This window comes from Sceloporus occidentalis, unplaced genomic scaffold (genome assembly GCF_023333645.1).
Source record: "Sceloporus occidentalis isolate IW3139 unplaced genomic scaffold, rSceOcc1.0.p SCAF_22, whole genome shotgun sequence".
NCBI classification, from domain to species: Eukaryota; Metazoa; Chordata; class Lepidosauria; order Squamata; family Phrynosomatidae; genus Sceloporus; species Sceloporus occidentalis.
Genome location: NW_028317002.1, coordinates 14,591,655 through 14,655,000, shown reverse-complemented (window position 1 = coordinate 14,655,000; position 63,346 = coordinate 14,591,655). Strand labels below are relative to the sequence as shown.

Sequence of the window (63,346 nt, the reverse complement as noted above, 5' to 3'; positions counted from 1 at the left end):
ATTAGCTTTTGCAAGTCAATATGGGCTGCGTCCATAGAGAGTGCTAAAATGACAGAACCTTTGTTGTTGTTACGGTGGTATGGCTGAATCGGCCAACAATGCCAGCTACTGCTCGTTGAACTGTTGAAAGGGCGGGCCGTGGACAGTAGGAGTTCTCTTTGGACTATGCCACATTTGCCTCAACACGGAAGGCCGGTTAGCTCAGTTGGTTAGAGCATGGCGCCAAGGTCGCGGGTTCGATCCCAGTCGCTATCCTTATTAGCACAGCCTGAAATCTTAACGTGTTCATAAGCTGTTCCAGCATACAAACCTTGCCTCACAAAAGTTTTGTATGTGGCTAAGGTAAGTCAATGATGAAGGTTTTAGAACTTTTGACAACAGATGCAGTAAGACAGTCATTGTTATAGTGGTTAGAATCCCCGCCTCTCATGCAATAGAGACAGTGGTTCAAATTCCCAATGGGGAGGCCTTACTTTACTATTTATGATTGTTCTGCTGGGTTTACACCTTTACAAATTAAACCCTCATGCCAATTGCAAGAGTAAACCCCTTACTCTGCGCTGTCCACCTCTGAATCCGTTGAGGGGTGCTAGCATTACATAAGTCTCAATAAATCGTCAAGGATGCATTTACTTTAATGTACAATAAAGGGAGGCCTGACTTTACTAGTTTTGATTGTTCTGCTGGATTTACACTTTTACAAATTAAACCCTCGTGCCAATTGCAAGAGTAAACGCTTTACTCTGTGCTGTCCACCTCTGAATCCGTTGAGGGGGTGCTAGCATTACAAAAGTCTCAATAAATCGTCAAGGATGCATTTACTTTAGTGTGTGATAAAGTCATTATGTTGGTTGGCAAGGAGAATGCTGCTCTCATAATACCCGGTTTAGTACTGCGTAAGCATACATTTTAGAACTTTTAGATATACTAACTCTTGGATATATTCTACTCAGTGCCAAAGTATATATATATACAGTTAACAATCCTACAAACGTTCAAAGCACTAATTATACTATAGATCTGGAAATGCACCATTGTAGGCAGGTTTAATAGCCGTGACATAGCGATTATGACTTACCATGTGCAGGACGTCCAGTGGCATGAGCCAGGCTAGTCTATGCAAGGGGATGCTAATGTCTGAGCGCTCAATCCCTATCCATTGCTTTTGCGGTAGGTTAAGGAAATATTCCAAGCCTCTAAGCAGGTGGCAGGCTCCTGAACAGGTGCGCGAGTAGGAATAAGGCTGCTTTGGATTTGGGAAGTATTAGGGTGTGAAATTTGATCTGGGATTTTCTTTTGTCCCAGATAAATCATAACAATACATATATATATATATATATATATATATATATATATATATATATATATACATATATAGTGTTTGAAAACAAATAAAGAAAGTTAATTCTTCCTCTTTCCACTAGATGGAGAGGCTGGCCCAAGACTGCAGGTCTTCTTGCAGTGTAGCCAATATTGGAAGGAAGTTAAGCTGATGACACTTCACACAGACAGGTGAAGTGAATAACACTGATCAACTTATTATCACGGCACCTGTCAGTGGGTGGGATATATTTGGTAGCAAGTGAACAATTTGTCCTCAAAGCTGATGTGTTAGAAGCAGGAAGAATGGGCAAACGTAAGGATCTGAGCAACATTGACAAGAGCCAGGTTGTGATGGCTAGACGACTGGGTGAGAGCATCTCCAAAACTGCAGCTCTTGCCGGGTGTTCCCAGTCTGCAGTGGTCAGTGCCGATCAAAAGTGGTCCAAGGAAGGAAAAGCGGTGAACCGGCGACAGGGTCATGGGTGGACAAGGCACATTGATGCACATGGGGGTTAAGGCTGGCCAGTGTGGTCAAATCCAACGGACGAGCTACTGTAGCTCAATTTGCTGAAAGAAAGTTAATGCTGGTTCTGATAGAAAGGTGTCAGAACACACAGTGCATGGCAGATTGTTCTGTGTAGGGCTGCAGTTCAGTCAGGGTGCCCATGCTGACCCCTGTCCACTGCCGAAAGCTCCTACAATGGGCACATGAGCATAAGACCTGGACCGTGGAGCAATGCAAGAAGGTAGCCTAGTCTGATGAATCACATTTTCTTTTACATCACGTGGATGGCCAGGTGCATGTGCGTTGCTTACCTGGACAACCCATGGCACCAGAATGCCCTATGTGAAGAAGGCAAGCCGGTGGAGACAGTGTGATGTTTTGGACAATGTTCTGCTGGGAAACCTTGGGTCCTGCCATTCATGTAGATGTTACTTTGACATGTACCACCTACCTGGGCATTTTTGCAGACCATGTACACCCTTTCATGGACACTATATTTCCTGATGGCATTGGCCTCTTTCAGGAGAATAATGCGCCCTGCCACAAAGTAAAAAGGGATCTGGCCTGGTTTGAGGAACACAACAACGAGTTCAATGTGTTGACTCGGCCTCCAAATTCTCCAGATTTCAATCCAATCGAGCATCTGTGGGATGTGCTGGACAAACAAGTCTGATCCATGGAGGCCCCACCTCGCAACTTACAGGACTTAAAGGATTTGCTGTAAACGTCTTGGTGCCAGATACCACAGCACACCATAAGAGGTCTAGTAGCGTCCATGCCTCGATGGGGCAGGGCTGTTTTGGTGGCAAAAGGGGGACCTACACAATAATAGGCAGGTGGTCATAATGTTATGGCTATTTGGTTTATGTGTCTCATGTGAGCACCAAGTGTGTGTCAAGAAGCCCGCCATCATGCCAGATCTATAGTAAACATATAGTAAGTCGCCTCAGCATCGAATGAATTTTCTTCCAATCCTAGTAGCTCTCCTTTTATTCCACTCTGTCTCGTAAAAGCTCATACCATTACAGCTCTCACACCGCAAAGTAAAAGAAAATTGGAGAATATGTTCTAATCGGTGTGTTCAGCTAGTACTATGTCACATAAAAAACAAAGTGACTAGACTGTAGCAAGGTGGGCAAGGTTAAGTGACCGAATGGTGCTATCACGAGCCTTGCTGCCTGGGACAAATACAGTTTGCTCAATATAGTTGTGTGTGCATGGATGCGTAATGCCCACAAATGCCAGTCTTCGTTAGTATAGTGGTAAGTATCTCCGCCTGTCACGTGGGAGACCGGGGTTCGATTCCCCGACGGGGAGGCATGGTACTCTTTTTTTTTTTTTTTGCTCAAGTTTACTTCATATTGTAATGGACCAATTTGTAAAAACAAAATGCAGAAATCTCAGTTCTCCATAGAGAGTGCTAAAATGACAGAACCTTTGTTGTTGTTACGGTGGTATGGCTGAATCGGCCAACAATGCCAGCTACTGCTTGTTGAACTGTTGAAAAGTCGCGCCGTGGACAGTATTCCACTCCAGTATTCTCCTTTTATTCAGCATTTGACATTCTGACGAAAAACTGAATAAAATCCATGAACCAGTAGTCTCACCATCCAATAAATTTTCTTCCAATCCTAGTAGTTAATTATTATGGCGTTCTTCTTTCATTCCACTCTGTCTCGTAAAAGCTAATAAATGGTACCATTACAGCTCTCATACAGTAAAGGAAAGCAAATTTGAGAAAATCTTCCAATCAGTGTGTCCATGTACAATTCAGCTAGTACTATGTCATATAAATAACACAGTGGCTGGACAACATTATACAATGCTAGTCCTGGTTAGTATAGTGGCAGGAATCCCCGCCGGGTGGCTATGTTTCTATATTTTGCTATTTATTTTGCTTATATTTGAATTACACAATACTGGTGTATAAGCACAAGAAGAAGGTTTGCTAGAAGTTGATCTAAGAATAGGACAACAACGTATCCGGGATCAGATATTGCTTGTACGCTTTTGTAGTCAATTTTACAAAACGCTAAACAACAGCCTAGTCACAACATGTTATAATAATGCTGGTATCGGCTCCTTCTAAGAGTGAAAACCCCCGTAGTCAGCAGGATTTGAACCTGCGCGGGGAAACCCCAATGGATTTCAAGTCCATCGCCTTAACCACTCGGCCACGACTACACGCTAACATGCTGTTGGAAGGAGCCTTTGTGTTCCAATATTTTTACTTTCGCACTGAACATGCAGAGATTAAAAATTTACCGTTACTATGTTGCTCAATTTCTTTCCATCAAATTCAAAAGCATTTGAATGAACTTGCAGCATCCAAACGTTAATTCTGTTTTGTGCTACTTTACATATTGTGCATTCTAGAAAGTTTGATTTCCGCTCATTTACAGCTATCCGTTGCGAACATTTGTAGTAAAAGATGGATTTCAGAGAAATTAGAACATGAACATGTTAAGGATTTCAAGCTGGATTATTTTGTGTCCATGTCTATTTGAGGCATGGTAGTCATATGTATTTAGAACTTCAACAAAATTGGCTGAAGAATTAGCTTTTGCAAGTCAATATGGGCTGCGTCCATAGAGAGTGCTAAAATGACAGAACCTTTGTTGTTGTTACGGTGGTATGGCTGAATCGGCCAACAATGCCAGCTACTGCTCGTTGAACTGTTGAAAGGGCGGGCCGTGGACAGTAGGAGTTCTCTTTGGACTATGCCACGTTTGCCTCAACACAGAAGGCCGGTTAGCTCAGTTGGTTAGAGCGTGGCGCCAAGGTCGCGGGTTCGATCCCAGTTGCTATCCTTATTAGCACAGCCTGAAATCTTAACGTGTTCATAAGCTGTTCCAGCATACAAACCTTGCCTCACAAAAGTTTTGTATGTGGCTAAGGTAAGTCAATGATGAAGGTTTTAGAACTTTTGAGAACAGATGCAGTAAGACAGTCATTGTTATAGTGGTTAGAATCCCCGCCTCTCATGCAGTAGAGACAGTGGTTCAAATTCCCAATGGGGAGGCCTTACTTTACTATTTATGATTGTTCTGCTGGGTTTACACCTTTACAAATTAAACCCTCATGCCAATTGCAAGAGTAAACCCCTTACTCTGCGCTGTCCACCTCTGAATCCGTTGAGGGGTGCTAGCATTACATAAGTCTCAATAAATCGTCAAGGATGCATTTACTTTAATGTGCAATAAAGGGAGGCCTGACTTTACTAGTTTTGATTGTTCTGCTGGATTTACACTTTTACAAATTAAACCCTCGTGCCAATTGCAAGAGTAAACGCTTTACTCTGTGCTGTCCACCTCTGAATCCGTTGAGGGGGTGCTAGCATTACAAAAGTCTCAATAAATCGTCAAGGATGCATTTACTTTAGTGTGTGATAAAGTCATTATGTTGGTTGGCAAGGAGAATGCTGCTCTCATAATACCCGGTTTAGTACTGCGTAAGCATACATTTTAGAACTTTTAGATATACTAACTCTTGGATATATTCTACTCAGTGCCAAAGTATATATATATACAGTTAACAATCCTACAAACGTTCAAAGCACTAATTATACTATAGATCTGGAAATGCACCATTGTAGGCAGGTTTAATAGCCGTGACATAGCGATTATGACTTACCATGTGCAGGACGTTCAGTGGCATGAGCCAGGCTAGTCTACGCAAGGGGATGCTAATGTCTGAGCGCTCAATCCCTATCCATTGCTTTTGCGGTAGGTTAAGGAAATATTCCAAGCCTCTAAGCAGGTGGCAGGCTCCTGAATAGGTGCGCGAGTAGGAATAAGGCTGCTTTGGATTTGGGAAGTATTAGGGTGTGAAATTTGATCTGGGATTTTCTTTTGTCCCAGATAAATCATAACAATACATATATATATATATATATATATATATATATAGTGTTTGAAAACAAATAAAGAAAGTTAATTCTTCCTTTCCACTAGATGGAGAGGCTGGCCCAAGACTGCAGGTCTTCTTGCAGTGTAGCCAATATTGGAAGGAAGTTAAGCTGATGACACTTCACACAGACAGGTGAAGTGAATAACACTGATCAACTTATTATCACGGCACCTGTCAGTGGGTGGGATATATTTGGTAGCAAGTAAACAATTTGTCCTCAAAGCTGATGTGTTAGAAGCAGGAAGAATGGGAAAACGTAAGGATCTGAGCAACATTGACAAGAGCCAGGTTGTGATGGCTAGACGACTGGGTGAGAGCATCTCCAAAACTGCAGCTCTTGCCGGGTGTTCCCAGTCTGCAGTGGTCAGTGCCTATCAAAAGTGGTCCAAGGAAGGAAAAGCGGTGAACCGGCGACAGGGTCATGGGTGGACAAGGCACATTGATGCACATGGGGGTTAAGGCTGGCCAGTGTGGTCAAATCCAACGGACGAGCTACTGTAGCTCAATTTGCTGAAAGAAAGTTAATGCTGGTTCTGATAGAAAGGTGTCAGAACACACAGTGCATGGCAGGTTGTTCTGTGTAGGGCTGCAGTTCAGTCAGGGTGCCCATGCTGACCCCTGTCCACTGCCGAAAGCTCCTACAATGGGCACATGAGCATAAGACCTGGACCGTGGAGCAATGCAAGAAGGTAGCCTAGTCTGATGAATCACATTTTCTTTTACATCACGTGAATGGCCAGGTGCATGTGCGTTGCTTACCTGGACAACCCATGGCACCAGAATGCCCTATGTGAAGAAGGCAAGCCGGTGGAGACAGTGTGATGTTTTGGACAATGTTCTGCTGGGAAACCTTGGGTCCTGCCATTCATGTAGATGTTACTTTGACATGTACCACCTACCTGGGCATTTTTGCAGACCATGTACACCCTTTCATGGACACTATATTTCCTGATGGCATTGGCCTCTTTCAGGAGAATAATGCGCCCTGCCACAAAGTAAAAAGGGATCTGGCCTGGTTTGAGGAACACAACAACGAGTTCAACGTGTTGACTCGGCCTCCAAATTCTCCAGATTTCAATCCAATCGAGCATCTGTGGGATGTGCTGGACAAACAAGTCTGATCCATGGAGGCCCCACCTCGCAACTTACAGGACTTAAAGGATTTGCTGTAAACGTCTTGGTGCCAGATACCACAGCACACCATCAGAGGTCTAGTAGCGTCCATGCCTCGATGGGGCAGGGCTGTTTTGGTGGCAAAAGGGGGACCTACACAATAATAGGCAGGTGGTCATAATGTTATGGCTATTTGGTTTATGTGTCTCATGTGAGCACCAAGTGTGTGTCAAGAAGCCCGCCATCATGCCAGATCTATAGTAAACATATAGTAAGTCGCCTCAGCATTCAATGAATTTTTTTTCCAATCCTAGTAGCTCTCCTTTCGATGGGGCAGGGCTGTTTTGGTGGCAAAAGTGGCAGGTGGTCATAATGTTATGGCTAATTGGTTAATGTGTCTCATGTGAGCACCGACTGTGTCTCAAGAAGCCTGGCATCATGTCAGATCTATAGTAAACATTTGGCCAACGTTGTGTATTGTAGAGTGAGTGAATGGAAAGAGAAAGAAAAAGAACCCCAAAAAATACCAGTCGCAATACCAGCTTACCCCAGAGCCATCCACACCCCTGTGCTCCATAAGTTTATATTTTACTGCTGCTTCTCGTGTTTCCTGTTTTTCTTCTCAAAGTGAAAGAAAATTTGAAAAAATCTTCTAATCAGTGTGTTCAGCTAGTACTATGTCACATAAACAACAAAGTGGCTGGACTATGGTCTGGTGGGCAAGGTTATGTGACTGAATCGTGCTATCATGAGTCTCCCTGCCTGAGACAAATCCTGTTTGGTCAATGTAAGTGTGAGCATGGATGTGTATGTATAAGTGAGTGAGCATGAATGTGTGTGTGCATGTGCGAGTAAGTGGTATAATATGGAGTGCGGTGTAAGTGGAAGTATGTGTGTTAGAACGATTGTATGCGTGCGTGTTAGTGAGCATGAATGAGTCAGTATGACGGCAGTGGGGCCTCCCACCGACGCCACAGGATCGCCCGCTTACATCAGTGGGCAATGCTGGCCGGGAAGGCACCTGGTAGCCGGAGCGCGGAAGTTTCCTGGTATGCTCCTTACTCTGCACTGTCCACCTCTAAATCCGTTGCCAAGTGCTAGCATTACTTAAGTTTCAATAAATTGTCACGGATGCATTTATTATAGTCAGGGCCGGCCCGACAATGGAGCGGAGTGGGGCAACCGCTCCAGGCGGCACTTTTGAAGCCCTTTTTTTTTCAAAGCCGAGAAGAGAGAGAGGGGTTCCGAGTGGTTTTATCTTACCAAGTTGTCAGTACCCGCTCGGCGCCCCCAGGGCCGGCCCAAGGCAAAATGCCGCCTCTCTCTCTCTCCTCTGTGAGCCCTCTAGCTCGGTCTCCGTGCCGGCTTGTAATGTTGAGCGCCGGAAGATGACGTCATTTCCGGTGCTCAGCATTACAAGCCGGCACCGAGACCGAGCAGGGAGACTCGCCGCAGGACAGCTGAAAGGTAAGTGGGGGGGGGGGGGTTGTTGGGAGAGGAAGGGTAGATAATGGGGGGGGGCGGCAGGGAGAGCAAGGGTAGATAATGGGGGGGTGGCGGCATTTTAAACTTCGCCCCAGGCGTCATTTATGGTGCTTAGAAAAAAAGCGCTGCTGTCATAATACCCACTTTGGTACTACACAGTCATAACTTTTAGAACGATTAGATATATTAACTAAAATATACACAGTTAACAGGCCTCCAAACACTAATTATATGAAATCACCTGTCTGTGGAATAGAAAATGCACCATAGTCAGCAGGATTAAATGCTACCCAGGGAGACCTCAGAGTATTGCTAGAACATTGAAATAGCCACACAATCATAACTACCTATGCTGGGGGTTTGGTAATGTTGCTGTGGCTTGTATGTCTGCACTTTTCATGAGCTGGGTCAAGCCAGACAGTAAGGCTCAATCACCGCCACAACACACTTTACAGTGATGAGTGCATTAAAAATAGCCTATTCATATAATGATTGAATTAGCACAGGGAAATCAGCACTGATGTTTTGTCTACTTGGCCACAGTTTACACGTCATTGGCCAGCAAAACTATATACGTTCCAGTAATTCGGTATATATTGTATTTATTTATAAAAACGTCTTTAGTCAGTAAAACGCTGACATCACAGTGACAATGTGACATCATAGTGCTTCCCCCTTTGCATATATATGGCAGGTTTACCTGTATATTCTTTTATATGCAGAAGAAAATGTTTAAAAAACATGTTTGAAAAACCTCAATAAAAATTTTCAAAAAATTGTTTGAAGGCAGTGTGTGATATTATTTCAGTAACAACATAAAATGAAAGACAGCTGTGTTTTTACAGAATTATAAATCGGGTCAAAAGTGAGACCGTAGTCGGCAGGATTCGAACCTGCGCGGGGAGACCCCAATGGATTTCTAGTCCATCGCCTTAACCACTCGGCCACGACTACGCATAAGTAAACCCCTTTCTGCAAGTCCTGAAGACAAATTGTCGATTCGCTTTTAGCTGAAACTAATATAGAAAGTGAACACACGTTCTATTGTTATTTATTTTCTTTAATAGGTAGTAAATGTATAAATATGTAATCACAGTTATAACAATGGAAAACATAATTGTTGCCTCTACATGTTTTACCAAGACTGACCGCTAGGTGGCCACAGCGCCTATGCGGGAAGAAGTAGTAGTAGTGTCGTCTCTTGATGGACAAATACCTCGGCCATTGAAAAGCTTTATAAGCACAGTCAGGGCCAATGAAATACGCTCATCAGCAGTCTGAACGTGACCAGGAAGTGGATGCGGTTTGGTGAGTGGTCTTCATGAGCCCAATGTCACTGAGGTAGGAGAGTGTGCGATAAAGCCATGTGCTTATACTGATCTGCTCACATGAAGCGGTAACTGTGTATTTGTAGGTACAAATTATAAATGTGGGTAACCCTGCACAGACCAGCTGGGAAACGGGGCATGTGGTTGACTGACTAGCTTGCGACCTGCTCAGTCCTTACAGAGACATGTAAGAGTATAATTTTACTTGCACTGGGATATGTCTGTCTTTCCAAATTACATTCTTCCCGAAGAAATGAAATCCATAGTGACTGTATATTGATTTTCTACTGGTACTACAATACAGCGCTGCGAAAAATGCTGGCGCTATGTAACAGTAAATAAGCCGCGTGCATTGTCACGTGTTGTATGTATTGATATACTGTGCACGCAAGTGCATGGAGCTTCAAGAGGAAAACGCACGACACATTGTATTCTGTATAAAACAGGGACTGTGATCCCTTTGGAAACTTCCCCAAATCCTCTATTTAATCATATAAGATTTGTGTAGGTTAATTTGTAAAGAAATAGTTTCCACCCAAATTCATGCCATGGACTGATTTAATACAGGGAAGAAAATAACTATGGACATATTTTTTTTTATATTCTAAATAACTAGTGGTGACCTTGTAAAGCAGGGCTTTATATTCATATATATAGATCCAGATGTGGTAGGCTTGCATCTGGTAATCACATTTTCTTAATGTTTTAGGCTCTTTGGAAAATTACCCAACGTCGTTAAAGTGCATTACTCTGGTGGTCCATTTCTACATCCAGCCAGGTACCATGTGGCCCGTGATATGGACAGCAGCCAGGACATATGCTCCATATATCACATTTCCTGTGGCACTTGTAGTGGGTACAATTGGATACCATATGGAGTGGTTCATTCGTGACACCCCAGCACAAGTAGCAGAAGAACAGAGTATTTTGGAGCGAAGGGAAGAGAGAACACTTCAAGAAGCTGTTGGGAAGGATCTTACCCAAGTCATTAGTTTGAAGGAGAAGTTGGAGTTTACTCCTAAAGCTGTCCTCAATCGCAACCGTCAGGAGAAGAGCTAATAGGAGCAGTTCCCTGACTTGATTGTATGTGTAGCACAGAATACATTTTTAACATGGAATCTCTCTATATAGCCACATCAGGGGAGCAGTCATGGGAACACCAACACTTGAGTGGACTTGAAGGTCTCAACAGAACCTTACAAAGTAACTATCGTGTGTAGTAAATTTAACTAGTATATATGGAACCGGATGAATGTTCTGTGCTCCAAACTATTTTAGTAGCTCATGCTGGATCTGCTGTATGTTTTTAAGACCATAAAGTATGATGAATAAAGTCTTAAAAAATTGTTCATAATCACATCCAAACTATACATGTTTTCAGCAAGGCACTGTGATTGCTAAGCAATTTATTTTTTCCTGTGTATTTATCCTGCTCTAAATAAACATGGACTAATGAGAAATGGATCCAGATGTAGCTCTTTATTTAGAGGATGCATAGAGAGATGTTTGAAGATTTGAATAACTTGAGACATTTGACTAATTGGTTAATTCTAATATCAAGTAATTGGCTTTTATATTTATATATTTCCTGTCATGAGGTGTGTCACAATAGACCAGACTTTTAATATAGGAAACTCAAACGGTTTGACCAATTTAGGCGAATACGTACTATTTTCCCAAAATCAATTTTTTTACAGTAGTATACACTAAATAAACTGTATTTTTTTTTAATTTTGAAAAAAAAACTTGTGTAAAATAAGCACCTTGTGCATGATGGGAAAAGGTATCTTGTTGATTGGTTCAGGCAGCCTTTGTAAGATTTGGGTAAGGATAAGGGAGAGGAAATCCATTAGATAATCATTGCAATGCTTCTGATATCGCTTTCAATAAAGTGAACCTTTTAAATGAAATGCCTCTAAAACAATGACACGGATCAACAAATGGGCAATAGATGGATGCTGTAAATTAAAGTTGTGACTGCAGTAATTTCCATTCAACTCAAAAGGCAGGTATTTTATTCCATAATGATGCGTTTTGGATATTGGGTATCTATGGAACATATTCTATTTGTTTTCTACCAGGTCTCTTTTTACTGTTAACACAGAGCATTTTCAGACAGTTTTGTTACCAAAAATAGCTGGGGTTTTGTAGACTTGCTGCAGCTCTCCCCTGAGCTAGTACTGGATTGAGTACTGGCTTGTGGTGAATATCCCATACATACATATTAGCAGACTGCTTCTGGGCAGGTACAGTGATCAAATCCATAGAGTTGCATGCTAAAAAAAATAAAATAAGTTAGCTATCATAGATTTAAAGTGCATAGAATAGCTGGACTGTACCCTGAATTACATATCACAGCTGGTATGATTATATACAATTTAGTACACTACGAAGAATTTTTCTTTTTTGTGAATTGAATTGTGGGATAAGATCATGTGTTGAAAACAAATCAGCATCTACTTTTTTACATTTTTTTGACATATATAAGACATTTACCGATGTTTACTCCTTCGATAAAGGAACTTTTGTCCTCTCTGGTAAACTCACCTTGCATAACGTTGATTAGCCACCCTTGTAATGCTATTACTAAAAGAGGATCCAACACTGCTTGATAGATCACCTTTTTGTTGGATCTGATGCTGGAGGAGCTGTTAAACCTATGATCCCCCGGCAATCACCTGTGCCAACCTGTAGCATGCATGCAGCATAGGGGTTTACCCAGACCTTTTGTGTGACCTAATAATCATTCATGTAAGTGAGTAAGAATTAGTTAGAATAAAAAAATATTTTACTTACATAATATATAAACCCATTTTTAGAATTAAAGGCTTCAGAACAATGTGATACACTTATAACCAGAAAACCCCTAGAAGGGGGTGAAAGAAGGCCTTGGCGACAAAGACAGATTGTCTCCCTCTTAAAGGGACAGTTAAAATGATGTACAAATGATGCACTTAGTGTGCTTTCAACTTGTTTTGCGTGCAAAAAATCCCGTGTATTGTACCCTTGAAACAATCGTATTGTTTAATCTACCTTTAGGAGCAGTTTATATGTTACATACTTATTTTTTTTTTTCAAATAGTGTAAAACTTTGGCGAAAACATTTACTTGTTAGGAACTATTTTACGTCTGCAAATCACCACCTTACTTTTTGTGTCCTTTTTATAGCAAGTGCTGCATAATTATTAACACCCTATTCTCTCTTCTTCTGAAGTGCCAGTATGTTACAGGTTTCATCAAGGTGGATTAAAAGCACAGGTGCCTCTTCCAATCAGGACAAAATGAAGGCTACCACAGTTGTACATTCAGGAAGGTAACAATTTATTTTAAGAGCTGGCTGAGGAACAAGGTACTATGCATAGTAGTAGATATTCTATTTTCCATCACATCCTCTTACTGATTTTGCAGCATCATTTATTAAAAAATGATTTGTGGTGTGACATGGGGACATTATGTGAAATTAATGTTTACTTAAAACTAGGGCGAATTCCATGCATAGGGTAGAAATGCATAGAATAAAAAAAAACAGGAAAAATTAAATATTATTAAGAAAAATGAAATAACATTTATTAGGAGTTAAGCACTGGAGTAAAAAATGTATCACAGGTCCTCAAAAGTATCTCAAGCGAAACTGCACAGAGGACAGAGCAACAAAAGAGAAATAGTTTTTTAAAGTGCCTGTTTGCCCTACCACCTAGGGTCACTACTCCCAAATTTATTAAAATATGTTACATAGTGTAATATCTAAAGGATAGACGAGGCCCTCTTGAACATGGAAAAAAAAGAAAAAAATTCATGTGGGTTATGACTGTAATCAGGAGATGCTGCTGAACATAAATTGGGTCATTGTTCAATATAGAAGAAATTTTAACCAAAAATGGATGAGATAAGAGCCTTACTTGTCCTGTACAAAACAATTTATAATTTGTGCATGTTCATCAAATATGAAAAAGCTGAATCGTTATTTAACAAAATTATTGACAAAAAAATTCTGGTCCTTAGATTATGAAAATCCTGCGCCTGAAAGTGTAAAATTATTTAATGGGGAAGTCTTGTAGAAAGAGAAAATTCCTCGAGCATGAAATGCCTTTCTGTATACAGTAATGTAGGTGAGCATTAGCAAAAACTTGGTTTTACCTCATTTTGTTAAAATAAAATAAAATAAAATAAAAAAACCCTTTATCCTGGAGGCTGACAGTTTTGTTAGTAGTGATTTTTTTGGTTGACTTTCCTTGGGTGAGCCATTGCATTGTTCTCTACAGTCAGCGTAAGGAGACAGGGTGTTTGTGCAGTGGAAACATGCAAGCGGCTAATATGTAACTGCCTGAAAACAATATATTTTGCATGGAGAAATTTCTCGTTTCTGTTTTGGTCCATTTGTTTTTGGATAACAAATTTTGCTTCCTTCCCTTTTGGTTCAGATAAAATTCCCAGGGCTTTTTCCATTTGGAATATAAACGCATTGTCACTCACCATTACTCTGCCATGCTCTCTCACACTCTCAACTGTCTCCATACCTTCTCCGCTGACTGGTTTCGTGTCCCTGTCTCCGTGCCCGGCAGCAGTGAGGCTTAGCACACATTGCAAAAAGTTATGAGGGGGGGTGTCCCCATGGCTCAGCCTTTTTGCAGAAGTGCACACAGAGGTCATATTAATGCAGATGGATTTGTATATGATGTCATTTAGGGCTGCAATTAACGATTATTTTCATAATCGATTAGTTGGTCGATTATTTTTTCGTTTAACCCCTTGATGACAATTGCTGGTCCGGGCACGTCACCGAAAAACATGTCGTTTACGACAATTGATGTGCCAGGACCGGCACGTCTTTAAACGGGTGAAAAAATCGATCCGTGATCGATTTTTTTCACTCAAACGGTGTTGCTCTAATGCCTCGACATCGAGGCATTGAGCAACACCAAAAAAAACATTCTGCCCCCCCCCCCACGATCGCTCCTAGGGGTGAATAAAAAAGCATGTTTGAAAGACTGCACGTCTTTCAAACATGGTGGCGCCCGCCGCCGAAAAACGGGTTTAGGAAGCGATCGCGAGTCGTTTCCTTTGCTTAGCTGGTGTTGCTAAGATGCCTCAGTAGCGAGGCATCTTTGCAACACCTGTTTAGCAAAGGAAGCGACTCGCGATCGCTTCCTAAATGCTTAACTTACCTTCCCGGTACCAGCGTCTTCAAAACACACGCGGTGTTTCAAGATGGCGGCGCCCATCAAGCCGGGGGGCGGAGCCTGCTGTCATCATCGGGGGGGGTGTCATGGACATCCAGTGAATAACACCCCTAGTGGTCAGATCACTCATAAGAGTGATCATGATTTGATAAATCAAAGGCAATGTTTTCTAAACATTGCCTTTGACCAGTATTGGATCTGCCTCCCTCCTTCACTTGCTTCTAGTGAGGGAGAGAGACAGATCGGTGTGTTTTCGGATATTTCAGGTATTCTCAATAAAATATATATATATATTGATCCAAAGGCTCTTATAAGAGCCACCCATTCAATATTAACCCCTTCATTGCCATTGATCACTGCATAAACAGTGATCTTGCATAGTGGCAATTGTTTTTGGGGTTCTTTTTTTTTTTACCTTATTTTTTTCCTTTTTTTTTTTTTTTTCTTAAACTTTTTTTTTTTTTTTTTTTAGAGCCATTAACCCTTTCCTTCCCCACTATTTTTGCTGCAATTGTAACCATGCAGCGGTATACGGCTGAGGAGGCGTATGTCTTTTTGGCCACAGATTCTGAGGTCACTGATACAGCATCAGATTTTGACGTTGGTCAGTTCACAGATACATCTAGTGATGTATCTGTGGCTGTTAGGACGCCTGCCACACGTAGTTGTGGCAGTGCACCAGAGGCATGGGTAGCGCCTAATAGGTACAAGCCAGCTATCCCTCCTTTTTCTGGAATTCCTGGCATCAATATTGATGTTACAGGATTCACTCCACTGCAATTTGTGCAGGTTTTTTTGGGAGATGATGTCTTGGGAGACATTGTCGCACAAACTAACCTTTATGCCCAGCAGCACCGTGCTGCTAGCCCTAATTCTTTTTGGGCAAAACAGCCATGGACTCCCATTGACGCGCCAGAATTTCTTAAATTCTGGGCACTCACAATGTTAATGGGCATTATAAAAAAGCCCTCCATCTCCTCCTACTGGAGCACCAGCCCCATCTATAGTACCCCCATTTATGCCCAAACTATAACTAGGCAAAGGTATGAAATGATTCTTCATTTCATGCATTTTAATGACAACAGCCTGTGCCCCCCTAAGGAGCACCCCCAGTTTGATAGTCTCTACAAAATCCGCCCCGATTACCCATCTCGCTGCCAGGTTTCCAGAGGTTTATACACCTGGAAAGAATATCTGCGTGGATGAATCCCTGATGAAATATAAAGGAAGGTTGGGATTCAAGCAGTATATTCCTTCCAAGCACTCTAGGTATGGAGTGAAGGTGTATAAGCTCTGCGAGAGCGAGACAGGATATACTCTTGCCTTCCGGGTATACGAGGGTAAGGATAGCTACCTTGACCCTCCAGGTTGCCCAGAACATCTGGGCACCAGTGCCAAGATTGTTTGAGACCTAATATTCCCCCTTATGAACAAAGGCTACCACTTGTATGTAGATAACTTCTATACAAGCGTCCCTTTGTTCAAGCTGCTGTATTGTTTCGATACGGTAGCTTGCGGTACTATAAAAAAGAACCGCTTGGGTTTCCCACAACACCTGGCACGTACCCGGCTAGGAAAGGGGGAGACCTCAGCTCTACGCCAAGAGGAGCTTTTGGCATTGAAGTTCAGGGACAGAAAAGAGGTGTGCATGCTGAGTACCATCCACGATGAGAGAACCGTGGAGGTTTCTGCCCGTGGCAGAGCTGGGGTCACTAGAAAGCCAAAAAAGCAGACACTGGGCTTTTTTGCAGTTTCAGCTCCAAGTAATTTCAGGTATCTTGTACCGTGATGCACCTGGTCCCCAAGTGGTGATGGGAACCAGCAGGATTGGGGCTACCCATTTTATTTTTAAAATCCCCCCTACAGCAAAGAAACAGAATCCCCAAAAGAGATGCAGGGTATGCTACAGCAGGGGGCAAAGAAAGGACACCACATTTTACTGTCCAGATTGCCCTGGAAAACCTGCACTCTGTGTCGGTAACTGCTTCAAGTTGTATCACACAGTTTCCCATTTTTAATTTTTTTTTTGTTCCTGCTCCATTTTTGTATTTTTTTTATTTTTTATTTTTTGTTACATTTACTGTTTTTTAGCATTTATTTGCTCCACCATTTTTTAAGCGTTTTTATTTGCACTGTCAAGTGAACCCTGTGTCCATTCCGTGGCATGAGGGACCGCTTAAGGTGCTAGATCAAATCCCTTCTTGGAGATAGGCCAGGCTTTCTTGTAACCTGTCCCTACTGATAGTTGGGTACAAGCATTTTTCTTTACCCAGATGTAAAACTTCCTAGTTGAAAAACTGAATTGCTCATGTTCCAAATGTGGCCCTTTTGCCCCCAAACAATCTGACAAACACATGCATGTGGGGTATCAATGTACTCAGGAGATGTTGCTGAACACATATCGGGGTGTTGTGTGACAGCAACATATACCAGGAGCTGTAATTTCACACCTGAAGTACAAAGTGTGTGAAAAAACACCAAAAACAATTACTATCACAAACTTTGACAAGGGTTGGTGGTAGGATTAGTGCATGGAAAGGGTTAAACTATCAGCATCTAAAATACCCTGGGGTGTCTAGTTTTCAAAAATATATGGTTTGGTGGGGTAAATTTAATTTGCTGGCTTCAAAGATGCCCCAAATACCACATGGAGACAGAATTACCAGATTCAGAGAAAAATGGTTTTGAATTAGCAAAACGCTACTTGTACTTATTGCCCCATAACGTGTAGAAGAAAGCAAAAAAACATAAAAACGTTGGGTATTTCTAAACTCGGGACAAATAGTAGAATCTATTTAGCAGGTTTTTTCAGTAGTTTTTTTATGATGAATAAAAGATTTTTCAAATAAAAGTGGGAAAATGTGTTGTTTTTTTCAATTTTTCGTCATATTTTATTATTTTTATTATAGGAAATTACATCATATGAAAAAAATGGTGTCTGAAGAAAGCCCTTCTTGTCCTGAAAAAAACAATATATAACTTGTGTGGGTTTAGTAAATGGGTTTAGAGAAAATTACAGCTAAACACAAACACTGCAGAAATGATAAAACAGCCATTGTCACGAAGGGTACAAAAAATAGAATCAGCCTTGGTCACGAAGGGGTTAATCGGATAAAAAAATAAATGTAAATTTTTTGTTTATTTTAATTCATTTAAGGAACAAACTGTATGTTAAAAACAAACACCAGAATAGAAAAAAAACCCTGTATGCCTTATACCCCCTGAAATGCCACTCTGCCCTCCCCAGATCTTAGTGTTATCCATCCTCTATTTGAGGTCGGATTATAAAAGTTTGTTAAAAGTTAATATTGTACAAATCTGAATGCACAAGTCTAAACGGAGTTCACCTGAACACAAGCATCTTCTCTTTAGATTGCGAAAATAATTCCTTTTTTTCCACTAGAGGGAGATGCCATCTTTTATTATAGAAAATGAACTTCCATGAGACTTATTTTTTATTTTCATGTCTAGTTACTTCAAATACCTTATCATATTGTATTGTACTTATGGGTAAAAACTATTCACAGAACTGCGGGAAACTAGGAGCCAATAAGAAAAGATCCACTGTCAAAAATAACATGACTGACAGCAATGTCTGCAGAATGAATTTTATTGGACTAGAATTTATTTTGTGTATACAGCACTGTTTTATGCTCCAGCTGTAAATGTTTGCAGATTTAAATTTGCTAATGACCCTTCCTTCACCAAGTACTGGATTGGGTCATCACACTGAGCTGTGTGGAGGGACTCAGGCAATCAGAAGAGGCTTCTGAACTCCTCCACCATAGTAAGGGTTTCTCCTCCAGCCCCCTGTAATTAGTGGTCCAGGGCTGAGTTGTTTTTGTTTTTTTAATCGAAAGGAGACTTTGTCCTTCCAAATGGCCCACAGGACATGCAGGCCTCTGGGCAATGGTTATATACCCCCCATGGATTGTTTAGGAGAGGCCTGAATATGAACAAGCTGTTCAAAGTAGTTGTGGCTAGATCCTGACCCCTTCTCCGTTAAAGAACATTCCTTGTTTGTATATCCTTGCTTTGAGGGAATAACAGTCCTTAACCTTTACCTCTTCAGTATATTCATTGTACTTTTAAATTGTATGAGACCTAATCTTGTGTGCATACTTATCTTGTAGTGATGTGGTCTCATCTCTTATTGGTGGTACTTGTCCTGAGATCTGAAGTTGAGAAGCCCTTATATTCCAGGTTGGGCCCACTGGCTAAATATTCTTGCACCTTTGACTGCTAAGGTGTTAAGTTGCCCTGCTGGCTTATGTCGCTGAGTGAGTCATGGTAGTATGTGCCAGTCTACTGTAATTTGTTTGACCTGACCTTGTTTGTGTGGGTCAGGGTACAAACTGTTTCTATTGAATAAGATGTGTGTGACCTTGGCTCTTTGTGGTCTGGGTTTAGCATTGTGAGGAAACACTTACTGCTTGTATCTGATAAGGAATTAAATCCGATTTCTGGAGGAAGCTGCAAGCTGGAGACTCCAAAGTCTATTGTTACTGTTTGATTAGAGAGTAAATAGTCAGGAACTGCTTACAGAGTACAATGAGAGTTGGTAAATGTGGGCTAAGGTCTTAAAGTAGGGAGAGTTTGATGTATCCCTACTCAAAATAAATCTGCGATTTGATTTCTATATGCCCACTATTGTTCACTGTTATATCAGGGAGATTAGTCACAATATTATTTATTTATATGGACTACACCTAAAAGCACTAATACTCTCTTGGACTTATTCTTAAAGGTACACTTAAGCCATCATATGCACTTTAACGCATGTTATAGCTAAACGGTCCCTTTACATTTTCATGCGGTTCCTCTGGAAAGTGCATAAATCCCTAAGTAGATGTACCTCTCACCCCAAGTTACATAGCTGCCTTTTCCAAAGTGGTATACTCACAGCCAATCAGTTCTAGCACTGGCTCGGTGAGGCTTCAGTTGGAGAATTTTCCTGCCACCGATTCTCTTTACATAAAACAAAAACTGCACTTCTCACCCTAATAAAGTTGGCAACGAATATATAAACATAATATAAATGAGAGGTTTTGGTTATATAAATTGGCCAAAGCATAATTAAGCTTACCCACCACGTCAAGGCACACTCTCAATAGGGTGAGAACCTACTCTCACCTCCTACATAGTGGGCACACAAAGCAGCTTTTACTGCTACCAACCAGGAAATGTATTTGAAATACTGTAGACTCTTCCAAAACTAGGAGTAGGTACAGTAAGAACAGGCCCCGATAACCCTGCAGATGAACCAGTGTTGTAATGTTATTAAGAGTTGGTGTTTCTTTCAAGTTTTTTTAGCTCTCTTTACTGGTTTCTCCATAACGCTTTCCTAGCACTCAAGGAATCACCGACGTGGCCTGATTTCATAAAACTTTATAAACACTGTGGCTATGCAGTACAGTCCATTATCCATATATGTTAATTATTACCTCAATGTTACATCTTTACAGATTGTACTGGCAGGTAACCATTGTTTCTAACAGAGAGAAACATAGAATTTGATAGCATGTAAGAATCAATCAGCCCTTTTCTCTGGATGTATCTCAAATCGTATTTAATTCTTGGTCTTCTTTCTTACAGTAAAAGAACCCTTTGGAATTAAATGGTTTTCTGTATTAATTGTTCATAAAATGTAATCTGATCTACATCTAAATCACAAGTTAAGACAAACTCAACATGCTTAACCTAAATACAACACAAATAATGATAATCTTTTTTAAGAAAAAATCTTTGTATTAAATAACTGGTCCAACTTCCTTTGGCAACATAACCTGCAAACCAGCTGCATATAAGACCTGCTCAACGTTCAGGAGAAATTTTAGAACATTCTTCCTTAACTCCTTCTAGACCAGGACGTACCTGGTGCTTCATGGTCACATGTCACCCTCAGACCGGGACGTACCAGGTACGTCATCTCAAAAAAATGCCCCCACATTGCCACAATCTGGGGGTGCTGCTGCTGCTGTCTGCCTGGGTGTCTAAGCAGACAGCACAGCCACCCAGAGCCCGCCCCCGAGCCTTCAATCACTCCCACAGAGTGCTTATGTTGGCTCCAAATCCGTTTTTCATATAATTCCGCAACGTTGAAGGGGTTAACGTAGCACTGACACTCTCATGGAGTGAACAGGCAGCTTCAAGCAAGTGTGGGGACCTGACACAACATTACCCTGCTGCCTGATCGCTCTATGAGAGCGTCAGTGCAGCGTTAACCCCCTCAAGCCCTTTGATCACTCTTACAGGAGTGATCAAAGAGACTCCTCCCTGCAATCTCCAGTCTATGGGAGATTGTGTACCAGTTGCCAGAGTCAGCTTCAGGGACAGGGAGAAAGGATTCTTCAGTCTCCACATGTGTGTGAAGACCAGCCCCTACCCCCTCCCTTGCTCAATTAACCCCTTCAATGCCGCAATTGTGTATGACCCCATCAGAGCATTGCAGGGGTTAATATTAGTCCCCACAAGCTTGGGGAGCATCAAGCTTTCAGCAATCAGCATTGAAAGAGTTAAAAAAATAAAAAAAAATAACAGCACTGACCTGAAAGTCCAGGGTGCTTCCAGGTCAAATGCTGGGCTGGGCTGATGATGATCAGATCATTCCTGGCCAATAGGAGTGATCTGATCATTATGGCAGCCCCTGGATGACCCTGCCCTCAAAGAGAGGGGTCATCTAGGGTAATTATGAAAAAACACAAATTATTAATTTAAAAAAAATACTTAATTTTAAGTCACATTTTAAGTCACTGATTATTGATCGGTCTCCGTGATCAATGTCAGTGGCCTAAACTTGTTACTTATAAGTTATCTGATAAAAAATATTTTAAAAAGTAAAAAAATTGAAATGCGCACGTTCCAGTTTTGACGCCACAATGTCTGAGAAACATGACTTATCCATGCATGTGGGGTATCGCTGTACTCAGGGAGTGTTACCGAACACAAATCAAGTGTTTTTTCACACATCTAATCGTGGTGAAACCGCAAAGTGGATGTGAAAATGTTTTCTTTTTTTGTTAAACTAAATTTGGAAGGCGCCCGTGGGAAATTGGTTGCATGGGACAGGCTAATATGCCCCTAACTAGATTCCCTGAGCTGTCTAGTTTTAGGAAATATATAGTTTTAGGGGGTTAAAATGACGTCTACGTGTCTCAGATGGGACAATCAACAATTCTTGGTTGCAGGTCTTATGAGATTTCTTTTTTTTTGTAAGGCATGGTAGTAAAGTAGCTCTAAAACACTCCAATCCTGTTTCATTGGATTTCAGGTTTACTAACTCATGAGTCCTATTAGCTTTTGTTGAAGTGATTAGGGGTCCCCATACGTTTTCCAACCCACACTGTGAATCTTTGAATGATGTATTCAATATAAACAATACAATAATTTTGTGTTTTGTTAGTTAAATGTATTGTATTGGCTAATTTTTGTAACTTAGAGGAATATCATATAACATGCAAGCTGTAGGATAACAAGGGAACTGTACCCTGGATAGAAGGGCTTGGTAGATTCAATTACAGGTACATAAATAAATCACACAGCCAGCTGGCATGTAACCCCTTCACGTCCGGTGACGAATCAGGTATGGCATGCCCAATTAGGCTCATTGGTTCTGTGACTTACCTGGTACATAATGCCCCCACGTAGCCACAATAGTTATCACAGGGGCACTGCTGCTGCTTCTGTCTCCCCAGGTACCGGGGCAGACCAGCACAGCCACCCCAACCCCCCAAGCTCCTACAGGAAAGATTCTACAGGCTTAATACGCAGTCGCTGGTAAACCGGCAGTTCCTAGTTACCACAGGCAGCTTCAGGGAATGGGGTTGTAAGTTTCTTGGGTCCCCACACAAGTGTTTAGGTCAGGATATAGTCTAAACTATATTAAGCAGTAACCCAAAATACATTTATTTTATCAATTAAAATTACTTCCTATCATCACTTGCACTGAAATAGTTATATGTGTCTCATTCTTACTATATATGTAACAATAAATTGGGTGAGATTTATATATTTATATATATATATATATATATATATCTCCAACTTACAACAATGCTGAATACACAATTACTTTAACAATATTATAAACACTTCCCTTAGCTTTTAATTGTAAGGAGAGAGCCAGAAGGATATGTCTGAAACTCACAAGAGGAGTTTTTAATTAGAAAAGACAATAAAATAAAGATCCATAAACATTGGCATTGTGAAAGCCAGGAACCAAACATTAGGACTTACACGGAAATAAAGTTTCTTGTTATTGTTGTGAATACAATTAGAAACAGAGGGAATGGGGGCAGTTTTTTGTAGCAGAGTCAGGCGTCTTCCTGGGTATGAGGGGAAGCGGCCTTTTGGAAAGACACACTATGAATGTAAGCAGCTGTCAATGTAAATTCACTTTATTGCTCTCGGTTCTGTGAAGTCTTGACTTCTTATTGTAAGGTCACAGGAAAGAGCTTGTAGGGGATGTAATGAGAAGTACTTAGAAGAAGGAAGTTTTCTTTCTAATGAATAATTCTACAAGAAAATGGGATTGATGGGGGGAGGAAATGTCTCATAAAGATGTATTGTGTGGTTGTTGAGAACAAAATAGACTGGCTGTGGTTCTTTGTTCCACTTTTTTTTATCTGTAGACAAAAGTTGCTTTCCTACTATTTGTTCAAGCCTTTTCAATAGGTCATGTACTATACATAATTGAAGATGACCTGTGTGAGTAAAATTACTTGCCCCAACTTAATAATTATCTAGGGCTCTTGGGGGACCCAAATATTTACAAACTCTCAAATAAGATGTGGATATGATACACTATTTTGGCCTAATCCTATTGAATTTCTTGCAATTGCCAGCTTACAGAGTCTTAATGTTTAGATTCTTCAACTAGAGTACCAATTCTACTGAACCTCCCAAAATGATATATATATACATATATATATAATACACACGCACTGGCCACTTTATTAGGTAAACCTTGCTAGTACCGGGTTGGATCCCTTTTGCCTTCAGAACTGCTTTCATTCTTCATGGCATACTTTCTACAAGATGCTGGAAACATTCATCCATATGGACATGATGGCATAAGACAGTTGCTGCACATCCATGATGTGAATCTCCCATTCCAACACATCCCAAAGGTGCTCTATTGGGTTGATATCTGGTGACTGTGGAGGCCATTGGAGTACAGTGAACTCATTGTCATGTTCAAGAAACCACTTTGAGATAATGTGAGCTTTGTTAGCGGGTGCATTATCCTGCTGGGATGTAGGGATGGGCCACCAACTCTCCTCTGTGTTGGGACACAGCAGCTGCCAAGGTGTGGCTTTAGCAGCACGTGGCAGAAGTGTGACCATTTTCTAACAGCCATTCAATTCAGTGCATTGCCACAGATGGTGGTACAGCATGACTCCTATTGTTATATAGCAAGCCAGACACAAAGGGTGGTACAGCATGACTAGTATCACTATATAGGGAGCCAGACATTAGGATGTTAAGTACCAAGGTTTTCAAGGGGTTAAAAATAACATATGACTGACATTTGATATGGTTTAAATGTTTTCTATAAAAAAATTAGAATAAAAATCATGCCAGTGTACATAATAAAGATGTATTAAAAAATCTGAAAAACTGCAAAACAGTTTTCCAGAGGCTTCCATCTATTTTTTAAGCAATGCCTTTATTATCGGTAACTGTGAACTTTTATTTTTGTATTTTATTATATAATGGCAATACACAAATTCTAAACTATTTCTCACACTCTAACTTACTCTTACTCATTCTCTCTCAAACGCTCTCTCACTCTTACTCCTCATATGATCTGACTCTCCTTTCCACATCTTTATCTCCTTTCTCACAGCTCCGCTACTTTTCTTGCCTCTTCTTTTTCCGTCTTTTTTCGTCTTTTTTTTATTGCTTGGTTCTCCCTGTATCTTTTTTTTCGTCTGCTTATCCGTAAACCAGGCCTCCAAGTGCACTTCCACAAAACAGCGGTGTATCTGATCACACCCTATTCCCCAAATGAAGGAAAGAGGGAGAGGCTGTCCATTTGGTGTCTACAGGATCCACCCTGCCCTGATCTGTGCCCTGGGCCGGTGCCTGCCTTACCTATAGGTAGTGCCAGCCCTGTTTACATGCAAATATACCATACATTAACCCACATTCTCTCCATCTCCCATCATCCACACAGATTGCACTGCTTTACCTCTCTTCCACTCCATCCCGCTCACCTCATGCAGACCCTTTATCTTCAGTGCCCCACAAAAAATGCAAACTGTCTTTGCCACCGCTGAGTGCAGTATATCCATTGTACCTGCCCAAGGTGTTGGGATTTGATGTCCCATCAACTGCCTACAATTAGGATTGAGACAAAAGAAAAATCTATTTTTTCTCTTACCTAAAATATGTCCTTATACAACAGGTAATATTGTATTGATATGTGTGCATGTTTTTTACACCATTTTGTTTAGCATTGGCTTTCTTCAATGTAACTATGTAAGATTGTTAATTTTTTTTCCAGGACTTGTGGCCATGCCAGATGAATCGATTGAAGATCATATGATCATCATAAAGCCAAGGAGGTGAAATAAGTATTGTTTTTTTTCCCTATATGGATGTTTACATAGACTGTTTTTATTTTTAAGGTTAATCTCCTTAACACTTATTTTCATGATTAGGAGAGCTGTTTTAAGTACTCGCCCACAGGGGAGGTGACTGTCCTATAATTAAGTGTTATTGAACAAATGGTTAATAACAATGTTTTTAGCATATGTATGTTTCAAGAGGCAAGAAAGCTACATGTTTACCCACGGAAACAATTACACATCTGGGGCAGTCGTGTCCGAGTGGTAAGGGGATGTACTAGAAATCCAGTGGGGTCTCCCTGCAGGGTTAAATGCTGCCGAGTACAACACTTTTGTCTTAGAGTGTATAAATTTGCAGCAAGCACTTTTTTTTTGTACTCATAACGCCCAATATGTCAGTTTACAAAATACGAGAACCAGAATTTCTGCATTTTGTTTTTACAAATTGGTCTGTTACAATATGAAGTAAGCTTAAGCAAAAAAAAAATAATAATCTGCCTCCCCGTCGGGGAATCGAACCCCGGTCTCCCGCGTGACAGGCGGGGATACTTACCACTATACTAACGAGGATTGATATGCATGACCTACACATCCATGCTCACACACTTATATTGACCAAACCGCAGGATTGCGTTTATTACTTGTTCAACTAAATTATGAGGTTCTAAAATATAGCTCTATATTAACAGGAATTTTTACATCTTGAAATAATAGCAAAGGGATTCAGGAAGGTTATAAGTAAAGACTTGGCATGTAATCTTATTCAACACAGAACAAATTAGCTTTTCTGCCATCATTATTTGTCTACATATGAATCTTGTTGAAATACAGTACACGAGGGTCTCAAAGTGCTGGCTTTTTTTGTATATAAAATATAATGTACCTTTAAACGTTAGAAGGTTTCAGAGAACCAGAACAGACTTTTTTCCACGGAAGCCCAAGGTGCCTCATGCTTTAGTTCATCTAGTGAAAAGGTGAACAAGGATATACAGCCCCTTCCTTACTTCTGTGGCTCAAACCAAGGGAGTAGCAGTTCTTCTAGGATCCTCCCCAAAGGAGTGAATCACTATTGGGGGCAACCAAAAGGCACCGCCCAAAGCAAAAGCCCCCAGCCCATCACTGTTGTCATAAACATTCTCCTCTACCGACCAGCCAAAGCTTAAGTGGGGAGTAGTAGGATAACTATAGGGATTGCAGCGGTCGCAACTGCGACTGGACAATGCCTCTAGGGGGGCTGGGCATCCCCTGGGACCACCTGTTCCTGTCTCCTTGTACCGGTTCATAAAGGTTTAGAAAGGGCCCTTCTAGCCTGGAAGTCGAAATGGCCCTTTCTAAACTATTTTGAACCAGCATGGCGAGACAGGAACTTATCTGGGTCACATTACGTCACCTGACCCCGCAGTAAAACTTGATGCACTCAGCGGGTCTTCTTTTTATAAAGTTTATTGGCTTCGTAAAGGTCCAATGTTTCTGCTCTCAATGAGCCTTCCTCAAGAACAACTTTATTTGCATGATATATATATATATATATATATATATATATATATATGGACTGCATGTGATGTGCAATTGTGTGTGTGAATATGGATGTGCTATATTGTGTGTGTGAGGGAGCATGGATGTGTATTTGAGTCAGCATTAAAGTGTAATATTGTATGTGTATGTGAACATGGATGCATAATTGTGTGTGTGTGAGTGAGCATGGATGTGTATAGGTGTTTGTGTGTGAGCAAGCATGGATGTGTAGGTGTATGTGTGTGAGCGAGCATGGATGTGTAATTGTGTGGGGTGAGATGGAGTATGTGTAAGAATGAATATGTACATATGTGTTAGTGAGTATGAGTAAGTGTGTTTACATATGTGTACCAGAGTTTAAGTTGAAAGGGGAGGGCAAGGGGCAAAGGCACGTTGTTTGGTGGCAATGATGGTACAGATAAGCTGTTTGGGGGCACTGCCAAGCTGGGGCCCCAGGGCCCCGTGGTTTCTAGTTATGCCCCTGGTGAGGAGTGATAATAAAATAATTGTGCATTGAAGGGTCCAAGTGCTATACAGTGCACTTGCTGGCTGAGCTGCACTCAGCACCCTACACTACACCATGCTCTAGCACCCTGGTGGACCAACCCACAGGGCTTTGTAAGGCTTCAAAGGACTAACTCGGCCTTAAGATCAGAAGAAGTCCAGAAGAAGAGGTAAGCCCTGATTCCTTTACTTTCCTCTTTATGTCCCTAATTTCCAGAGGGACTCGAGTTTAACAGGGTCACGTAACATTGCATTGCATAACCCTGCAGTAGTAGCGTGAAAGCTTGCATTGTATGCAATCTTCATGTAGGGTAAATGAGTTGCATGAGGTTGTGTGTCTGGGTATGTTAGTGTGTGTGTCTGGGTATGTTAGTGTGTGTGTGTGAGCCACATTGTAGACAAGCTGAGGCTTCATGCAGGGTTAGCGAGATCAATGAGGGTGTGTGCTTGAGTATGTTTGTGTGTGTCTAGATATATGTGTGTGGAGATGTGTTACTTTCTGTGTGCATTTGTCTTTGTGTCTGGATGTCTGGTTGTGTGAGTGTGTGTGCCTCTCCAAAGAACAGGCACTGGATTCGCCATTGACTGGCACTGTGGTGGGGCAAGAGGACAATCTTTCCCTTGTTTTGCTGCAGGGAGCCTGAGGCCCCCTGGACATGTTACCCTAATCAACCAACATAGGCTGGTAGGAAAAGCATTGTGGCATTATATCTTACATCTTATAAGCCTACTAAGTATGTGTAGAATTAGAGAAAATAAGTGTTGGTAGACAATTTTTATTCCCAAGAGATGTTTTATGATCTGTAATTTACATTACCAGATACATAAATCTTTGTTGTACATATCTTAGATAAATTGGGTCTCTCCTCTGTCTTTCCCACGCTGCATCTTTTTGGTCACCCATTCAACTCGCCCCTTCTACCATGCGAATGCTGACACATTATCATCCATCATGGACAGTGGTTACTTTAATCTTTTGTAAATCCAAATTTATCAATTTTTCAGAAAATCTCATTTGTATCTTGAGGTCCATGAATACAAAATAATTTAACTTGTAATGATGTAAATAATGAAACTTTTTGTAGCCTATTTGTATTTAGAAAATAGTAACATCATCTGGTATTAAAGTACACATTTACGTACCAAAAAAACAAAAAAAACAAAAACAAACCAACCTTACAATTTGTCTGATTTCAGTCAGAAATAAGCATACCTATTTGGACAGACAGGCTGTTTGGGGACAAAGATGACACAGGCAAGCTGTTTGGAAACAAAGATGGCATAGATGAACTGTTTAGGGGCACAGATGGCACAGGCATGTTGTTTGGGGAAAAATATGGCATGGCAAGTCCTCTGCATCCAGTCTGGGTGCTGGGCAGGTGCTGGGGCAGGTCTTATGTGTGCAATCTGGGTGCCAGGGCTGCCCCTTAGACTGCGCAAAGTGTGATCTTTGTCAGCTGATTTATACCTGCAAGGCTATGTTTGTGTGTTATTCAGTTGCTCTATACCTGTAATGCTATGTTTCCATGTTATGTTCCCCTATACTTAAACTACATGGGGGAGGAAAGAAGATGTGTGGAAAAGCAAAGTAGGGAGCAAGTTGCTGTGGGCAACCGTGGATGCTGTTTTGCTTTTGCCCCGCATTAAAGACGGCCCTGGCATAGCCGAATCCGCCACTTAAATGGGCAGCCGCGCGGCCGTTTAATGTACATTCAGGCTTACGAAAAATTACTGCAGTTTTTTCTTTAGTAATACTGCAGTTTTTTGGACATGAAAAACTGCAATACTGCACTTTTACTGCAGTTTTACTGCACTTTAACGTCATTATATTGCAAACCTACAGTTGTACTTCAATGTACTGCAGCTTTATTGCATTTAGACTTCCTTACAAAAATAACTGCAGTAAAACTGCAGTACAGTGAAGTACAAATGCAGTAAAACTGCAGTAAATGTGCAATAATACTGCAGTAAAAGTGCAGTATTGCAGTTTTTTCACGTCCAAAGCATTTGCTTCCTGGCCCAGCCCGCCCCTGCCTATGTACCCTGTATTAAAAATAAGACTTCATTTAAAATGTGTTGGTACCATGCCCAACATACAACTAGTGAGTAGCTGGTAACAATACTAATTTTAGGGGAAAACACTTCAAAATTATGGGTAGTGAACCTAGTTAAGCTCCAATTTCTATTACTTTTCTATTGCCTTTTTACCATTCAACATTCTGTCATCAGCTACCTGAACAAAGTTGGATATCCCTGTTTTGTCTAGTGTGAATGCTAGGCACGGTTCCTTTCTCATCTTTCTCAGCTGTTTTACTGTATTAAATCTACCCTGTTTCTAAACAGCATACCAATACGTATCGAGAACTATTTATCTCAAGAGAATTTGATGTTCACCCTTCTTTGCTTACATTTAATATGCAGTTTTGCAGTGGCTTGTTGAAGATCTGCCATTTGGCTACAGACTCTAAAATATCCTTTCATCAGTGCATGAACGGTGCTAAATGATACGAGTTGTTTGCAGCGGGTTAACCATCCTCCCCTGTTCGTTCTCATCAAGCCTCATACAGTATTTTAATGCTTCCATCTGCGTGACCTTTCCCAGGACATAAATGGGAGAGGAACTTTATTTTGTCTGATTTTACTGGCTGTTTTCTTCCCCAGGGAATGTTCCCAACTAGAGGACCAAAAATATCCCAACAGTGCTCTGTGAACATCAGGAACATACAGCTGGTGTATAATGCATGTAGGCATTGAACTTGTACATTGTAATGTATTTCATCGCATATTAGAAATTTATAATGGTAACACAGTAATGGCTTGAAATAAGTGTCATCTTGTACTTAGTATTGATAATGTTGTTATGGCATCTAATTGCATATCTCCCAACATTTGAGATATACAAAGAGGGGAAGGGCTTTACCAATAATTTTATCTAACTCTGTGTCATTTAGCAGACGAATGTTTTAAGTAAATATACTGTGTTATTATTATATCAAAAGCAACCATTTAATTCAGCTTGCTTGTGATATTACATTTTATAAAATTTTCGGAACTGTACCTTGTTGTTGCTGTGTTACATTTGAAAGACATTCTTTTACAAGAAAAACTTGCTTTTGCTGCCTAAAGTTTTTTTTTTTTTTTTTATGTGTGGTCATGACCAGTGGTATATTTAGATGGGGCACTGCCATTGATTGAACTACGAGGCAGCATCTCATCTTCCTGGTGCTGCACATCTCCTGTGGTGAGTGCCCAGAGCTGTGCCTCAAAAGGATATGCAACCTCATGTACAAAATATTACATACTCCGACCTAGACTAACAAGTTGAGCAGTGGCATACCGGTAATGGCGATCACCCATTATGGTGATCTGTCCTTGGTAATGCGTAGAAGATTTTCATCAAAACAGTATATTTTGGAGTAGAATAATAGAGCATGCTTCTAGTAGAGTTTAAGGTGTGGGACAAATATACTAAGCAATATGGTTATTTCACTGCAGAATCAATAACAGATAAACTGTGCAGACTAAATAAATTATGGACCTCTCTGGAAAGAAACTGTTAACAGACATAACGAGAATTTTTAAAATGGCTTAAACGATTGGCAGACAGAGACCTGTAGGAAACAGCACTTCAGTTGTACAAACAGAGTGGTATCCAGGCTTCCCAGAAGCAAAGGCACAGGGTAAATACCAAAACGTCCTTATGTGACCTTTTCTTGTTTGTTTTTGGAACGGGTTCACAAGGGCTTCCATACACTTGTTATGAGTTGAACTGACCCCTTTCCTGTATGGATATTATTGATTTGTTTTTGGGTCTGTCTTTGCCAGATAAATCTTGACATTCATCTTCACACCTAAAGGACAGAGTACTCTTCCTCCCTGGCTCGATTGATAGTTCTTATCTGCTTAGTTTAGCTTCCCCTCTAGGAAAACAAGGAGGTACTTTTTTTGCTTGTCTTGCAATTTAAAGGTTGATTGTGGAGCAAGGTAACTGCTGGGTAAGAGCCCAAATTGCTCTTTCTCCAAAAACAGGACCATCTTTCCAGTGACCTGGGAAATGGCAGATCTTTTGCTATGTGTTGGTTTTGGAAAGGCATGTTGTACAGTTTCCTCCAGCTGTCTAAGCATGAGAGGAAGTGCCAGACTGGGCCAGTTGATGAAGGTACTGTACAAGTACTTATGGCAATTGGAATTGTCGTTCATGCCAAAATATCTTCCAGCTAAATATAAGAGCATTCAACTAACCTAAATATTAAGAGTTGAGCTCAGATGCAGTGCTAGCCCCCTAATCTGAAGATCAATCGCAGCCCCACTAATATGCTACAATTCCTGAGGCCTATAAGCCAAGCCCTTCCCCTGGTCTAGTTCAATTAAGTTATTCAACTATACCATACAATGGTGGAAGGTGTTTCTACACCTCTTGTAAAATTCTACTTGTTGGTTTCCAGTGTAATCGGGGCATTAAAAATTATTGGAAGCGGCACCAGACCATACAAAAAAAATTGTAAAACAATTTAGTAAGCTTGGCATTATAAAATAAATAGGAGAAGAAGCATGCTAGATAAACCCAATATTTCACATTTGCTGTTAAACAAAGTCGTAGCACTGTCATAAATAAAGCTCTCAAGACTGTGGCCTGCAGATCAAATATTCCACTTGTGTTTTTCCTTAAAGGTTAGTTAACACCTAAAAACTGGGCTATATTTGAACTGCTGTAAAAAAAAATCCTCAAATGTTTACCAGCTAACTATAAAAATGTCTCTTGATTTACATTACATAAACCTCTCAACCTTAAAAGGGAAGTCTCATGGAGAAAGAAAAAAATCTCCTTGAGCATAAAACACAGTGTTTTGTACAGTAATATAGTTTACCATAGGTAACAATTTGGTTTTAGCTCATTTTGTAACAACTAATTTCTTTATCTGCAAACCTGGAGGCTGGCATTGTTCTTAGTCATTTGATATTTTGGCCACTTCCCCTGTTCAAACACCACTCTGAATCCTTAGAACACTGCTAATGATTCCTGTATGTCCATAGACTTTCATTAGTCAGGGTGTCCGGCTGGTTGATTAACAATGATCCATTTTATTGTTTGCGATAGGTTGTATGATAAGTAGTGTTTGTGTAATAGGGTTAAGATAACAGAGCTTGAACACACACACAATGTGTTGAAAATGTATTTTAATTTGAAACAAAAATGGCAAGGGTTCCCCTTTTACATGTGTGAAAGCAAGGAGTGAGAGTGTGTGTGGGTTCTCTAGTGCTCATATATTCCATAACACCTGCAAAGTAATAGGCACATGTGTGTTCATGTTAAGTTCAAATGTGCACATGGATGTTTTATGAAAAATTAAACATAACATCTATGAACTGAAGCAGGAGCAATTTATACACGTTCCAATGAAGACAGGCTCAAGGTAAGTGTGTGTTAGTGTATGATAGATTGTGTGTGAATGTATGTGCTAATTGGCAGGGAGGGACACTTGGCTTTACTTTTCCCCAAGGCCAGAAGGTGCCGGCCCTCTCCCATTATGACCACGTGGAGCCAAAAAGTATATGAGTTTTTATTTATTTTTTATTTTGTGTGTGCTTACATTTAAGAGAACAATATTTTATTGATTTAAGGGTTCGAGCACAATGAGGGCATACTGTAGGGAGACAACATCTTGATAATATGTATAGCAAATAACCTGCTGGCAGTTGAAGGTGGAAGACAAAGTGGACAATGGTTACAATATGGACTTAATTTTGAGCCCCTTAGCGTTTTATTTGATTAAAATAGCTTTAAACGTTTCTGCTTATTATGAAAAACAACTCTATACTGCTTTTTCATTTTTTTTTTAACATTCTCTGTAGCATCAAAACATATACAAATTAACAAGTTTGTATAAACAAGAAGAGGTTGACAAATTCAGTACCTGCCAATGTCCCAATGCTGTATATGCAGACTTGTTTTTATTTTTTCTCTATGTATTAATTAACATGAGGCTAAGAAGCCCTTTCGGTTTTGGCATTCCTTAACGTTCCTGATCCCAATGAAGGCCTTGAGGATACCTATTAAGGCCCCTGGTTTTTAAAAAAAACAAAAAACAAGTTGGCACAACTAAGTGTGAACAGGTTCAGAGTACCAAGGTGCCTCAACGTTCTTTTCTACTTTTCCCATCATCTGGTAGCCTAACACAATGACCGTATTGCAGATCTTGCTCTCCTATCTACTTTTTTTTTATTTAACTATAATAGTGATTGTGAATGCTTTGGTAAAATGCCATATCTCCGCCTCTTTAATCTTTAGGATTTTGGGAAACTTCCTCCCATAATGGAAAGGTAAGCATCTGGATACAAAAATACAAGCAAAATGAAGCCCCATAATTAGTTAGCATTTCATCATATAATATATATTTCTGCCACTGAGTAGATACATGCATGAAGCCTCTAAAATGGTAAACTTTTAAATGTAATTATATTTTTTTAATATTAAGATATCCAGTATTGGTTTTGGCTACAGGTCTAGTTTGAGTCCTGTTAGGAGAAACCAGTGGTATAGCAGACAAAGGTTAAACTAATACATTATGGCGTGAAACTCTCACTTTCAGACATTGCATTGGAGCAACTGCGAGGCAGGAAGCAGAAGGAAAGAAATGTTAAGAGAGAAAGCAGGCACCCTCTGGCCAAGGTAAATACTCTGTGCTAAGGTAGAAAAACAAGTAACACTGCCTGCACCAGTGCTGCTTATGTAGGGGGCAGTTTATGTTTTCCATTAAAACTGTTGATTAAGGGGGGATTTCAGGCCACTCAGCTACTAGGTCGTGTTTGATAAAACAGAGCTTTGCTGTACTTTGGGATTATTGCTGCAAACATTACCTGAAAGGTTATATATGGTCCCCAGAGTTACATCACATTGTGGTTAGCAAAAGGTTGAAATTATGTTAAACCTGATTCTTGGTTAGGATTAAATAATATAAAAAAGGTTTTGTTCCTGATCTAACATCATATACATCAACATCTCAGGTGTCCTCTTTGAGATAGCTTTGTTGGGTCGGTGGTTGGAAGAGGGGTGGGGGTGGGGGGGTGACCACTAACCTACCTTACCTGTTTGGCCACCAAGAATACTTGAATATACATTCTTTTTTAGGGGAATGATAGGGACACTAACCTGCCCCTTTAAAGAGAGATTTACTACAGTCTGACAAAATAAGTTCCACTAGGGGTCTGAGTAGCAGGAGTAACCACTCAGTAGCTCACCTTGTGGCTTTTAATATCAGCTTTTAACCCATTTATGATCTAACAGATCATTATGAGAGAAACACTGAACACAAACCTTCAGTAAAATAAACTTGTCCATAGAGAGAATTGTATACTTATTTACCCTTTTTATTAATAAAACAAGTTGTCTAACTGCAATGGGATCCTAAGGGGGTCGGTATTCATATGTACATTGGCCTCATCCTATAGTATTATGATGCCCACCTGGCATTTCTCAGCAGGGTCTCTGGTTTAGGGTTTATTTGCTGTTCTTGATTAAAGTCTGAAAAGCTGGAGTTCTGTTATTTGAGAGCAAATTACTGTGCTCTTATGTGAAGCCCAAAGTAACACAATATAAACTGAATCTGTAACTCAATCTTTCAGTGAATCATTTAGTTATTTTTTTAATGTTGCTAAGCAGGTTTATATGATCCAGTGCAGATACCACAGGACACTTTGTATTTATTTACCGTAAGTAAATATGTTTTAAAACTGCGTTGGGCAATAGGGATTGGCAGTGAAGACCAAAATTTAAAACATTTCAGATAAAGCAAACACAAAAGTCATCATTTATGTTATCACGTTATACATTTATATAAGTGATGACATAGCGGTTTCTCTCAATTTTCAAGTAAATTGCTAGGTTTGGTTTTACTGTGTGTTTCCTTATAGGTGATGGACGTACATTCATACAAACATTACTAAAATACCATACATCCAGGAAATGGATGAATGAACACAGAGTGTGATATCTCTTGTTTGAGATGTGTGTGTTTGTTTCTTATGTAATTAACCAGTGAGCCGAGCTGTTAATTAGATTAATGTATTTTATTTACACTATTTAATTTGACACATATTCTGCTGTTTCAATGCACATTCTTGTAAACTTTATGAACACAGATATAAGCTTATATTCACCAAAAAGGTTGGAGGGGCAAAAGAGGACCAATTGGCACAGATGATATTTGGAAAACAGAGTACACCTGCTCATTTCATGATAACTCTGCCCATCTGTCTTTACGTACACAGACCTGTGGGATAGCATGACTCCAGGCATCACTCTCCCTGCTCTGCTCGGCAACCAAGGCATACCTTTTACATACCTTCTTGTATAGATGAATATAGGAGGTCAGGATGGACACGTTATTTGTGGAGAAGTCTCTAAAGTTTTTTTTAGTCATGCTACCTCTACAAAGCTTGTGTGGTGCTTTTAATTTGCTATGGTTCAAGACACATTATTTGTACTGAAAATGTTTTTGGTTTTTTTACATGAGATGCTAGTTTCTAATTAGAACAGTTTCCATCTTAAAAAATAAATTAAAAACACAAATGCCAATACGAAGATGACAAGGAGTTCAATGTCGGTACTGATGATATGAGACAGTGTAGTCTTTCATGAATTTCACAATTTTCACTCTTCATTTTAACAGTATTTAATAAATATAGTAAGGAAGCTAACACGTTGCAACTGACCTAGTTATTTTTTGTCATCACAAAAAATTCAGGCTACCCCTACATATAACAACCATTTTACTTGTTCATTATTTATTTGAAGAGTAAACCCTTGTGGAGTCACAGATGCATCCTGTCAGTACTACCTTTCAACATAACCATACCAGCTAGGACTGAAAAAAAAAATGTCATTATTCCATACAGCATTTTGTACTAAAGTGCACCAATGTTATAGGTGTTAGATTGAAATCCGGATTTCACAGTTAAACCAGCTACACATTCTTGTAAAACCTTAAATGAGTCCAAATAACACAGTTTTATTTGGTGATTTTAAAAAACTTGTCATCAGTCTTGCTGTTCATTGTTTTTGCACTGCTATTATTCTACAATCTTCACATCTTGCACAGCCTGCTATTTAAACTCACAGGAAGCAGAAAGCTTATCTTTGTTTTGCAGTCTCAACCACCAAAGCCTTTAAGTGACTTGAAAGTATAGAACTGCCCAGCCATAACGCCAGTCTGCCAGCTTGGTATTTCACACCAAGGTTGAAGGAAAATTAAACAAGCAATCCCCGAACATGCTTTAAACATACTGTTTCTTGGATGCAGAGCTACTTGCCCTGCTAGGATGCTTCTGGGATGCAGGATTTGGTTCGGGAGATATAGGGGTGAAGGCACTGGGGTTGTAATGTCCTATGTGTGTCTGATTTGCATCACTCATGTTCAGCTGATTCTCAGTTTTATAATTTGCCCAATTCTGCTCATTTGACATCTTGTATGGTGGGTATGTATTGTTTTCTGTTGATGGAAGGTAGAGATAGGACTTGTCTTGGAAAGGTGTAACAGATTTTTCTGGAGATTTCCCTGGGTATATATCTTCATCCTTGGGATACCTGTTGGTGGATATGTAGGGAGAGTACTTCTTTATGGTGTGTAGCATACTCTTACAGACTAGATGTATGAGTTCCAGTATATTAAGTAAAAGAGAGATGAGAGATACCACAAGCATGAAAAGGATGAATATGGTTTTCTCCATGGGTCGAGACACAAAGCAGTCTACCTTATGAGGGCATGGGTCCCTCTGACACACATAGATTGCAGGCATCACAAAGCCATAGAGATGCCACTGGCCTATAAGAAAGCCAGCTTCAAAGATGCTCTTTAAGATTACGCTAATAGTGTAGGTGCACATCAGGGCTCCTCTGATCTTTACTCTCCCATCTTCTTGAATGCATATTTTTAGTCGCTTTTTCTCTATGACAGCAAGGGCATGGTCCACGTCTTGATCTTTCTCATCCAGGGCCCTTAACTCATTCTCCTTTTGTTTCAGCTTTTCCTCTTTTCTGGAAAGGTAGATAACGTGTCCCAGGTAGAATAAGGTAGGGGTGCTCACAAAGAGGAACTGCAGCACCCAGTAGCGGACATGTGAGATGGGGAATGCCTTGTCATAGCACACATTTGTGCAGCCAGGCTGTTCTGTATTACAGGTAAAATCTGACTGCTCATCACCCCAAACTGATTCCCCTGCCAGACCTAGGATCAGTATTCGGAAGATAAAAAGTACCATGAGCCATATCTTGCCGATGGCTGTTGAATGCTCCTGCACTTGGTCCAAAAGCCTTTCAAGAAACTCCCAGTCTCCCATAATGAAGGGATATTCTTCCTATGAAACAGAGCAAAGTAAATTAATGGAATTTTAAATATATAGCTAATAAAACGGTACATGTAAATAACCTTCTTGTTCAATTCTGTCAGCACATATGCTGCATATCTATCAAAAATGAATACCGTAAACATACTTGTTCTGCATTTTATCTGAACGTAGAAAAGGAGAGTTGTGATTGACTGTGGTAGTTGCTGATTTGAGAAACAGCATTTTTCACAACTCGCCTTCTGTTTCATTCCCCCTCAACCTCCTAATAGCTTGCAGGGGTAGAGCCTCTTGTCTCTTTCTATATCACGATGTCTTAACGTGTGTTAAATGTTTTGTACTTTTTTTTTATATTGTCAGTTCTAATATTATCGTTAAAAGCTCACTCCATCTATCGTATGCAGTTCAATGCATATGATAGCTGCGTGGTCCATTAAAATTTTAATGTGGTTCCCACTTGCAGATGCATAGGGTATTGTGCAAAATGCCCCCATATGTTTTTGCCCTTTCACCAGTCCTACCTGCACATCTCGTGTTTGACAAAACCAATCTCCAAGTATGTGATGTAATTAACAATGCTGGCACAGCGAACATGGAGGACGGTTCAGACATGCAGATGCCTGCATAGAACGTGCTTCAATTGATTTTAATGGGATAGCTTTCCTGCCGCTGACTGGCAAGAATCACCGGACCACAAAGAAGGGCGGCAGCTGCAGGGTTGTAGTTGCTATCTCAGTTGAGGGAGATTTTTTTTCAATTTTGAAAATGCATATTAAAACATTCTTTGTTAGTAGGGCTGTGAGGGACACTAAACTTTGCTTTTAATGTTCACTGTCCCCTTTCAATATCAACAAATGGATTTAAGTCAACACTTCATGAGCACTGGTTTTTATGCAGAGCACACACAAAAATTAAACGTGTAACTGATCAGCAAACAACCAGTCTTGCAAAAAACAAGACCGCTTAATACAGCTCCCCATAATATTTACAGATTTCTCACTGTCAGACTTCTTAAAATTAAGTTTTTAGATGTTGGCATGATTGGAACACATTTGTGAAAACACTATTAGAGTGATCTATACAAGTTCATGGTGGATCGAGATGATCATCTCTCCAACTAAAGAACAATTCTAATTACAGTATCACATTTAAGGGAAACATAAAAGGTGGTATAGGAAATAAGTAATATAACTGTTGTGGCATTAGCAGTTAATAAATGTTTGCCAAAATATTGCTGATAGAGGAAGCAGATAATATAAACAGGACATAATAATTTTATGAAACCAAGCACAACTGTAAACAGATGACTGGTTTCCATTAAAGAACCTAAAATGCTTAAAATATTTATATGATAACAGGTATTTTTTACTTTAGTTATTTATGACTCAATTTATTAAGAAACGTTGCATATTTTAATTGGTAATCAGAAGTTATTTTTTTCTACCCTGATTTTTTTTTGTAAAATAGCCTGTAAATATATAAAGCCTAAATTTTACAAGGAACACATTGCAGATAGATTAAAACATTGTCTTAAAGAAAGTAAAATATTATACATGTCACTAATAACCTCTCCCTTTTAATCTTTACAGGTCAAGGAAACTTTAAAACATTTATTATAGGAGCACGCTAGAAAAAGTATTATGTTCTAGGCAATAATGAAACATATGAGTATCCATAGAAAGTTATGATGCTGAGGCATGGATGCTGAGATGGGAGTAAGGATTGATAGTCTGTTCTCCAATGTAATGCCCTTCCTTCTTTCAACAATTTAATCCATTATTTATATTTACACATATTCTTCTATATTACATTCAGTTGTTCTTTTATTTCAGGTAACCCAATTTCTTAAATTTTGTTTTGCGTCTGTCCGTCAATATTTTTTGTTATCGCCATTGTCCGTGCTCACAGGTGTTCATAGTAAAAGCTGTTCAAAAGCAAAGAACTGTTTCGATTCCAGCACATTTAAAGGTTTACATAAATGAAAACATGTGATTATGAACCTGGGACTCCTATATTCTATTAATTTAATCAGGACAATTCCGAGAAATGCTTATTGTGGTGTTACCATCCTGCGGAAATTGCATCCCTGAATTGCAAAAAAACTTGAAAAATCAGACACATGTTGAACTTCCTAAACTTTTCCTAACTGAGATTGAACTGAGTAAGGTTTATGTTAAATCTAGCAGTACATCAGCTTTTAATCAGAAGCTGCAATAACCAGATCTTGTCTTTTCCTCCTAATGTACCATCAAATTAAATCTTGATTTGTGGTGCCCTCTAACATAATACAAATGCTTGACTATTTTTGTTATGTTTTTAAAAATAGTTACATATTAATGGCCTAATATTACCAGTTACAGTTTTTAGGATAAAAAAACTGTGATTTTTAGGATAAATACATAATTTGGTTTTTAGCATAGCCTGATATGAGGAAGATCTCTTGAATGTCTCTTTTTTTTTCAAATGCTGATAGAAATTTTGAATAGCATAGTATTCAAGTATTCAGAATAGCAATATAGCTAAAGTCCATATAAAGAGAGAACAATTTCTCACCTTTGTACATCTCCCGTTGGGTTTAACAATTAATCCTGTAGACTAACTGTAGCTAGATGAAAAACTATGCATTTTAGCAAAGGTTGCTGGGGAAGCTCCCCAGTCGGCTCTTCATACTTAATGTGAAGAGGTTTTCCACCCCGCAACAGTTTTTAGTGAATAAATCCCAAGGAGTTCAGAACAAGTTCACTGTTTTTCCCAGTTACTGTAAATTTCCAGGTCCCATTATGCCCCCGAGCTGCCTTCAAAATACATGTTAGTATTAGACTTAACCTCTAACTGCTATTCCTTTTTTTTGAGAAACGACATAAAGATTTAGTAAGCTATATAAAGCCCAAATATCCCAGTTCACATGGGCTGGAATCTATTTATGCTCTTATACCCTGGAGTCAGTGTTCACCACTCCCTGTATATTTCTCGTTAAGTTCCAGTTATTCATTTTCTCTTGGCTAGTTTTGCACTTTGCTAAAAAAAATCACTAGAATTGCTGTGTTGTATTCTTATACAGTTGTGACACTTATTTTTAGTAACTGTGTGTGCTATGTATATAAACCCCCCCACAATTCTACAATATAGTAAAAGTAATGCAGTCACCATAGCAACCAATGGACTTTTACTATGGCTCCGCTTGCTACACTTTGCTCCAGCTTTTACATGATCTCTCAAATTCTTAATCATAAAAAAAAGCCAGTCTTAGTTGGGCTATGGTGTTAAAATACATGAATGCCGACAAAGGATAATGGGAATTGCAGTCAATCAGAAGCTGGAGAGTCCTGCATTGGCTTCCTACACTCTAAATGAGATTATGTCAGCGACCTCACTCTCTTTCCCTATACAATGCAGTGCTCAGCCAACTTCCTTCATCTCCAGCAATTCCAACAACACTTACACAACCAATGTATCATTGTAGATTTATATGTCCGATGCACAGAAATGATTAATCTATAAACTGTAGTTTATATATTAACATTTTGAATTATAACCTGCTTTGTCTAAAAATGCCTGTAGAATGGTTTGCACAATATGTTATCCTTCATACATACCTGTGAAGCTTAGAGAAGACTATTTTTTTGCAAATCCTTCTACCTTTACATGCCAAGAAAAAGGATTAGGGTCAGCAGTGGTGCCAGTATCCCAGGCTAAAGCCATGAACTGAGTGATCCCAAGAAGTATGTGATAAGGGAGGCAGCCAGACGATGCCCTGTCCCTTTTCAAAGTATCCCACGGGTGAAGAGGAAACATGGGGCGGTCTAGGGGAGGTGCAGGATATTGATGGTGTGCTTGACAGAAAGGAGAGTGTTTTTTTCCTTTTTTGGGGGGGGGGGGTAGGTGGAGAATAAATGACTTAACATGTTTATTGCCAAACAGCTCAGTAGTTTGTAATAGTTCAAACATTTGTGCGTAATATTGCGTACAAAAAGTATAATAAATGAAGGTATAAAACTGCATACAAGGGGCTCAATGTGATCACCTGTCCAAACTTTAATTGCTGTTAAACAGTGTTTGAAAACGCCAGCCTGCAACCCCTTGCTTAGACTGTATATCATAGGATAATATTACCGTTTTTCTTTTAACTTCTTGGCTGAGTTTTTGTTCATGGGGATGAAAAATCTATTAAATACATACTTGTCAAAGGTATGGGCCTGTTTTAAGAGTAGAGATCAATAAAATAAGGCATATGATGTATGAGAAGATAGCTTATACATTCTGTAAAGGATGTATTTTGGCCGGCAGTAACTTGGCTCCTTGGCCCTGCTAAATTTCGTGATATTGACATCTTACCCCAGCCTTCGGCCTCAGAATGATTAGTGGCCCCAGTTAAGGGTACTATGAAAGTATTGCTGTCTAGGCACAGACTTCCTTGTTATAACTTGGCTGGTTACATGGGTAACCATGGCAGATCTCCCCAACTAGCGCACTGAGTAGCAGCACAGTGATTCACCTTGCAGGTTTCCATATGCAGTGGTGCAGTGGTGATACTCTAATCATGGCCAAAAATGTACCTAGGGAATAAAGCTGATTTATTTTTGTCATGTTTTCCTCATAATGCTCTTTCGCCTTGTATTATGCATTATTTAAGCTTCAACCTTTTACTCACTACTCCTTAACCCCGTCATCCTTTAGTGTACCTGTTAAAACTTTAAGTCCCTCATTGGCTGTACCTTAACTCTGTTCTCACTTACTGTCCCTTATCTAACATTGTCTTACCTAGGAAAACTCTTTTAAATACCCATCATCATTCTAATGATGTATTTTAGCAGGGAGCCTCTGTGGGACAGAACCCAGGATCTCCATTGCTGTCTTGCTCCTTGTTGGCTCTTACATTCCACTTGCACCATCGTTCTCTGTGAAACAGTACTATGATGTGACCTGACAAAACATCTTAGATATGGCAATAGCAGTGGCGACTGGTGGGTAATTCCAAAGGGGGTTCACGATATATACATTTTAAAAATTAAATGTACATTTATGACTTAATGTACAGGTTAAAATACATTTCGCCTAAATTAACCCTAAACACCCCAATAACCATAACTGCCCCTAAATTAACACTAAATACCCCATAAAACTATAACTGCCCCTAAATTTACCCTAAACATCCCATCAACCATAACTGCCCCTAAATTTACCCTAAACACCCCATTAACCATAACTGCGCCTAAATTAACCCTAAACACCCCATCAACTATAACTGCCCCTAAATTTACCCTAAACACCCCATCAACCATAACTGTCCCTAAATTAACCCTAAAGAACCCATCAACCCTAAAGGATTGCAGTCAGTCACTGGGGAGGGCGGGGAGTGTGTTGGCTGGGAGCTGATGGCTGGGAGCTTCTCCCCCGATCTCACAGCTTTTACTGTGCGAACAGGGTTCAATTAGCAAGCGCGGCATCATTGAGCCAAATAGGGTCTTTCTTCCTATCGCACGTGCGATAGGCATAGGCAGACTACATCAGGGGACTGGAGGCTTCATGGCACGTGAACCCCAAAGCGCAAAAGGAAAAAAAAATTGCAAAATTCATCAAAAATCCATTTTAATCTAATTTAAATTAAAATAGATTTTTGATGATTTTTTTTCCCTTTTGCGCTTGGGGGTTCACGTGCTCCTATGGAGGAGCCTCCAATAGGGAAATATTACCAGGGAGATAAAGTAAGGGTGTGCAGCTAAGTAGGCTGTTCTGGTTTCAAGGATCTTCCTTATAATAGCCCCATTGAGCACTGGCACATTGGGCAGTCTGTTAAAATACTGGGTAATTTGCACCCTGTTGTGCAACAACCTAGTTGGCCTAGGCCAGAATATGACCGTTTTGACTTTTTTTTTTTTTTTTTTTACATGTTTAAACATTTGCCTTTATCTGGCTGTCTTAAGGAAGGAACTCAAATTCACGTTTTTTTTTGCCCTTTTTTAAGTGACACCCTAGTGCTAAGCCGGAATGTGCATCTACATGCCTATCAAATAAGAGGTAGCCAAGCTCATGTATTTTTCCCACCAGTGAAATAATACCGCATTCTAGTCAGGCTTCCCTTATGGTGAAGCACAGGCAAGATTCTCACAATTGTTCTCAATATTGCATTCTATGACAAAGGAAGTATGACTAGACATTATACATTTTGTCTCTTTGAGATACTATTGAATATAAAACAATATGAAACCTATCTTTAATAAACTGTAAAATAAACATTACTTGTAAGTAGATAGGAGATAACTAAATTTAGCAGGGAAGAAACTATACTTTAAAATAAGAAAGGGAGAAAGGAAGGCTTCACATACATTTAGGGGTTAAATCAAATTGAGAGTGAAACAGATACAAGGGTCAGAGTATAATATCACTGGGTAGGTATGATGACTAAATTACCCTATATATTAGAGAATAAGCTTTCATGTTGTGTAACCCCCCCCCCCATAAAACTATACATAAAATATAATGGTACATGTGAGCTCATTTAGGCTGCTGAATTGCATCATCATAAAAAATAACCCAATCTCAATTTATTAATTCAGCTATTATTAAAAATAAAAAAAAACTCAAATAGAAAAAAAATACACATTCCACAATTTTTCACATTCCAAATTTGTTCCAGTGTCCAGGGAAATCTGTACCTCCTCTAGATCCCCACACATTGCGACAAGACATGCCAAACACAGCAATGGAAGCAGAAGTAAGATCTCTGTGTTCCACACTAAAACGACAGACAGATGGTGTCGGTGGAAGCAGGTTGCATGGGGTCCTGTAGTAGCTGCAACCAGAGCTGGCCCTAGGGCAGGGGCGTCCAACGTGCGGCCCTCCAGCTGCTGCAGGACTACATCTCCCATATTCCTCAGCCAGCCCCTTAGCTGAAAGAGCATTATGGGAGATGTAGTCCTGCAGCAGCTGGAGGGCCGCACGTTGGACGCCCCTGCCCTAGGGCTTCTAAGGCCCTAGGCAAACTATTATTCTGATGTACCCCTCCTGGACTTCTACATGTACTTGTTTTTCCAACAAAGCAAAGAATCTAAGCCTATATAAACCAGTGCCCCTTTTGTTACTCCACTAACTCTGAGAGCATCTTAAGTACCGAAATAAAAACAACTTGAAAAATCTCTGGTTTCCTTCCAAAAACTAGTTGAATAATGAAAAAGTTTAATCGATGTTCTTTCAATGTATGGTAAAAAAGAAGATGCTCTCTTTCCTCTTTTTTTGCAGACTTAGATACATTGAGTATAGTCAAGAGAATAAAAGTACTTCTGACAAAGTATTACTATTTAAAGCAAAGGGATGGGTGACAACATTTTATTTCTGCCATTCAGGGACACACTATGAATCACATGAGATCACACACTCAGGTATATATATATATATATATATACACATATACACACACACGCGTTAGACATGGATTTGTAACCACATAATATGTACTTATCTCTTTGAAGTAAAGACTGCGATTGAAATATTTCAAAATAACAGCTGAACTGGCAGTTATTTTTCATTCCTTAATAATAGCCCCTGCTGCCGATATATTTTCATATTAGTCCTTGCTAACAATACTTTTTATATTGAAAAAAATTGGGCCCTATGCAAGCATTTCCTTGGGCCCCACTCCACACTCTCTAGCATGTAATCACTCCCTCCACTCCCGCACCAAAAAAATATTTGCTACACTGAATCAGAATCAGACATACAAATCCTGTATTTGCAGTTATACAATAATAATCTATGGAAACATAGCATTGCAGGTATAGATCAACAGAATAACACACAATCCCAGCATTGCAGGTATAGATCAACTGGAAATCACATGTAAACTCAGCACTGCAGGTATTGATCAACTGAATAAGACATACAAACCCTGTATTTAAAGGTATATATATATATATATATATATATATATATATATATATATATATATATATATATATATATATATATAAATACTGTATGGAGAAATAGCATTGCAGGTATAGATAAAACCCCCTAAATTACAGGCATATATCACAGGTTGCACACCCCAAAGCCAGCCCTGGCATTCACACTGCCCACATAGAACCTGACCAGCAAACAAATTACAAACATAGTCCCCAAACAGCCCAGCCTGTGCCATCTTTGTCCCATAAACACCCTGCCTGTGCCATCTTTGCCATTTCACAAATCAATTATACATCTATGATACACACAAACACTTTTACAGTCACTCACCAATTCACATAATTAATTCACACAATAATTTATTCTCTCACTCATTCACACAAATCATGTACACATACTCATTAATGCATTCTCACAAATTAATACAATTCATCCACACATTAATGCGTTCATACACACATTAATTTATACTGTCACTTATTCACAAAATGCATCCACACATTAATTCATCCATTCTCTCACTCATGCTCACTCTTTATTTTAATATTCTTACTACCCCCTTCTGACTGTCTACCCTCTCTCCCTCCCCACTATCTACCCCCCTCATCCCTTCTCACTATCAACCCCCTCTCCCTCCCTTCTTAATATGTACCCCTCTCCTCCCCTTCTCACTATCTACTCTCCCCCCTTCTCATTATCTACCCTCTGCAGACATCCTGCAGTGGGAGTGTGAGGCCTCTGTCTCGCTGCTCACTGCTGAGCGCCTGAATATGACATGATATTCCCGCATTCAGCATGAAATGCCGGCACCGCGACCAAGCTAGAGGCCTCGCAGAGGAGACTGAGGGGCGCCGAGCAGGACCTTATTCTTGAACGACCGCTTGGCACCCCTTTCTCTCCTCCGTGTCAAAAAATGCATTTTATATTGCCTATTGCATTGTCCTGGATTGAGGCTGCCCGGGACTTAAAGTCCCATTGCGGGCAATGTGGGGCCTGCGGTCACCCTAGTACAGAGATATGTAGATAATGACAGCAGAAAAAAACAACTTTTGGCCTAAAAAGTAAAAAGTTGTACCACTGCCTTTTTTGATAGTGATTTTACTTATTAAGGAAGTTTTATGCACATCTACTTTCCTTTCTGTAAATGTGGAAAACGTGGAAAACACGGGAGCATTGAATGCTTTAGTGTACATGAAGAAAATATGTTCAGCAACATTCCCATAATACTGAAGATAAAATAACAAAACGCTCCCTTTACATTACACTACACTATACGGTAATCTTAATATTTTACCTGGGAGTGGTAGGGCTTTTAACTTTTGTTTCAAATTTTTTCACTGTTTAAACATTTTTTTTCAAAGACATTTTAATCAATCCCGATAGGGTCTTTGTATATATCTCTTCCCCCTGATGATATCATGGTGATTTAAAAAAAAAAAAAAAAATTTCAGATTGTCTTTTTCAGGAAGAAACTTTGTCCCCCAATCATCTTACTCTAAACTCACTCTGTGCTACTCTGCACCCCTGCTTTATTGATCACATCATGTATGATCAGATCTAGGGGTTTCCTCAAAAAGGGTTTAACAGACATTTTCCAAGGGACACATATATATAGCACATTTACGTCATAGTTGTACTGCACTACGGAATATGATGATGCTATATGAAACAATATATAGTAATAATAACAATAATAATATTATTCTGGATATTCAATAGTATAAAAAGTAAATAACATACCAGATTTGGTCTGAGAGAAATACGTACATCCACTGTGATCTTCAATTTCAAAATAATTATTGAGGCAGACTCATAGCCATTACGTGAAAAAATCAGTTCCTTGTTATGCAATTAGTAGGTAGAGTTATTGTTTAAGTGGGAGCAATATGAAATGTCATACACAGCTATTGCAGGTTGTTGAGTTGTTCCCTGAGGCAATATGTTTGTTTTAAACATATTGTTTTTTGGATGAGGAGCAGCTTGATTGATCAGATATATATAAAGAGCTTTTGTGAAGTTCAACGCTCAAAGCCAATTGCTTTTCAGTATTGTAATTGGTCCAGTTTTGCTCATTTGTCATTTTGTAAGCTGGGCATGGAGGGTGATCATTTTCAATTGGAAAGTACAGACAGGGTTTTTCCTGGGTAGGAGCACTTGGTGGATTATTAGTTGCATCCGGGAACATACTGACTTCATTAGTATACCTTTTTGAGCAACATGCCTTTATTCTCTGGAAAATCCTTTGACCAAGTAGAAGAGCCAACTCCAGTAAACTAAGTGCCAGGGAAAGAACAGACACCACTAGCATAAAAATAATAAAAATAGTTTTCTCCATAGGTCTGGATACAAAGCAGTCTACTGTGTGTTTACATGGATGTCTTTTGCACTCATAGACTGGAGGCATCACAAAGCCATAGAGGTACCACTGACCCAACAGGAAAGCCGCTTCAAGAATGCTTTTGAAAATGATGCTGGCTGCATAGGTATAAATTAAGGATCCCTTAATCTTTACACTTCCATCCTCCTGAATGCAATATTTCAGACGTTTCTTCTCTAGGGCAGCTAAAGCATGTTCCACATGCTGAACTTTGCCCTCCAGAGACCTTAGTTCATTCTCTACCTGCCTCAGTTTTTCCACTTTCTGAGATAGGTAAAGCACATGTCCAAGATAAAGCAGAGTGGGAGTACTGACGAAGAGGAACTGTAGTACCCAATATCGGACATGGGAGATGGGGAAGGCCTCGTCATAACAGACGTTAGGGCAGCCAGGCTGTTTAGTATTGCAGACAAAATCTGATTGCTCATCTCCCCATACAGATTCCATTGCCAGACTCAGGATCAAGAGGCGAAAGATAAATAGCACCATAAGCCACACTTTACCAACTGGTGTTGAATGCTCTTGTACTTGGTCCAACAACTTTTCAAGAAAGCTCCAGTCTCCCATGTTGTCTTGATGCGGTTATCTGCAATTCAGAACCACAAATGTGAAATGCTAGTGCTGCTTATTCCTTCATAATTGTGTGTTCAGTACGGATAAAATCTGCTTCTCTTCCAGCTGACTTGAATCAGGCATTCAGTTAGACGTCAGATGTTAGTATAAGTCAGTCCCCCCCTTCATACTGCAGTCTACAGATGCAAGCTAGTGTTAATGTCTGGTATATGTTAGCATGGCTTGTGTTAAGCTTATGGCTTCGCTTGGTAACAATGAAAAGGGCCGTATAACTTCAGATATTTAAAGCTCGTGTATACAATGTAGGGATAGGACAGTGGAAATGAAAAGGGGGAAAAAAATACTGAAGTTTAAAGCGATACTCCAGTGTCTTGGGGAGCCCCTAAACAAGCAATGCATATAAAAATATTTTGCAAGTACTTTCATGGTCCAAATTGGATAAAATAGTATTTAGTTTAGAGAGAAGCTGCAGTTCCCTGCTCTACCTGTGTCCTGGTGTGCTGCCCCATTGATTGGCTGCTTGAAGCAGCTAATCAATGGCAGGAAATCACTCCCATTGAAAACAGCATATTGCTTACCGATAACCCAATATTCTAAAGGGTCATGTATACTCACACTTCAGCTTTGAAATATAAAACATCATGTCTGGCCACACCCCCAACAAAGGTACCCTGGGTTGGACACCTGAAATGCTGGGGTATGATGCAAGCAATATCACCAGTTCAACAAATACATGGCTAAAGATTGGTTTATAATACCTTTAGTATTTCTTAATCTTAAAATTCTGATACATGGTAAATAGTGAGCAGATAGTAGAATCATTTATTTGGTTGCTATGGAGATTGCATCACTTTGCCCAAGAACTGCATTCCTAAGAATCTATTTAGCAGGTTTTTTCAATAGTTTTTGCAGATGAGTAAAATATTTTTGAAAGAAAAGGTAACTTTAACATATTTTATCATGTTTATAGTAAATTAGATGATATGAAAAAAATAATGGTATCTAAAGAAAGCCCTTTAAAAAAAATATATATATAATGAGAAAGAAGAAAATTACATCTAAACAGCAACCCTGTAAATCTTAAAAGAGCCTTTGTCCCAAAATGTACTATGAGAAAGAAACAGTGTTGTCATTAAGGGGTTAAGAGGGACAGTCCCTTTTGGGACCCAAATGCCTGCATCCCTCTTTCGTCCTCTGATGTGCCTCTTTTCTATGAATTCAGAATGTTTTCTGGTTATAAGCATACAGTGTTCTACAGCCATAAAAGTCACTATAATGTGTATAGAAACAGCAGAAATATTGGTTTATCACTAAATTATGTAAATAAAATACATTATCCTTATAAATGTCATAATTAGTTACATAAGTAGCTATCAACAGGTAACAAATTCCTATAAAAAGTATCATTTACGCCATATTCTCTTACCACAAACCTAAAACAAATATGTTTATTTTTGGCTATCAATAATTGCGGGAGTAATTGTTTACTTATTTTGTCTATATCCTTGAATCAACTAATGGTGCAGTACATTTAAAATTACATATTTAAGGTCCCTGAACATAGATATGACCAGGCCCAAACTAAGTAAATGCTTAAACACAGGTGCCATAAATCCTGCAGTTAAGAACAATTACAGATTAGATGAAAATCAATGAGGGAAGACGTAAAACAGAAGACAGATACCTTTTGTAGCTTTTGTAGCAGGCAAAGTGACAGTTCTCTTTTTTGTTTTTTTATGTTGCTTTGTTTTTCACGAGTCAGTTCTAAAACCTGAATAAATACATCATATCCTTCCTGAGAGGGGGTTCTGTGATTTCTGGCTAGGAAAAGATATACAAGTCCCAATTCTTATCATGTCCTGCACAACAAAGCAAGTATTTTTACCCAGATTTTCTTTAAAAAAAAATAATAATAAATAAATTAAATGTATGCGTCACACAATTTTTGGTCATGATATGCAAAGTTATATGTAAATAGGAGCAATCTGAGATGGTTTTAGTGCTGTTTACAATGCACCCTTATTTCTCTGCATTAAACCCATATACCCTGGCATCCAACAGGTTAATTTGTGAACTACTGCCTCCCACAATTAAGATAAAAAAGTAAAATTCAGGAGATGATGTTATTGGATACTACATTTTGGTTGTAAGAAGCGCTGTGTAAATTGTTGGCGCTATATAAATTAAGATAATAATAATCCCAGAGGATTTAAGGCACTGGCCGTAAAATGCAATGTCTATGTTTTGAAATTAAAGAGGGGAAGACCAGCAAACTTTATCCCCCTATATAATCATTTTTTGTTTTTGTCTAAACATTATTTTACATTGTTCTCTTTTGCTTTGCTCTTTAAGAACCGCTTTCCTATTTTTCTTCTACACCACTTTAAGTAGTAACATGGCTGGTGGCCACACAGTGGGTGACTAAGTGCTGTATAAGTCTATATCAGGCTCTGTGTTTGTCAGAAGGTTTAATTCTGCTTCCATGGAGAAGATATAATCCAGAGGTACCCAGGAATAATACAAAGAGCCAGCAGATATGCAATTTAACCCATGCTCTGCTGAACAAGAAAGTTCAGTATTATGCGTTGGGAAAAAAAAAGTCATCTCTTTTTGTGTGTATAGCCATTTGGAGCTTCACAGTGCTCTGCATACCATCACCATGATGGACGACAGGGCAGAAGGGTAAACTCACAGTGGGTTGTTTTCAATAATTGATGTCACATATAAACATATACTAATGTAGAGATAGTGGAACAGCACTCCAATATTTCTGGTGCTCGAACTGGGCTCCACCAGCACCCCAAAATATCACAAATAAAGTTGCTCAACACTCCAGTAGTTAAGTGAGGTGTATTTAATTCAGCAACAAGGGCAATGTTTCGACCTTACGGTCTTAATCGAGCCATATAAGCATATGACAACAAAAAATCCTGTTCTGCTTTTGGTAATGACAGAATTAGGGCCATTCCACCACATTTGCGACTTTGCAACAGTGATCTTTTATAACCTTCTTCAAAGGGTTAAAGCACAAAATGCAAATGACAGGCTAGAAATGACACATTAACCCATTTTGATGGAGCGCTTGCTATTAGTCAGCTATTTGGAGAGTTTAGGGTTTTTCTATCACTGTTAAAGATAGACTGACATTTAAGCATTTCAACGGAATTCTATGGACCTCGTTTTAAAGATGCTGTATAGCCTTTACAGAATCTGCATCTTTTAATTCTGTAGGAGTGCAATGTTTTACCTTACACACTTGTCTAGCCTTCAAGGACTGGATGCATAACTAGGTATTTTATACAAAGAAATAGTAAATGAGAAAAAAGAAGCAGGATGACAGCAGCAGTTAGAAGCATATTTTAGAGACAAAGGTTTGACGACTTTAAAAAAAAACCAAAAAGCATGAAGGATGGTGGACCTAAGAAAGAACATCCCACCAGCTGGCAGAGGTAGGATTAGAAATAATATGCAGAAATATAATTTTTTAACAGGTACAACAAAGTCTAATAGTCTGTCACTGTGCTACTAGATATTACAGTATAGACTATTAGGTCATAACTATGTGAAAGTACTGTGCATTCTGCCATTCATCAGCTTCTTAGCATGAAATGTATCTACTCACCTGGCCAGGGTGATGTTGGGAACCTTAGGAGAGGGCAGGCGATATGTACAACAGGGTACCCTTATAACAGGAACTTTGTGATGCTTGACAGACGTATTAATGAAGGCAAGGATTGTGAGGATGCAGGGAGGAGGGACAGGAAAAATTGGGCAGGACAGGAATTAACTCATTGTTAGTTAAATGTCAGATACCACCACAACCATACCATACAGCCCCCAATATTTTAAGTGCATGATACTCATACCTGTGTTCTTGACCTTGTTCTCATTCCTTGGCTAAAACATCCTTTGAATCCATTGAATTTAATGGTTCTCACTGAGATATCGCTCACAAGTTTTGTAGTTGGTCCAGGCATCCCAGAGGTCCTCTTTGTCCTAAAGGTTATCCTGATGCTCACACTGATTTTGCAAACTTCCATATTAAACCGGAAACTTGGATATACATGTTGAGTCGCATCATGTATCTGGTTTATTCATTGCACAGAAGGAATACACTTTTGTATCTATATGGACAAAAGTATTGGGACACCTAACCATTACACCAACAGGGACTTTTATGACATCACATTCTAAATACATAGACATTAATATGCAGTTGGTCCCCCATTTGCAGTGATAACAGCTTCCACTCTTCTGGGAAGTCTTTCCACAAGATTTTAGAGTGTTTCTGTGGGAAATTTGCCCATTCATCCAGTAGAGCATTACATTTAAAATCCTTGTACTAATATATAAGGCCCTCCATAACACAGCTCCTCCATTAATTTCTGGACTCAGAAACAAATACTCTCGATCTTTACTTTCTTCCCATGGGCTAAGGCTCTTCGCCTTGCTTATCACCTCTTCCTTTTCCTGTCCCATACTTCTGGAACCTACTTTCCCCGAACCTTCAGCTTTCACCCTCCCTCCCAACATTCAAGAAACATCTCAAAACCCACTTCTTCAGAGAAGTTGTCCAAAATGTCTTTGTATGTCCCCTATAGAATACCAATACATTTTGGATGATGCTATGCCTTCCCAGAAGAGTGGATAGCTGCAAAGGGGGAATCGACTACACATTAATGTAAATTTGTTTTTAGAATGCAATTGGTGTAATGGTCAGGTGTCGTCCCAGTATGTTTGTCTATATAGTGTATATAGCATCATAGTGTATGTGTGCAAGTACCAAATATGCACGTGATGTAGCAGAAATGTACAAAGAGGAAATAGGCTGTATTAGCCTTCAGTCTGGTAATACCCTTGATTAAGCATTGGGTACCACCCCATATAAATACATAATTGCTTACTTAAAAATAAAGACTACCCAATTATTTAGGTATTCTTAGGTGCTCTGTATTAATGTGCAATAATATTGATATTGCACAATAATAACGAGCATCTGAAAATCAGAAATTCTGATAGTTTTGTATACAATACAAAGTGAAAATATTAAACACCTCTTAAGAACTTAATTGATATTTAAAATAATCATATAACCTGTTTGTTTCTCCAACATTCCCTCTATAACTAAGCCTAACTTGATCATCTGGGACTTCCCTGTGGCCTTTTTAGTTACTAGCTTAATTTACACTGTTGTGAAATTACTACTGAGCTACTATGGCGAAAAAAAATGATCTCATGGAGTTTGCACAGGCCATGAATTCTAAGAATAAAGTAGACCATCAATGCATCTTCATTTGTTAAACTACCAGCAGTGCTTATCTGACTGTTTTACCCACTACATTGCTTTCTATGAATCAACTTTAAAGATGAAATTAATATTTGGTCATAATGCCACCTTAAATGAGCATATTCCAAAATATGGCAACATCGTAACCCATTACCACTGCCTGCCATAACCCTACTAGGGTGACCACATTTTATTTCTGCCATTCAGGGACACACTATGAAGCGCATGAGATCCCACACACGTAACACACACATGTGAACTCAACACTGAAGGCATAGAATCCTGTATTTGCAGGTATACAATAATAACATATGGAAATATAGCATTGCAGGTATAGACAGTAGCGTACCTAGTGGGGGGCGGGTGGTCCGCACCGGGTGCCGCTCATCAGGGGGGTGCCAACTTGTCGGCACCCCTCCAGAGACGGACAGTAATGTCCGCCGCTGGAGAAACAGGCTCGCAAGGGAGCGGTATCGGAGGTCTTTAACAGACCTTCGGCTCCCTTGAGTCATTTTCAGCCGGTTCAAGGATCTCCCTTGAACCCAGCTTAAAATCACTCAAGGGTCTTTTAAAGACCTCCGATACCGCTCCCTTGCGATCCGCGCAGCAACAGCTGCTGTGCGCCGGGGTTTGTTGTCAGATCCCGGCGCACAACACTGAAGCCGCGCCCACCGCTGTCCGTGCACTCTGAACCGGAAGAAGACAGAAGAACTGAAGAAGAGGAGCAAAGAGGAGGAAAAGGAGCTGTAAGGAGAAAAGAGGAAAGGTAGGAAAGCATTCAGTGACAGTGAGAGTGATGTGGATTGGTAAGTGTGGATTGGTAAGTGTGTGAGAGTGATGGGTGTTATGCTGTACCATTTCCAATGTATTTTTCATTATATAATTATGCTCTAAAGTACATCATAACGCCCATCACTCTATACTGTTCCATACAGTGGCAGAGCTGGGAGACAGAGGCCTTGCACCCCCACCGCAGGACTCCTGAAAGGTAAGTGAACTTCAAAGGGGGAGAAGCTAGATAGTTAGGAGGGGGTAGATAGGGCACAAGGGAGTGAGACGGGGGGATAGAGGGTAGATAGGGAGAAGGGAGTGAGAAGGGGTAGATAGGGCAGAAGGGAGTGAGAAGGGGTAGATAGGGCAATCATACTCCTATCATGCCAAGTCTGCGAGTACATCCTGGAATCTGGGTATGCCTGGGCATGATAGGAATGTGATTGCTGTTAACAATTATATATATATATATATTAATATTGTTATTTAATAGTTTTGTCCTATTTTGGTGTGTTACTTACTTTAAATAAAAGTGTTTTATTTTATGGTGGGGGGGGTCATATTCGGTTTTGGCCAAGTAAATGCTGCATTTTCGGTTTCAGTCCAGAATTCGTTTCGGTGCATCCCTACTACTAATGAAGTGGTAGGCCTACACCACATCAATGTTTGGCATAGTATTTAAGTGATAGGAGTTATGCTGCACTATTGTCAATGTCTGGCTCAATGTATAGTGATAGGGATTACGGTGTACCACCGTCAATATGTGCCTCAGTATATAGTGATAGGTGTTATGCTGTACTACCGTCAATGTCTGCCTCAGTATATAGTGATAGGTGTTATTCTGTACCACCGTCAATTTCTACCTCAGTATATAGTGATAAGTGTTATGCTGTACCACCGTCAATGTCTGCCTCAGTATATAATGATAACAGTAATGCTGTACCACATTCAGTGTCTGCGCCGGTATATAACGGTAGAAGCTATGCAGTTTTAAAGTGTGTGTGTGTGGGGGGGTACTACATACAGGATCCGCCCCAGGTGCAAAATACTCTAGGTACGCCCCTGGGTAGAGATCAACAGAACACACAAGCCCAGCATTGCAGGTAAAGATCAACTGGAAATCACATGTAAACTCAGCAATAAAGGTATAGATAAACCCCCTAAATTACAGGCATAGATCACAGGTTGTACATCCCAAAGCCAGCCCTGGCGTCCACACTGCCCACATAGAACCTGACCAGCACCCACATAACACACATAAGACTTGCCATCTTTGTCCCCAAAAAGACGTCATATTCCGGTGCTCAGCATGACATGCCGGCACCGCAACAGAGCTAGAGGCCTCGCAGAGGAGATGGAGGGGCGCCGAGCGGTTGCTAAAAAAAACGTAATAAGCAAAAACCATTCAGCTTCCCTCTCCTCCGCGTTGACAAAAAAATAAAAAGACGGCACTTCAATTCCGGGACAATGCACTGCGGCTGCCTGGGACTTAAAGTCCCCTTCCGGGACAGTCCCGGGCAACCCGGGACTTCTGGTCACCCTAAACCCTGCACTAAGCAGCCAAATATGAGTGCCTATCTTATTCAAACACTGTCCTTTCCATGCATCATTGCCCCCCCCCGGTCTGGATGTGTCACCATAATACCGCTAAACCGGCTAACAAACTTAGTGTCAGGATCACAACTTACTGTATCTGCAGCTCAAAGCCTCCATCGTCCGCATAGTATGCAGCTTTCCCAGAGTAGACAGAAGACTTAAAGAGTCCGCGTCCCAGAAATGTATAAGTTCAGTGGAAGCTGGTCTGAGACTTAAACTACTGGCACATTTCTCAAGATTCTGAGTTGTTGTTTAGAGTCTTTATCTGCAACTTGACATTCTGATTCCCTCTGAACCCAAATTTAACCATGTTATCCCCTCCTGACCTGTTCCTGTCTTTGCCTGACCCTTGGACCCTTTCCTGCCCGTCCTTGCATCCATGCAACCCAGACCTGACTCTCTGTCCCCTGACTCAGGTTTAGTGTATGGTCCTCACTTTTGGTTTGCTGGTGGTTCCTGTGCTTGTGCTGTCTTTTACTAGTGGTTCCAGAAATCCTGCAGTCAGCAATTGTCTGCTCATGCACTGCTACTGGTTCCAGGATCCCATTGGTCAGCAAGTGGTAAGGTTTTTCTTTAAAGGATTCCAACCAGCCTGGACAAGGTAGGCCCAAACACCTACCTAAACACATATTTACTTTCAACTTAGCCCTACCAACTCCTTGTAAAGAGTGACCACCCCCAAAACTAGTGAGGTACAATGTTAGACCAAACTAAACATAACCTCATCTCTAATGTCCCTCATCGATATCCCTAATGGTTTCTGACAGAGATTGTTGCACCCTGCATGCACCATTAACACATCTGGGCTGGGAACTATTGCCGCCTGCACCAGGGTTTCATGCAAAATATCCAACTGCACAAGGTCCCCTAACCCCACCACCTGATCCGAGCCTTGTCATCTAATAACCCCAGTTGTTTGCTGTTTTACTCGGACTCCTGCCTGCTGCTCCACCCAGAATACAAAGGATTGACCGACAATACATTTCCTGCAACTGGTTGGAAAGTAATGTTAAAATAGGTTAAAAAATTGAAAATAATTTATTGTAAACATAACGAACATCTTCCATAACTTCCTCAAGCCACTACACCAGATGCGGCCTTGTCAGATATTTTATGCTAGAAAACATGTATTCTATATATTCTGTATTTTACATGAACACAAAATGAGTCAGAGCCATTTTATTTTACTTAATCATATAATGATTATTTCTTTCTATCTTTGTTCCCTCTATAATTGAGAACAAAGGAGTATTCATGTATATAGATGTTTCAGTATATATGATCCAATTAACGTTATCTTCCATGAGAAAGTTAAGGAGTAGACGCTGCATATCCTTAGGAATGTAAATTGGAATGGGGGATACGTCGTAAGACCACCAAAACCTAATTTATTACCTAGGAGGCAACATCTGGAGATATGGGTGACTACAAAGACCTGATTTACTATATAGGAGGTAACATCTAAAGATAAGGGTGACCATGAATGAATTCCTAACACATATGTAATGGTCTTAAGTTATTTCTTAAACCAGAGCGTCTCTCGCAGGTAAATTAAGAAATTACAAGGATGTAAGAATGAGTGGAAGTCCTAATTATAATGGGTAAAACCCACCGTTATGATTGGATAATTCCAATCAAGAGGTGGAGGCTATGATAATAAGCCCTGTCTTTAAAAGCTTATGTCTTTAATAATTAGGGGGACTGACCCTAAGGCTGACCTTAAAAAAGAAACGGACCTGAAACAGACAGACCCTGACGGACTCATTTAAATTTACCCCAGAGAATTGGAATTTTAAGATCCTGGCACCATAATCTTACTCTTAGAATTACTTTGAGTCCCAACCTATATAACTTTTAGTAAGTTATATTTCTTTCCACTTAATTTCTTGCCACTGAACCTGGATTAACTTCTACAAGGACCAGTTGGACAACAGCAACAAGTGGTGGTAAATATAATTGTTTTATTATTCTGAATAGAGATGAATTTTGTCTTCTTCATATAGAATTCCCTGTTTCTGGGAAGTACTATATTGCATTATTGTATATGACGGCTTGTGAGACTGCAGCTTATAACCCGTGATAATAACAATAATGAAAACGTATTTTTACCTGTAGATGAAGTTTGACATTATTTGCATCTATTAGGAATTTCACTAAATACTCTTAGACATTATTAAATTATTTTAAATTGTCATATTAGTTAAACTAATATAATAGAGTTAGTGATCTTTTTATTACCGCCCTGATTATCATTTTTGGTTGCTGAGTGGGATGGAAATTAATGCTGTGTTAGACTCATAAAGTATTAATTCATATTGATAACTTTCGATAATATACCGTATTTGGATATACTGCAATTTGACATGTTTTAAGAACTTTATATTTTGTATTCTGCACTGTGTGACTTATATATAAATTTTATAAATTGCCTTCACAATAAATAATAATTTTGATTGATTATCGTGGTGATATATATCTAATTTGAATTATAATTTTCGGCGATCTGAAAGGATTTAGGATCGGAGATAAAATATAGGGTATCTCCTTAAATTAATATTGTGGATGTGGTACTACAATCTTTGGTAGCGTCGTTATTTTGCGTGTGTGATAAAATATTGGTTTTACCGATTTTGTCTCATTAATATCCCTAACATACTGATATAAAATTGGATGACTCTTACTGGCTGATCCGCTTTATCATGGAGCCCCCATGTAGTAGCTGCCTCTACGCAGAGCCAACGAGACACAAACCGCTTTGCCTGCATACATAAAGCACCCAGGCACCTACCTCTGCAGGGGCGTACCTAGAGTATTTGGCACCTGGGGCAGATCCTGTATGTGGCACCCCCCCACACACACACATACACACTTTAAAACTGCATAGATTCTATCATTAGGCAAACATTGACAGGGGTACAGCATAACTGTTATCATTATATACTGAGGCAGACATTGACAGCATAACACCTATCACTATATACTGAGGCAGACATTGACGGTGGTACATGTTAGGGATATTAATGAGACAAAATAGGCAAAACCAATATTTTATCACATACGCAAAATAACATAGTAACATAGTAACATAGTTCATAAGGTTGAAAAAAGACCAAAGTCCATCAAGTTCAACCTATATACATATTGTGTCCCTACTGTGTTGATCCAGAGGAAGGCAAAAAACCCTTATGAAGCAGATGCCAATTGCCCCATACCAGGGGGAAAATTCCTTCCCGACTCCAAATATGGCAATCAGAATAAATCCCTGGATCAACGTTCTGTCCCTATTAATCTAATATCCATAACTTGTAATATTATTGCTTTCAAGAAACACGTCCAGGCTCCTTTTGAACTCTTTTATTGAGTTTACCATCACCACTTCCTCTGGCAGAGAGTTCCATAATCTCACCGCTCTTACTGTAAAGAACCCCCGTCTGTGCTGGTGTAGAAACCTTCTTTCCTCCAGCCGTAGAGGATGTCCCCTTGTTATAGATACAGTCCTGGGTATAAATAGGTCCTGGGAGTGATCTCTATACTGCCCCCTTATATATTTATACATAGTTATTAAGTCCCCCCTAAGCCGTCTTTTTTCCAAACTAAATAACCCCAATTCTGATAACGATGCTATCAAATATTGTAGTACCACATCCACAATATGAATTTAAGGAGATACCCTATATTTTATCTCCGATCCTAAATTCTTTCAGATCGCCGAAAATTATAATTCAAATTAGATAGATATCGCCACGATAGTCAATCAAAAATATTTATTGTAAATACAATTTATAAAATCTATGTATGAGTCACACAGTGCATAATATAAAACACAACGTTCTTAAAACATGTCAAAATTGAATCAATTTAAATACAATATATTATCGATAGTTATCAAGATGAATTAGTTCTATATGAGTCTAACACAAAATTATTTTCCGCGCCAAAAATTGATAATAATCCGGGCAGTAATAAAGATATCACTATTTCTCTTATATTAGTTTAACTAATATGACAAATTAAAAAGTAATTTAATAATGTCTACGAGTATTAGTGAAATTTCTAATAGATGCAAATGATGTCAAACTTCATCTACAGGTAAAAATACCTTTTCATTATTGTTATTATCACGGGTTATAAACTGCAGTCTCACAAGCCGCCATATACAATAATGCAATATAGTACTTCCCAGAAACAGGGAATTCTATACGAAGAAGACAAAATTCATCTCTATTCAGAATAATAAAACAATTATAATTACCACCACTTGTTGCTGTTGTCCAACTGGTACTTGTAGAAGTTAATCCAGGTTCATTGGCAAGAAATTAAGTGGAAAAGAATATAACTTTCTACCAGTTATATAGGTTAGAACTCAAAGTAACTCCAAGAGTGAAATATGGTGCCAGAATCTTAAGATTCCAATTCTCTGGGGTAAATTTGGTGAATAAGTCCGTCCGGGTCTGTCTGTTTCAGGGTGTGATCTTTTTTTTTTAAGGTCCGTTTTTTTTTTATTCCAGACATAAGCTTTTAAAGACAGGGCTTATTATCAAAGCCTCCACCTCTTGATTGGAATTCTCCAATCATAACGGTGGGTTTTACCCATTATAATTAGAATTTCTACTCATATTTACACCGTTGTAATTTCTTAATTTACCTGTGAGAGACGCTCTGGTCTAAGAATTAACTTAAAACCATTACATATGTGTTTGGAATTTATCCTTGGTCACCCTAATCGCCAGGTGCTACCTCCTAGATAGTAACTCAGGCCTTGGTAGTCTTACCATGTATCCCCCATTCCAAGTTACATTTCTAAAGATATGCAGCGTCTACTCCTTAACTTTCTCATGGAAGATAACATTAATTGTATCATATATACGCTGAAACATCATTATACATGAATACTCCTTTGTTCTCAATTATAGAGGGAACAAGGACAAAAAGAAATAATCACTACATGATTAAGTAAAAAAAAATGGCTCTGACTCCATTTTGTGTTCATGTAAAGTACAGAATATATGGAATACATGTTTTCTATCATAAAATATCTGACATACAGCTTAACTGCTATCATTATATACTGAGGCAAACATTGATGGTGGTACATCATAACTGTTATTATATACTGAGACAAACATTGACGGTGGTACAGCATAACTGTTATTATATACTGAGGCAAACATTGACGGTGGTATAGGGTTGCTGTTATTATTATATACTGAAAAAAAGAAAAAATGGTTCTGCACTCAACTCCCAGGAAGCTGGGTGCTAGCAGGAAAAAAGGGACAGCATAAACCCTCTTGAAGCACACAAACAAAGAAAAGGAATCCCAGCACAAACAGCTTCCAGTCTCTAGGACACTTTATTAAGCAAGAGCAAACAAAAGCAACATTTCGGCCAAACAGGGCCTTTGTCAAGCTCATAATATGCCTTTTAACCCCCTAAATGCCAGAGTGGGATAAAGGGGTATACGGCAATTCTGGAGGTAGAGTGGCACATAGGGGGTCAAAAGGCATATAATGGGGCACAGTGGCATATAGAGGGTTAAAAGGCATACCATGGGGCACAGTGGCATTTAGAGGGTTAAAAGGCATATCATGGGGCATAGTGGCATATAGGGGGTATAAGGCATTTCTGGGGCAGAGTGGCAAGCCTGGGGGCAGTTGTGCATAACTGGGGGGGCAGGTTGGGAAAAAAAAAGGAAATAAAAACAAATTATTTTTCTCAATCATAGCTTTGATTAAAAAAAAATAGTTTACATAGTTTACATGAATTAACATTTACTGGTAAAACTTTTTTCCTATAGGGTCGTCTTATATTCAGGCTTTTTCTTTTTTTCATAAATTAATATTCATATTTTGGGGGTTGTCTTATAATCAGGGTCTATAAGCATCCCCCAGCTACTATAACCACCCTTCCTTGTTGTTCGGAAAGGTTTCTAGCTTCCTTCAGAAAGGCATCCCTCTCTGCCAATTATTATGATAGGCCATCAAGGTTGTGGGATCCAACAACCGCTTCAGGAGCGCTAGCACAGATTGCCCCCGAATTTCCACAGCCATTCTGTCTTGAGAAAACGAGGCTGTCCGGGGGGCTGTCCTGTATTTTTCCACAGCCCCGCTGGAGCACCCCATCTTGTTCTTCCTTACCCAGCCTCTGCTACCTGCCCCCGCTACCTGCCCATGATCTGGTAGACTGACCTCCTCAGCACAGCTTGGTCGTGATGCCCCTTCGCTTATTCTTGGTCTGCCATGGCCACTTTTTATGTCATAACTGATATAATTGATTCATGAGTATGATTGGAGGATACTCAACAAAATTTTGCAAAAAATAAAAAATAAAAAATGTAATAGCGCTCAAAACAAGGTGGAGGGAAAAGCATTCTGGATCCTCATAAATATGTACAATCTGTGAGGCAGTTGTGAGCTATTCAGAAGCAGCCACAACACTCCAAAAACTTTTAACTGTTTATTTTTGACGGGTGTTCTTGTTTAACTGTTATTTTGTAGATTCTCATTTATTTATTTAGTTTTTTTCTTTTATACCTGATTGTGAGTATGGTTATGGGAGTTAGCAAGATTGATGATCTGACTCAATGCACATCTTGCTGCATGGATGCAGCGGATCCAGAGAAAGAAGTGGTTTCTCTGGAAGCTCATATAAGAGATCTGGAGAAGCAAATTGCAACTTTGGTGGTAGAGGGGGAGGAAAGAGGAAAGGTTTAGCTAGTCCTGACCTTGTGCAGCCTAACAGATTTGCCCCCTTGAGTGAAGATGTTGGGTGCATAAGCTCAGGAATAGCTATACTGGAGGAAGCTGTTCCTTCTAACAGCCGAAGGAACAGCCCCTCTAGTATGTGTGGGGTTGACAGCGTAAGAAAGGCTAGACAGGTTGTGGTGGTAGGGGACTCTATTATTAAGAGAGTAGATAGGGTAATCTGCCGCTCTGATAGGCTCAACCGGACAGTTTGCTGTCTCCCGGGTGCTCGGGTCTGGCATGTTGCTGACAGAGTGGATGGATTATTGGGAGGGGCTGGGGAAGACCCGGCTGTCATGGTCCATATTGGTACCAATGACAAAGTC

General features: G+C 39.7%; 3 protein-coding genes and 4 non-coding genes across 7 annotated transcripts; 2 read left to right on the top strand and 5 right to left on the bottom strand.

The window, feature by feature from the left end:
* Positions 1-3,930: 3,930 nt before the first annotated feature.
* Positions 3,931-4,012, bottom strand: TRNAS-UGA (transfer RNA serine (anticodon UGA)). Its single transcript has one exon. It is a non-coding gene; the product is annotated as a tRNA-Ser (tRNA).
* A 5,195-nt stretch (positions 4,013-9,207) lies between these two features.
* On the bottom strand, positions 9,208-9,289 carry TRNAS-AGA (transfer RNA serine (anticodon AGA)). Its single transcript has one exon. It is a non-coding gene; the product is annotated as a tRNA-Ser (tRNA).
* Positions 9,290-10,446: 1,157 nt separating this feature from the next.
* Positions 10,447-10,722, top strand: LOC149301099 (small integral membrane protein 12-B). The gene has a single exon (XM_089484431.1). It carries the CDS (start codon positions 10,447-10,449, stop codon positions 10,720-10,722), a length of 276 nt encoding a protein of 91 aa, XP_089340557.1.
* A 6,248-nt stretch (positions 10,723-16,970) lies between these two features.
* LOC149301098 (small nucleolar RNA SNORA35) lies at positions 16,971-17,100 on the top strand. Its single transcript, XR_016272255.1, has one exon. It is a non-coding gene; the product is annotated as a small nucleolar RNA SNORA35 (small nucleolar RNA).
* An 8,812-nt stretch (positions 17,101-25,912) lies between these two features.
* TRNAD-GUC (transfer RNA aspartic acid (anticodon GUC)) lies at positions 25,913-25,984 on the bottom strand. Its single transcript has one exon. It is a non-coding gene; the product is annotated as a tRNA-Asp (tRNA).
* Positions 25,985-36,706: 10,722 nt separating this feature from the next.
* Positions 36,707-37,768, bottom strand: LOC149301096 (gap junction alpha-4 protein-like). Its single transcript, XM_089484530.1, has one exon. The coding sequence runs from the start codon at positions 37,766-37,768 to the stop codon at positions 36,707-36,709; it is 1,062 nt and encodes a 353-aa protein (XP_089340656.1).
* Positions 37,769-47,624: 9,856 nt separating this feature from the next.
* On the bottom strand, positions 47,625-48,620 carry LOC149301095 (gap junction alpha-4 protein-like). The gene is made up of 2 exons (XM_089484614.1): positions 48,297-48,620; positions 47,625-48,224 (listed from the first exon to the last, which is right to left on the bottom strand). Exons 1-2 carry the CDS (start codon positions 48,618-48,620, stop codon positions 47,625-47,627), a joined length of 924 nt encoding a protein of 307 aa, XP_089340740.1.
* Positions 48,621-63,346: the final 14,726 nt, after the last annotated feature.

Excerpts from the sequence above, each read along its gene's own strand:
- LOC149301099 (XM_089484431.1), top strand. The coding sequence starts at position 10,447 with ATGTGGCCCGTGATATGGACAGCAGCCAGGACATATGCTCCATATATC.
- LOC149301096 (XM_089484530.1), bottom strand. The coding sequence starts at position 37,768 with ATGGGAGACTGGGAGTTTCTTGAAAGGCTTTTGGACCAAGTGCAGGAG.
- LOC149301095 (XM_089484614.1), bottom strand. The coding sequence starts at position 48,620 with ATGGGAGACTGGAGCTTTCTTGAAAAGTTGTTGGACCAAGTACAAGAG. Across the intron at positions 48,225-48,296 it reads AAGTGGAAAAACTGAGGCAG|AAACGTCTGAAATATTGCAT; the intron begins GTAGAGAATGAA and ends GCCCTAGAGAAG.